Source organism: Gossypium hirsutum, chromosome D08 (genome assembly GCF_007990345.1).
Source record: "Gossypium hirsutum isolate 1008001.06 chromosome D08, Gossypium_hirsutum_v2.1, whole genome shotgun sequence".
NCBI classification, from domain to species: domain Eukaryota; kingdom Viridiplantae; phylum Streptophyta; class Magnoliopsida; order Malvales; family Malvaceae; genus Gossypium; species Gossypium hirsutum.
This window is the reverse complement of record NC_053444.1, coordinates 52,247,407-52,319,495: the sequence shown is the minus strand read 5'-3', so window position 1 is coordinate 52,319,495 and position 72,089 is coordinate 52,247,407. Positions and strand designations below refer to the sequence as shown.

At 31.4% G+C, this 72,089-nt stretch overlaps 2 protein-coding genes across 3 annotated transcripts; one reads left to right on the top strand and one right to left on the bottom strand.

Annotated features, from left to right (window-relative positions):
- Positions 1 to 43,792: 43,792 nt before the first annotated feature.
- On the top strand, positions 43,793 to 46,894 carry LOC107900819 (autophagy-related protein 3). 2 transcript variants are annotated; one of them, XM_016826534.2, is made up of 10 exons: positions 43,793 to 44,203; positions 44,407 to 44,477; positions 44,565 to 44,681; positions 44,764 to 44,927; positions 45,228 to 45,313; positions 45,410 to 45,461; positions 45,560 to 45,625; positions 45,752 to 45,879; positions 46,159 to 46,261; positions 46,562 to 46,894. In XM_016826534.2, the coding sequence occupies exons 1-9, from the start codon at positions 44,043 to 44,045 to the stop codon at positions 46,253 to 46,255; spliced, it is 942 nt and encodes a 313-aa protein (XP_016682023.1). In that variant the 5' UTR covers positions 43,793 to 44,042; the 3' UTR covers positions 46,256 to 46,261; positions 46,562 to 46,894. The 2 variants fall into 2 exon arrangements, with proteins under 2 accessions (XP_016682023.1, XP_016682025.1); XM_016826536.2 differs by having other exon boundaries at positions 43,846 to 44,203; positions 46,385 to 46,894.
- A 1,505-nt stretch (positions 46,895 to 48,399) lies between these two features.
- On the bottom strand, positions 48,400 to 58,410 carry LOC121219845 (E3 ubiquitin-protein ligase BRE1-like 1). The gene is made up of 19 exons (XM_041098351.1): positions 57,496 to 58,410; positions 56,387 to 56,548; positions 56,182 to 56,260; positions 55,683 to 55,910; positions 55,401 to 55,562; positions 53,311 to 53,504; positions 53,146 to 53,229; positions 52,922 to 53,041; positions 52,639 to 52,825; positions 52,375 to 52,535; positions 52,188 to 52,259; positions 51,913 to 51,989; positions 51,027 to 51,221; positions 50,638 to 50,710; positions 50,478 to 50,564; positions 49,605 to 49,742; positions 49,322 to 49,524; positions 49,064 to 49,229; positions 48,400 to 48,854 (listed from the first exon to the last, which is right to left on the bottom strand). The coding sequence occupies exons 1-19, from the start codon at positions 57,604 to 57,606 to the stop codon at positions 48,720 to 48,722; spliced, it is 2,634 nt and encodes an 877-aa protein (XP_040954285.1). The 5' UTR covers positions 57,607 to 58,410; the 3' UTR covers positions 48,400 to 48,719.
- Between the last annotated feature and the right edge of the window lie 13,679 nt (positions 58,411 to 72,089).

Here is a 72,089-nt window from a genome sequence, read left to right as displayed (position 1 = left end):
CAGACCAAATCCCCTCTCTTGAATAAATATTTTCCTTTGAAGTTCATTAAAATATTTTTCAACACTTGGGTTTGCAAAACCAGAGGGATTTTTAACTGCCGATGGCTCAAGTTCATTAGTTCGTCTAACTTTTCTAAGAGGCATTATCGCTAAACTAAGAACTAAACCGAAATATCAAGTAAAGAAATTTGATAGAACAGTAAAAATCTAAGTTAAGAACCCTTAACCTCGTAAAGTTTGTTGAACTCATTTTATGTGGCGTCTATTGTTCCCTTGAGTATTACCATTTTCTATTATGCCAAATATGATTGAGAGTTGGAGTTTATAAACAAGAAGAATTGAAAATTAGGTTTTTTGGGTTTAAGAGATTTGAGAAGGTTAGAAAGATTAAGGGGTGAAAAAGTGTTTAAGTAGGTGAGTGATGAGTTTTTAGGTAAAAAAATATGTGATTAGATGGTTAAAAATTGGTCGAAATAGGTTTTAAAGTCGTCAGGTTGCTCTGTCGGGTTGGGTCACCTATAGAAAATTACAATGACGTCGCAACATAGGGGTAACATGTCGTGACATCCCTGTTAGTGTACTGACGTCGCGACACACCCTGCAGATTGGAAAACTTAGTGAAACTATCTTCTATGTCACGACGCGAAAGGGCCATGTCGCGTCGTGACATCGAGGTGCTTTTTCCAATTCTAACATTCTGTGCGGGGTGTTGCAACACCAACTCTGTTTCAGCCTAAATTTCCATCTTAAGGATGTCTCGATCTAAAAATAAACATATATCAAATAAAATTTAGAATATAAACTATATGGTTAGTTAATTAGACAATAATATACAGGAAAAATAAATTTTAAATTTTATCATGTTTTACTGCCAGATTTGTCCAGCTGTTCCACTATCATGTTCCTACTTACATCTCTTTCCGCATTTGTCCACCAGCCGTCATATCCTTTCATTCTATTCCACCTGTATCTTTCTTTATACCTGCTCTTTAACCATGCATTAATCATATTAGGCGTATCCTTAGATTCAGAGCAGTTAGATTAAAAGGTAAATATGGAATGACACTTCTCCATCGATTTCCTTTAGTTTTTCTCACTTTGATGAGACCCACATCTGAAAGTTTCAATTTAACCATTAATTTACATATTTAACTCATTTTTCTCTAAATCAATAGTGGCTCTGGTAGTGTCTCTAGAGATGGTTAGAAAGGGTTTTCCTAACAAAATGGGCATCTATATCCTTTTTAAATCTAAGATAAAAAAATCTGTTGGGACACTCCCTTCGATTGGACAGTAGATCTGTCAGATAATTATAATGTGATTTGAGTGTTTTTGAGGTCCCCTACCCCGTGTTTTTCATAAATGGATAAGATTATTAAGTTTATACTAGCTCCTAAATATCATAGAACCTTCTTAAAAAAAATTCTCCCTATCTCTATTGGAATCGTAAAGCTTCCTGAATCTTTCAGTTTCTGAGGTACCTGTTTGGAAATAATAGCACTACAGGACGCATTGATATTGACTTGCCCTCCTACCCTAAATTTCCTATGCCTAGACATGATTTCTTTCAAAAATTTGACGTACTTTGAAACTTTCTCGATTAATTCAATTATAGGCAAGTTGGCATTCAATGTTTTGAACAAGTTTAGAAAACTTACAAACCCATCCTCATTCCATTCTATTTCTCTTCTAATCTGGATGGAAAGGCTACATATATGTTATTGGTTGTGTCTTTTACTCTTTTCTCTGGTTCAGTTACTGGTTCGATGACCTCCTCTGGTTCTGGTTCTTGATTAGCTTATTGGGGTTTTTCTAAAGAGCCTTCTGCATCCCCTCTTCCATCCTTTGGTATCAAGTTTGTTGGGGTACTCAAGATTTTACCTAAACGAAGACCGACCACTTTTACTTGTTCTTTTTCTACTTTCCACAGATTTTTCTTTGTGTTGCTGGGTATGACTATGTCAATTTTTTGTTTAATATCTCCCATCATGCTTATTAATTAGCTCATTTGGTCCTCCAGTTTAGTCAATGTTCTCAATGAATTAGTGCACTCAAATTGCACATGTTTTACTTCTCTTCTTATTGACTGCATCTCCCATTCGATTCGATCCAAGCATTGACCACATACAGTATGGTCATTTGGGTTGAATCTGTCTTGAGGTTTCTACAAATAAATAGGTTGATAATTGGTGGTTTTACCATGATTTTCATTATTATTACCTCCTCCTTGATTTCCTTCCCATCTCAAGTTTGGGTGATCTATCCAACCGGGGTTGTAAGCATTTGAGTATGGATTTCCACCCCTATTCTTGATGTAATTTATGTTCTCAGTAGGGTTGCTGATGTCATGGAAGAGCAGTTTGTCTCCTCTATACATAGACGATGCATTATTTGTGAATTCAATACTGTTAAGTCTGTCCAATAACTGCTGGTATTTATTATCTTCCTGGATAGCTTTTACGTAACTGGTTTCTGGCCATATGTGAATCGTTCAATAGGACACTGACAGGAGTTCAAAGCCAAGTTTTCTATCAATTCGTATGCATCCTCGTACGTTCTATTCATATGAGCTTCTTTTGTTGCTCCATCTAATCTGGATTTTCCATTTGCATCCAACTTATTGTAAAACACCTGCAATCGCATCCACTCAGGAAATCTGTAGTGTGGGAATTTTGGATCAATGTTTTAAAGCATTCACTAGTCTCGTGAAAACTTTCCCCTTCCATTTGTCTAAAAAAAATTTCTCTTCTTAGTTGAACCGTTTTGCTAATAAGGAAAAAATTCTGTAAAAATTTTCCAGCGAGCTCATCCCATGTCGTGATAAAACCTAGTGTCTGCGGTCTAACCAGCAAAAGGCATTATCAATCAAAGAAAAAGGGAACAACTGAAGACGAATAGCGTCATTAGTGACCTCATTGACTTGAAAGTATCACTAAATTGGAGAAATCATTTTAAATGTTAATTCGGACCATCTGTCATTGTGCCCCTAAATTGCAGATTATTTTGGATCTTCTGAATCATTGTCGGTTTGATCTCAAAATTACAGTTGTAATTGTAATACCTCTAACCCGAATCTGTCGCCGGAATAGGGTTACGGAGCATTACCAGAGTTTACAAATTAAATACGATCATTTCTCAACTTTTCAATATTTTTTCTTAGAAATAGGGGACACATGCCCGTGTTTCTGCTCGTGTGAATGGAAATAGGTCATTATTAAACAAAATACCTATACATGCCACTATATCCAAAATCCAATCATTCGAACATACCGATATAACCAATGGATAGTGTGATATATCTCCGACAAGTTTCCAACCCAATTGAGCTTCCGATAACCTGTAGGATAAATAAAAACAAATACATAAGCAATAAAATGCTTAGTAGGATTTTAAATAACTCTAATACTTCATAATTTCTTTTGTCAAATATAATATAATTAATAAACACACTTCCTTCAGATTGATATCAATAATAATCTATAATTCTTTCAATTCAAACACATAAGTCTCATACCATTTCTTACTAAATCAAAGAACGATTTAGGGATATGAGTATATCGTTCTTTTTATGCCATAGTCCAACTATGGTCTTATCCGAAAATTCATCCTTTGCCACAGAAGGGTTGTACTCAATCCCACGTTCAATCTAAACTGAGTATTAAATTCGATAGTATATTTCCAATAACAATTCAATTTGGCTTTCATTAGTTAATATCATATACTATCACATTGAGCCATTATTTATCTCATGAATATTTAGTTCATGTTTTCATTTCACATTTTCATATTCAATTCACATTTTCAAATTATATTCCACAATCACGTTTCTTTCAATAGCTCAACTGTTTCATTTCGTTCGATTTAACTTTTCATTTAAGTACCCCTATTAACAGACTCGGGCTTTGGCGGATACGTGGATTCCAACCAAATACACCAGTATGGCACATTGTACCTTCACGGTACACAGTACGTAAACAGTAATCAATAACGATAGCAGTAAAAGTAACAGTAACAGTATTCAACACACAAAGTGCCGAATCTGTAACAGTACGGTAACAGTGTTCGACACACAAAGTGCCGAATCGGTAACAGTAACAGTAACAGTATTCGACACACAAAGTGCCGAATTGGTAACAGTAACAGTAACAGTGTCGGCACACAAGTGCCTGATCAGTAAGCCGACAAAAACCCGTACTCTCCCATATCCTATGGTATGCCAACTATATCCGACTAGCCCGACTAGTTAATAGGGTATTTAATTCACTTTTCAGTACAATTTCCATCTTAGTTCATTACCAATTATAATTCCTTATTTCAATCAGTTTCACAGTATTGCAGTAATTCATTACTTCAGTAATTTCACAGTTCAATGCAGTATACATAACAATATTCAGTAACTTCACAATTTAACTCAGTACTCAAAACAATATTCAGTATTCCATAATTCAGTTCAGTATCAGTCTCAATTTCAATACCCAATCATAAATTTATCATTTTAATAAAAACTTACCTTAAAATACTTACCACACATAATTAGTAAATTAAACACATAATAATGATAAAGTTTGAATTATAGTGATACAAACACATATTTCTTATTCAATTCAATTCTCTAAATTCAGTTCAATACTAACACATATACATATATATATATTATTCATCACCAAATAACATTCACTTTAATCAAAATTGTATAGAATATAGTTCATACGAACTTACCAGGTTAATTTGCAGTAATACCAAGATACAAGAGCATTTTGGAATTTTTTTATTTCCCTTGATTTTCTGCCCGATCTTGATCTAAATTAATATTTTATTCAATTTATTAACTTAAATAATAAAACAATTCATTTCATGCAATTTGATCATTTTTGACATTTTTAAAAAATTACCCTAAAAATTTACTTTTATTCAATTTAGTCCCTGAACCTATAACATGTAAATTAGCTATTTTAAAATAAACTCATATTAGCTGAATATTCACATATAATTTTCCTCCTCCTCCTCTCCATTCCACATCATTAATGTGTATAACACATTTAAACAACATTATCCATACTATCACTATTTTCCTATATGTAAATTCAAGATGTCTGTCTGAGTCAAAGTCACTAATTTATTTATATCTCAAGATACAGAGCTCCAAATTAAGATACGTTAATCTTCCCTAAAACTAGACTCACATATCTTCTTACTATAAAATTTTCAAAATTTTTGGTTCAACCAATAAGTACAGTTTATTCTTTAAAGTTTCCCCTATTTCACTGTTTGATAGTTCCAACCTCTCTTCACTAAAAATTAATTATCTCATTGTACAGAATTCGAATAATGTCTTCGTTTATTTCTCTTGAAAATAAATTCATTAATGATTTTAAAAATATAAATTATAATCTATAATTATTTTTTTACAATTTTTAATGATTTTTCCAAGTCAAAACAGGGAATTCTAAAATCATTCTGACTCTATCTTACCCAAATTCAAATATCTCATAATATAAAATTATTTTGTATACACCGTTTCTTTTATATGAAAATAGACTCATTCAGATTTAATTTCATCCATTATTCAGCCTTTAATTAAATTTCCACCATTTTTGGTGATTTTTGAAAGTCACACAACTGTGGTTGTCTAAACTGTTTTGTTGCTGAATGTACTTTTTCATAATTTTTCACTTTTTCTCACTTTTCTTTTAATCGATCAAGGTTAATTTTTTCGTCTTTCTTAATTTATAACAATACATTTAACTTATCTAACACTCACATTATTCAATACACCAGACCCAAAAAGAAAAGATTAGTAATAACTGTAACGACCCAAAACCTGGCCTAGAAGTTTAGACCGAATCCCCGAGGTTACATTGATCACTGAAGTTATCTGAAATAATTTTACAAATGCGTTGTTAAAATCTTATACGAACACAGTTATTAAAATCAAACTAAATCGTTTAGCCCATTTAGGATTCAAAATAGAAAATTCAAGTCACGTCGAAGGCGTTCAGAAGTAAAGTTTCGAGTTTCTAGAATTCAAAAAAAAAACTATTTATGAAAATCCAAAATTTTATTGTACCACAGTCTTTATAGATGTTTACAATCTTAAACAATTCACAAATTTAAAAAGTTTGAAAAGTCATTTTATTAGTGCGTGTAAAATATATCACTCTAAGACCTTCGGTATGCCAAGTCCAGCTACAGAAAATGAAGGTACCTACGAAGGGATAAACTAAGGGGGTGAGCTACACGAACTCAGTGTCAGTTCGAAAACGACAGAAAAACGAACACCAAAGTGTCACAATAAAAAAAATCTCAATGGCAATCTGATATACGAATAGTCTTCACAAAAAAATCAAATGTATCAGTACTGAAACACCTCGATCTATAAACAATTAGTCTCGCAATCAGACAGACAGACAAAATGCGGAATGAATGCAACATGTAATAAAAAATCCCACCCGTCTAGCCAAAACACTTCTCCGTCCCCCGATCACACCTCAAAAGAGCTGTTTAAGCTCCTCCAACCAAACACACCACATAGGACCTCGAAAGGTGCATCCAACCCTACACACCATGTATGTGGACTAAACCACTCAGATAATAATACGCAACAAGGCTGGTGTATATGCAGTACAGTGCATTGCGGTAAATCGCTATACCGAGAAGTTACAGTTAAACTGTCAGATTAGAATCAGTCTTCCTTCTCTTCACAACCCAACCCAAAAATATTAATGCAATACACATTGGTACCAGCTGATACACCATATTTTTGTACCAGCTGATACACCATATTTTGTCTGGTACCATAATTTGGCTGGCATGGGTGAAATCAACCAATACACATTGGTACGGTTAGTACCAATCGAAACCTAAAGTTTATTGTTCCAATTTTCTAGCTACCAGAGCGAAATGTTCTAGTTGATACGGACGAAACTTGAACGAAATTGACCATCTTGATACCTACTTTACCAAACATTGTAAATAACTCTAGTGTTGATATGCTTGTGTTCTTTACTTGTTAACAAATTGCTCTAATAATTCTAGGAATAATATTTGATGCACTATTAGTGCATAATCTCATGCACCATCAGTGAATATGAACTTGTCAATAAATAGTAATAATTTTATTTAAACATAAGTAAATATTAATCGTAACTATTATAAATAAATATTAATAACTCTCATATTTAAGATCTTGAATTTATAGTAAAAAATTTTAACATTTATTTATAATTAATTATTATTTAATCATATTTGAATAAAATTATTAGCATTTATTTATAACTCCTCCACTATTTCTTACTTTATTTATTAATAAAGTGGATATCATATTATTTATTCATCAATGATGTATAACAGCACACCTAACAGCTATCCGTATTCATTACCCTAATCGTTGAAATAAGTTGTTCATTTCATCATTCAATTGGTACGTTATCACTGTCATTTTCTCTCAAGTTTCCATGTTTCATTAATTTTGTGATTCACAGCAACCTAATTAATTTAATGGCAGATAACGCCTTATAAATTATATAATAATCTTATATACATGATTCAATAGCTTGATGTATCAACCTTAAAGATCTCATAGATGACGATGGTTTCTTTTTTCCCTCATGCATGGCAATGGCAGCTAGGAGATTTTAAAGATTTGATTTTGTAGAGATCAGTACGTTTTCTAGGCCAACTGGCATATAATAGGATATTGCAAAATGTAGAGGTGGCCTTGATTTGATCCTCAAACTTGTGAGATGAGAAAGGTTGTCATTCACTTCATTTCTCATTTTGCTACATATTAAATACAGTAGCAGCTGGGCAGTATATTTGATAACCCAGTTCAAGGTGATATCGAAGCATTTAAAGTTGAAATCTTAAAAAACGCAACCGTTTTAATGTTTCTTCATCCAGTATATTTGTATTATTAGGCTGTACAATACTAATTTTTGAGCCGGCATTAGGGGCGGCAGGCCTCAATTTTTTGTAAATTTGCTTTTTAACCCTTGAATAGTTGCGTTAAAATACAATAATTAATTAAGTTTGATTCTTTCAAACCTTTTAAATGTTTTTTTTAATTTTTAATTTAGTACAATATTTAATTTAAATTTATTAATTTGTAAGTTTAACACCTCTATTACATTTTCAATCAATTAAATGGCTACATTTAAATTAATTATAGAATTAACAATTTCATTATACGTTGATATTATGGAAAAGAAATTTAAATAATTATAATATCTAACACTATAATTTACTTTTCTAATGACTAATGAATGTAATCTTATGTTTTTCCTTTATATAATATAAATTAATTTAAGTCTATTTTAATTATTTTACTTAATACTTGATTTTTTAACATTAGAATTGTAATTCTTATTTAATTTTATGCATACAGTTTTATTCATGATATTTAAATATTAAAATCAATATAAATTGTTTCCAATATAATTATCATATAAAATATTTAAGTTTAGTATTTCTGTACTCAAGTTGATTACGCTTGTATCAAGCCACGCTTGGATAACAAAAAAGGTAATTCATTATTTCGCATTTAAAATATACTCATTTTTTCATTGGGTAAACTACAAAAATAGTCACTTTTGTTTGCCTCATATTACATTTTAGTCACTTATGTTATTATTTTGTTACGAAGTGGTCACTCTACCGTTAAGCTCCGTTAGCTCCCTAACGGCGGTCCTATGTGGCAATGGTTTTAAATAAATACAATTTAGACTACCACATAGGACATCCAAGTTGGCATTTAAAACCCATTTGAACTGCCACATAGAACTGTCATTAGGGAAGTAACAGAGCTTAACGGTAGAGTGACCACTTCGTAACAAAACAATAATGTGAGTGACTAAAACGTAACATTTCAAACATAAATGACTAAAATGTAATATGAGGCAAACAAAAGTGACTATTTTTATAATTTACCCTTTTTTCATTTTGATATCTGATTTTTTTTTGCCTAAATTGGCACCTGAAGTATATTCACTTTCCAATTTGATACCTAAAATATGTATTCGTTATATTTTTTAGTCCATTTTCTAACAAGCATTAAAATTTTTTATAGCCAGCCATGTAGCATCTTTATGCTAAAAAATGAAATATTTCCTTTTATTAAATGTATGCACATTAAAAAAGGGAAAATATTTGGTGCCAATGAAGTTTTTAAACCCCATAAACAAAGTTAGGGTTTAACAAGTATCCTATAGAGTTATAGTAAAATATTTAAAAATAGATATTTTGAAAAAAGAAACATATATCAATTTTTTAAGGTTGATTGTGAAATAAAAAAGTACATTGCTAGTGTATAAAATATTAACCTTTAAAAAATGAAAAAATGGAGATAAATATATAAAAAAATTCATAAAAAAATATAAATTCTGGAAAAAAACATAAATCATAAAAAATTTACAAAAAATACGATAATTGAAAAGAAATTAGTTAAAAATAATAATCTTATTACAAAAATTGTAAAAATTATAAAAATTGTAAAAAAAATATTTTTGAAAAAATTAAATTTTATTAAAAATAATATTAAAATGTTATATTATTTTTACATTTTATATAATTTTATTTAAATATTTATTTTTTTGTAATTTATACAAATTATTCAATATTTTTATAATTTTAATGAATTTAAAATTTTAAATATTTTTTTCAATATTTCTATATTTTGTATAATAATATTATTAATTTCAACTAACTTCTTTTCAATTATCATATTTTTTGTAATTTTTATTTTTATAATTCATTTGTTTTTTTCTTCTAGATTATATATTTTATTAATTTTTTATATTTTTAATGTGTATATACATTTAATAAAAGAAAACAGTTTTTTACACAAAGACTCCATGTGGCGTTGTGTGATTGGCTATAAGCTTTTTTTAACATCTGTTAAAAATGTGCTAAAATATATAACAGAAGCATGCTTTAGGTACCAAATCGAGTAGTGAGTGTACTTTAAGTATCAATTTGGGCTAAAAAAAAGTTTAGGTACCAAAGTGAGAAAATGAGTATACTTCAAAGGCCAAATTGTGAATTAAGCCAACAAAAAGTTAATTAAATTACTCACCCAAAACTCAATTTAGCTTGTTTTAAAATATTTTTTATAATTAAACAAAATAAAATATATTATATGAACTTTTAGAATAATTAGTTTTATTTTAATGAATAATAGTTGGTACATTGCCAGTGAAGTTTTTAGACTTTACAAGTAAGATCAAGGGTTGATAAGTGTCCTACAAGAGTATAATAAATAAAAAATAAAGATTAAAAAAAAGACATGATAATTTTTTAAAGTTGCTTGTGGAATAAAAAAAAGTACATTGTCAGTGCACAAAATATTAACCTTTATCTTAAATAAACTTATATATTGTATTTTTGACTCCTTAAAACAATTTCTCGGTTCAGGTAATTTGATCTTTCTTTAGCTTGTAGTATTCTACATATCTGGTTTGTTTCATTGTGAAACAAGACATGTTAAAATTTAAATATTGTTTTGAAATAAAGAGAATGAAGAATAAAGAAATTGGAGAGCAAAAGAGAATACATATTTTATTTATTAATGAGATTTTTTTACAAAACTTCTTTAAAGTTTATATTTATAAACATAAGAAGTATACATGATATAAAACTATACTTCTAATGGACATTAGAATCCTAAATACATCAAACTTATCTTAATCTTGATAGACATCCACTTAATAATAAAAATATTTATAACACTCTCCCTTAGATGTCCATTGGTAGATAATATGTCTCGTTAAAATCTTACTAAGATAAAAAAACTAGTGGGAAAAAAATCTTAGTGAAAGAAAAGGAGTACACATGTCTATAATACACATAACATTCTGCCTCATTAAAAACCTTACTAGGAAAATCTAAGGAGACAACATCGATTAAGGGAAAATTAGTATAAACACGTATTTACTCCTCCTCATGATAGCATCGCATGATATCTCAAATTCTATGTATTCAATCTTGAATGCTAGCTTTTCAAATGATCACTTGAACGTATTTTCTAAGCATTTATATCACCATTCTTTTGAAAGTCATGAGTGAGGAAAAAAATTAGGGAATATTTTGATTTCTTCAAGAATTTCAATAATAATCATAGAAAATATTGATCATGATTATTCTATAAAAATACAAATAGATATTTTGAATCATTTTATAATCTTCCTTTAACTACTATTTACTAAGTCAAATTTACCACATATGTTCAAATCATTTCAATTCATATAAATATTTATGCAAACATATTGAACAAGTTCTCGAGAATTTCTATATGCTTCTAGCATTCTAAATCCTTTAAGAATTTTAATATAAACTTTCACTATATAGTTATTCATATAAATGTTGTAACAACAACCATTAGACGCATGTCAAATCTTTCATAAACTGTCAATCCGATAAGGTATCTAAAAGTTATTAATCCACCACAAAAGAATATTATAATCAATGTCAGGACTTAGCAAAAAACTTCATGTAACACCCCTAACCCGTGTCCGTCGTCGAACTAGGGTTACGAGGCATTACCAAATAAAACACAGTTCAGATCATACATTCTTTACAATTCGTACGCACAGTAATGTATTCTCCTTTATAAAATTTTCTGAAATAAAATTAATAAACCAACTTCTTATTCATACAAGTCAAAATCATCTATTTGAATCACATTTCTAACCACACAAATCATGCTTTATTGAACATTCTCTTATACGAACTATATTTCAATATCTAACCATTTCAATTACATTTGCTAATTCAAACTTTCAAGCCAAGCCATCAAATATCAAAACCAATTTGTACATGTTTCATAATTACAAAAAAAAAAATTCAAATCATATGGCCATCATTTCCATGATATTTGAATACTCAATTTATAATCAAACATATTTCATTTTATATACTGAGCATATATCGAAACACCCATTTGTTTACATCTATTTCATAACAAATCAACGATCATACCATTTTATAAATCTGAGTACGTTCACATATTACGTCTTTTCAACCCAAATCATCAACTAAATAACAAACGTAATATTTAATAAACATTATACATACACCTGCTAAACTAATTTAGCCATATCTCACAGTTCAATAATCATTTGCGCATAAAAGGTTAAGTAACTCTATACATGACCAACTATATTTTTCTCTTCTTTTTTTTTAACATCTTCCAACCATGCGCATAACACCCTAAAACCAAAAGCCATTTCTAAATTCAATTACTAAATCATAGCATTTTAAACATTATAACCTTATGTACATTTTATCAAATTAAATTTAACCATTTTCGAATACAAATGCCAAATCATAAATATCTAATTTGCAAGCTAAATAACATATCTAATATGTTATATTCAACCACAAACATGAATCCCCTACCTAATTCGCATGTGAATTATCATACCTATAATTCATATACACAACCAATTAATATTTTCAAAAATCAATCATCCAAATTAACTACCATATCAATTAGATTATATACATTCTTTGTCATTCAAAACCGAGCCTAAATAATCAAATACCCTAGCCGAATACTAACTAAGTATATTTACTACTCACATCCAACCTTTAATCAAAACACACCATTAACCAATCACAACCATACAAAATCATCAAGCAAAGGCATAAATTTCGATATTTATAAAATAAACAAGCCATTTTCACATGGCTTATTATATAAATATCCAAAATCAGACCAAAATACATATTAGCCTATACATGCTATAAGTTCGAAATAAAACTTTTAAAAATACCGAAAATAGACAACAGTGAATGACTTCACTAACGATCCCCGAGCACGTAACGACCTCCAAAATCTATAAAACAATGACAAATAAAAACAATACAATTAAGCTAACTTAGCTTAGTAAGCCTTAGCAAATATATATATATAACATATAATCTCTTAAGAAATTTATCAAAGTCGAAAATACACATATATAAACATTACTAATACATTAACTAATCTCAAGTCATTTTTGTCATGGTTATTTGTTTATACACAAACTTCCAATCATATACCTATATTTAACATAAGGCCGAACATACCATTCATATACACACATATACTTATAATAGCATTATGTATCATTTTTGTTATATAACCAACCAACTTACTTACCTAATTATCAAATAGAAAATTAAACATTACATACCTGATCATTTAAATTCATTAATCCCATTCAATACCACATCGACATAAAGCCTACTAGACACAAATCCAAATATGATACATCGACACAAAGTCTGCTAGGCATAAAGCTTGATATAATTCACCGGCATAAAGCCTGCTAGGATAAAGCCTGAATATCACTGATATAAATTCGGTCTTACACATAATTCATAGATAGGAAATCCTACTTATTCTTTAAAATTCATACTAAGCTTTTCAAACATCGTATCTCATTAAAATCGAACATGTACCCAAATTTCAAAAGCATTTATACATTCGGCTATTAGTATGAAAAATTCATACAATTAAAATTCAGCATATAAAATTTATATACATTCTAATTTAATGACATTTATTTGCTAATAGACTTACCTCGAATATCGACAAATGAAATCAACTAATCAACCACTTTCGACTTCTCCCGATCTAATTCCATTTTCTTTGGTTTTCAATCTAAACATATTCAAATTTAACCCTTTTATTCATTAAATCATTCAATTTAATTCAAAAACACATAAATGGTCAAATTACCATTTTGCCCCTAATATTTTACACTTTTTACAATTTAGTCCCTATTGCATAAAACACAAAATACACAAAATCTCACAACAACATAGTTAGGCCGAATCTTCCTTGTATTCATACAAGTCCATGCATTTCATTATTTTGCATTTTAGTCCCTCAAAATGTATTTTTTTCAATTTATCCCTAATTACTCAAATTCACCAAAAATTCAAAGACAAAACATGTTAATCTAACACATATATTTCATAATCCATCATCAAACATCATAAAAAACATTTATTCATTAATGGCATAACTCAAAACATTCATAAAAATAAAAATTCTAGCATGGGTCGGATAATACTTGAAGCAACGATCTCAAAAACATAAAAATTATCAAAAACTGATCTAGAACTCACCTTGAATCAAGCTCAACAATGGCCGAATACCCTAGCTTTGTTTTTTTGTTTTCTTTTGTTTTATTTCGTGATGAAGATGAAGTGAAAATAATGACAATGGTTTTTTTAATGTTTATTATAACATAATAATATATTATACCTTATTATAACATTTATATATTATATTAATAATATAAGAAAACTATATATTATCACCTAATGCCGTCCACTAACTTGGAAAATGGCTTAATTGGCACATAAAACCTCCAATTTATAAAGACAACAACAATTAAGCACTTTCATATTTAACCCTCAAATTTTCACTTTACGCGATTTAGCCATTTTTTCAAATTAAGCACACAAACAGTAAAATTATTTCACGAAACTTTAACATATATAATTTCACACATATTTAACACAGAAAATAATTTTAAAATATTTTTTGAACTCAAATTCGTGGTCCCGAAACCACTATTTCGATTAGGGTCAAAATCAGGTTGTTACACTTCATTTAATCCATTTTCACAAAACTAATTATTTTTATCTCAGTAGATTTATATCTTTAGACATTTGGACTACTGGTCCAACAGCTGCACAAATTTAATACTACTTGAATTGTGTCTTTCCATTTTGGCTAATCTATTACATGTATATATTTCTAAACAAATTTATTTAAGATCCTCATTTTCTTTCATTATTTCAATAATAATATCGTATGCAAAATCATTGTACACAATTTTCTATTTTCCATGATTCCATATTTTCTCATATTGACATAAATTATCAAGATCTCTTTATTTTCATTATTTTCATCTTCAAGTATTTGAATCTCTTCTATAGTTTTAATAATTAGTTATGTCTCTTCAGGAGCACCTGCCTCCACTATATGACCATCCATATTTATTTTTCTTTTCTTTTACAATAATTTTTATCTTTGGAACCAATCGAATCGTCATGTTTTTGGTAGGCATTACTTTTCTAACACCCTTATCCTGTTTCCGTTACTGGAATAGGATACAATATGTTACTAGTCAAGTAAGAACAATTAATAATAGTTTATATTCAATAATTGATTCAATTCCATAACCACAAGTATTATTCAATATGAAAGAGACCATTCAGTTCGGGCCTTAAATCGAGCTTTCGAAGCTCTAAGAATAGATTACGGACATTTAGGGACCAATTCGGAACAAATCAGAACATTTAGGAAAAGAATGAAAATTTTCAAGTCAGGGGTCACACGGTCATGTGTCTAGGCCGTGTGACAGAGCTTAGTCCATGTGGCTCTAACATGGTAGTGTGACTATCCCACACGCCCGTGTGCATAGACCGTGTAACTCTCTGATTTGAATCATACGGGTGTGTCGCAGGCCGTGTACTAGCCCGTGTAACAATCGAAATACATTCATATGGCTGTGTCGTGGGTCGTGTGTTTGCCCATGTGAAAACTGCACCTATACTACTTTTACACACGCTTTGGGCACAGGCCCGTGTGGGTTTCCCATGTGCTTCACATGGTCGTGTGACAGCCCATGTCTCAAGCCGTGTGTGCCCTAAAATTTCCAATTCCAAGCTTAATTTTCACCCATATGCTTAAGTACCTAAAACATATTCAATCACACAATTACAAAGACCAATACCAACTTCAATTAAACTCAAACATGTAAATAAACTCAACCAATATGTCAATTAAAGTGTTATCATTAACATTTCAATGCATTTCATTTCATTTCACTTCCAATTAGCAACTCAAGTGCATTATATATATACATACCATAACAACCATAGCATTGCAACTTTGAGTTATCACATGATGTAGCATTTCACTCCTTTAACTATTAATCCCATTTAGTAACATGTAGATTCTCCCAAATCATAGCATAACATCTTACTCATACTAAGTAATTGACATAAGTTATACATAGGGTCCTAATACATGCTATATACCAAAATCGAGGATTAAATCTACTAAGGTTCCCGGATAGTGTGATCTTTGACGTTGACCCGATCTTCTTAGTCTTCAAAACGTAATATACAAAATGAACCAAATACAAGTAAGCTTGAATAAAGCTTAGTAAGTTCGTTTTACAATTCAATAAAACTTTCTAATAGAACATAGCATCAACCAATATTAACATAGAGATTCCCATTATACGCTACTTATAACAGTCATTATAACCAATTTAGTAGTTCAGTATGCTCAATAGACTTTGTTTGATTGAGCTTTATTTCAGTATATCTATAGATTTTACTCGTTTGAGCTCCATTCAGTATAACAGTAGAATTTGCTCATTTGAGCTTCACTCAGTATAACAGTGAAATTTGCTTGTTTGAGCTACTTTCAGTAGAACCAGTAGGTATGGCTCGATAGAGCATACTTTCAGTATATAAAGTAACATTAAATAAGAGTATATTAACAGAGAGTATAAATATTATTAGAAGCATAAATAAACGTACGAATTTACTGGACTGATTTGCAAGTAATTCCAAAGTACAGGGACTACTCCGCAGTTTTCCCTTTTCCTTAATTATTAACATGTTCTTGATCTAAAAATAATAATTTCATTCCATCAATTACAATAACAACACAATTTGATCCTTTCATGCAATTAGGCCTTTATTGTAAAATTACCTATTTTCCCCTTAACTTTTCATTTTTATTCAATTCAGCCCCTAGGCCCTAATCATGCAATTTACCCATTTTTCCTAAACACCGATGATAGCCAAATGTTCTATAACTTCATATCAGTCCCTATTTGCAATAATTTTACCTCAAGTACAAGTAATTTGTCATTTAATCAATTTAGTCCCTAAACATTAAAATCATAAAAAAATCACTTTATAAAATAATCAAATCTATCAAAAAAGCTTCATATTTCATCATAAGCTTTAAGAAATAACTTCATCCATCAATGAAAACTTTTATAATATTTAACATTTTCACAAATTGGTCCTCGATTTAGCTAGACCAAGTTGATACGAACTTAAGAATATAAAAATTACTAAAAACGTGCATCGATACACTTACCAAATCAAAGCTTCAAATCAAAAGCATGAAAACCCTAATATTTCCTTTCTATTTCTGTGGAGAAGATGAGAAGAAATTTAGGTTTAATTTATTATATATGCTATGACATTTTTGTAAATATTTCAACTGTCTTAATTAAGCTTTAATAAATCATTAATTAAGCCTATTTAAACCACTTAATTATGCATAACCTCATCAAGTTCCACTAACTAATTTCCTATGAGTTAAATTATCCATTTAGTCCCTTTAATTTAACTACTCAGCCTTTGCAGTTTTAACAATTTAGTCCTTTTAACTTATTAAACTATCTAATTGATAAAATTTCCTAACCGGAATTTAATAGAACATTATAGTCCTCGTAAATATTAATTGAATAATATTTACGAATTATTTCATCGAAATTATGGTCTCGAAACCACTGAAAATCGGGATGTTACAACTTTCATTTATACAAACAAGTTGTCTTACTGGAACTTCAGTTCAAATCAAAACTTTAACTGGTATATAACATTTGGTTATTTTTATCAGGTCAGTAAATACATCTGGTAGATAAATTGTAATAAAGTGAATTATCTTTTTGAACTTCTAGTTCAAATTACATTCTATGAGGATTTAGATAATAATAATTTATTTTAACTAATTTATTTCATCCAAATATTAATTTTCTCCCCCTCCATATTGGGAAAACTATCAAATCAAAGTCGTAATTACCAAATCATGTCATAATCGAATCTCCAATTCATTCAAAACATTTAATAGTACAATGAGATTCATAACTAATATATATTCAAAACTTTCTTTAAATACCCATTTTGTGCATTTTGGTGGATCAACTTAAAGATATACTACACATTCAAAAAAAAATCTAAAATGGATTCTATTTAACTCCAGACCAAAAAGCAATTGTAATGGGGATAATTTATCATAACTTGTTGGCATGATGTGCACAAGTGTCGATTCATGTAAAATTCCATATCCTTATACATATATACAAAAATTTTTGTTCTTAAAAGATATGGTTTAGCTACTAATAGGAGGCATTTACTTCGTAAATTCTTCTAAACTTGCAACAAGTTTTGCGATAGTTATTCGCACTAACAATCTAGTATAAAACAATATTTTAAAGCCTAAGAAATAAAGTCACCAAAATTAGCAAGAATTGTCTCGATTGCATAATCTGAAAGTTTTGTTCTTACACTAATCATTAAACAAGTAATCTCGCAAACTATAAGTTGCGATTTGATAACTCACATGTGATTACCTTGTAAATGCATCTACCAAAATAATATCAAAACATACACTTGTTGGATAAATGAGCCTATATATCTTTCAGAAATGTAAGAGATTCAATCTCAACTTTTGCTAGCGAGGTTTAATCTTTTTTGAGAACAAACAACACTTGATAAATGATGAATCTTCAGGTTCTTTAATAAATATTCATGCAAATTCTTATCTTATCGCATCATTATTGATCGGGATGGTCTAACTGTTCATGTCAACTAATTAGTATATTTGGACTAGTCAACTTCTAGTTTACTATGCACATGATTCAACGATACTACTATAAATTTATGGTTTACCATCTCATATGATTTAATCATACTAATATATACATAATATGAACTAGAGGAAAATGGGATAGTTTTTAAATACAAGATTCTTACCCAATATAATATATTTAATTAATCATCTCCCCATCCACAATCTCAATATAATAATCATTACAATGTATATCATTTTAAAACAAAATAATTTATTTGAGATTGAATAGAATATAGTGCATTAATTATCATCGCATTGTTTCTTTGGATAACAATGTATTAACTATTGTCAAGTCTTGAATTAATTTTGTACTATAAAATATAAACATGTTTCATTACCACATTGAAGATAGGTTAACAATATGTTAGCTCTTTTGAACCCTTAAATTAATATTGTACCACCAAAGATTGGTTCATTCATTACCAAACAAGAAAAATGCTTCTTATCCCTAAGGATAAAATACATTGTTCTATTTTCTATGAGGTGTACGATAGGTGCATAACTAATGAATTTTCATAAATTGTCTCTCTTCTTTAAAGGGTTATATTGAGAACTCTTGTTGTTCTATTATTTATCTCTACATCTCCACTTTTAGTGGTGAAAAGAATTATTACTAGTAAGAAATCCAATAATTAAGTAGTTAGTGTCATAATCCAATAATTAAGTAGTTAATGTTTTGGCATACGATAGGTATGTAACCAATGGCCTTTCATACCATATCAGTAACATAAATAATATTCACTCCTTAAAGGGTTCTCTTAGAAATTCTTGTTATTCTCTTATTTATCTTCATTTTTCTAGTTCTGGTGGTGAGAATAATCAATATGGCTATCTCTTTTATGATTATTATGTAGCCACTTACTACATCCACGTCAAAGATTTTTTATATACTGCCACATTCGCTTCAGGGAATAGAGAAAATTTAATACGACGAGCTTTATGGTTTTTCATTTAATAGCTCGTTATTTAAAAACACATTTGAAGCATTGATCTGTCGTAATTCAGCGTAGTAGATTAATCTAATTTTTGCACTTTAGGAGCTTGAAAACAAGCATTATCATTAATTTTTAATTATGTTTTAGTAAGTTTTCTTAAAATTAATAAAATGTGCAAATTTAGTGTTTTATTGATCTTAGGGGCCGAATGAGGCTAAAGGGTGAGCTAATGAACTTTGTAAGTGTGCAGGAGACCATTAGAAGGTGTACTAAACCAATACTGGTCATTATGTCACAACACGAAATGATCAATGTCGCAACATAGGGAGCATAATGGAGAAATCACGATATTGCCTTTGATGTCGCGACACAGCCTAAAGGTGTCACAGCATACCCCTGAAGACATTCCAAGAGGAGTATACTGACTCCTATGTCGCAACACAGGTCCCGATGTGTAGCGACATCGAGTCTGGACGGGAATTAACATGAGCTAGGGGACGTTTTGGTTCGCATAATAAAACTTAAAGCTTGGGAACGTTAGCTAACCTAGGGTTAAGGACGACGACCACCTGAAATCTATAAATAGGCTCATTTGTCACACATTATGAACACCAATTACTTAGTTTAGAATTCTACTTTTAATTTCAGTTTAGTTTTTCTCTTTTCTTAGGTTTTAGATTTACTTTCAGTTTGTTCTTTGTTTTTATTTTGAGGGATCTGATTTGTGGAGACAATCAAACTTTGTGGATTCATGTTCATTCTTAATATAAATTAGGCTTTTCCTTAAACTCTATAGTTTTGATTCATTTATCATGTTTACTCTTTATATCGATTATATATTGTTTATGAAAACCATGAGGAACTAATCCCTATATAGGGGATTAGAGAGTGGAGGTATGATTTATTAACTGTTTTGTACGGTTACTCAACGGATCAGCTGTTTCGGAGAAGAAGAACCTAAACTTTAAGCCTGACAACCCTAGGAAGTCATCAAGGTGGAAATTAACCCAAAATTGGCATGGCTTATCCGTGAACACCTTCACCCCAAGCTGGTCTGGACTATGAGGTCAGAAGACAAGTAGTTATTGCTGAATTGTTATTTTAATAGAAGATCAGAATATCCTACTAGAACAGCGACTAGTTGATTGATAAGGAACTCGAAACAACAGTTGATGAAGATTACCAAAATGAGCTAATTACCCATAACCAGATTTGATCAATTTTACTTTCCAGTCCCTTGATAGTTATTTCTTTCTTCTTTATATTTTATTAGTATAAAAATATTAAAAACTCCTTTTATTTATATTAGCGTAATATAACCTATTTCAAGTACTAATTAGATCTTTTGGTGTTTAGGTTAAAATTGATCTAGCACTAGCCTCCCTTGGGTACGATCCTCTGAGTATTCACTTACTCTATTGTAACTATATTAAAACTAGACTCGTATACTTACGGATACCGCCTCATTTATTTGTCTTTTACTGTAGTATTCACAATCTGGACAGTAGTACGTTTGGAGGTGGTCAAGTTATTGGTGCCATTGCGGGGGAGGCAACGTCACTAGTTAATTTTAATTTTTACACTTCAATAAGAATAATTAGGAAATTTCTAAGTTATAAATACGGTTTTAATTGTCATTGTTACACCTTAAAATTTAAGGTTAGAAGTTTTCTGATTTGTGTTTAGGGTCATTTAGTAGGTTGAGCAATTGGGTTGATTTTCGCGTTTTAATGTCAGAATGAGCATGTTGGTTTGGTGGTTGGACGTGTGTTAGTTTATCTTTGGGTTTTAGGTTCAAGTCCTCATGTATGTTTGAGGAATTAATTCTATTTGATTATTGCTTTTTAAGTTTTATATATATTTATTTTATTGTATTTTTATTTTTTGAAAAAAGAGAAGTTGTTTCTAAAATTCTTTTGCACGTTCTCTTTCCCTCTTTTTTTTGTTTCCTTTCTTTTTCCATGTTCTTGATATTCTTTTTGGTTCTTTTACCTTTCTCTCATTCTTTGTTAGCGAATTAATTACCGTCATATTTTTGTTCTCTAAATGAATTTTAGGTTTTAGTATCGACGTTGTTGGCTGATTGTCCTTGTGTATTATGTTTGATTGGGTGCGAAATTGGGAAAGTTTTGTCTTTGGAATTAAAGGAAGAATTACGGCCTCGGCACTTTCACACGACCGGGACACACGGCCATGTGGCCCTATTTCGCCAATTTTTGTACTGTATCTGTTTTTGTTCTGATTATGATTTTGTGTGTTCCGACCCTTGGCTAGGTCTTAGTAAGGGTGGTTGGGACTTTGTTTTGACCTGGACTTGTGCGTTATTCGCAATCATAGCTCTAATTAAGCGATTCTATTGAGTGTTAATTGATGTTATGTTATATCTGATTTTGATTCTGGGCATTTGAATGTGTGCATTTCTGATGTCGTATTCTATTTCTGTAAGTCTGTCTACGAATATTGTTCATTTTGCATTTTGAAGTTATTGGATTATAGATTGTTATATGCATGGTATGAGATGCTCTTATTGTTTATTTGTGCAATATTTTTTTCTTATTTATTTTTAGTTTGTTTAATGATGAATTGTATGTGTGAAGCTTATTAAAGAATATTTTAAATAATTGATTAATATTTAATTAATCTTATTATTTGATATGTGTACATACTTTTTATATACATATATAATTTTTTTTAGAATAACAATAAATCCGAAAAGGTACATCTATAACACCCTATACCTGGCCCGGTTGTCGAACCCGGATATCAGGATGTCACACCACCGTCTCACATCGTACACAATATATCTTGTCACTTTAAGAAGGGAGCGTCTTTTATTTTGACATTTGCATAGTTTTTGTGTAACACCCTATACACGGCCTAGTCGCCAAGCCCAAATATGGAATGCCACACCACCGTCTCATCTCATGTACATCAAATAGGAACTAGATCCAAGCAAATTGTATAAGTTTTAAGTCATTCAGTTAGTTAATTACCATTATTACATGCAAAACATTCATTAATCGATCTTACATACAATTAAAATCATGCATAAGGGCTAATTAGCAAACTTTCATAAAAATGCTCGTAGGAATCGATACTGACATTAAGGTATCGATATTTTCTTTAAATGGTATCGATACCATTTAGAAAAATGATACCAAATGAGCATACTGTTTCTCAACCAAATTCTCGTTTGTCGAAAATTATCGGTACTTGCTAAAAATTAACAATACTTTAATCTCGAGTATCGATACTCGAGATAAGGTATCAATACCAAATCCCTATTCTGTTTTCCTATTCGTTTTAATTCACAGAGGTATCGATTTTTAAAGACAACTATTGATACCTCTGCTACTAAAGCTAAAAATGCAATATAGAAGAGCAAATAACTCAATTGTTATAGTCCCTAAGCAACATGCTTCAAGTACTTTATTTGTTTTATCATTCAACGGCTAAATTTATCAGTCCAAAACGTCAAATCATCCAAACAAGAATCATCATGCCAACATCAATGTTTATTATTCTAGCATAATAATAACATGAAGACCTTATAAACCAAACCAAAATGTTTAGAGCTCAACATAGCCATAATAATTCTACCACATTACTTGTCTTTCCAATACGAATAAAATAATAAAGCACCTACGATGAATAACTAGTCTTCTTTGGATCACTCACTCGGAAACCACACCGCCCACACCATGACATCACTAATCTACATATGTTGAAATGAGTGGGTGAGCTTTAACAAGTTCAGTGAATGCAAAGAATTTCACAACGCTAACATAACATCACGCAACACAACCAATCACTTACACACAATAACCTTATTCTTAAGTCCAACATAATATAATATTAAATCATGCATCATGTAATAATTCATCCTCACAACGCATACATACTCATTCAAGCATAGAACATATTCCACACGATTACATAAATTATGATAATATGGCACTTGGGATATGAAACATATAGTGAGCTCTATTATCACACATCGGATACACGGATCTCCATTACACCACATAGACTCATAGAGTCAAACATGTCCCAAAAGTGAAGCATTTAGCTAACACTCTCCTTATTTCCCCTCACATGTCTCGTTGAATGGAGCTTAGCTCTCATTCCCTTATCCCTCCAAACATGTCCCAAGGCCTCAACGCCTAAAACCACTATACATATTAGTGAGTACTCACAATCCTATGGCATGCCAACTATATCCAATGGTTCTAAGATCACAAGGCCAAAATATCTGAAAAATAGCACATATTACTTACCGATTATCCGTGCACTAACACTGCATATTAGCATCTTTTGCAAAATACCAGCATAGTCATATAACATATATATATCACACATTTATTTCATGTATATATAGTTGCACTTTACATAATAATCAACATACTCACTTATCACATTTTATGTACAATACATAACCACAATATAATTATAGATTCAAGAAAACTTACACTCGGAACTTAGAGTAGGGGTTTAGGCTACATCTAAATTCCCAAATAACACATGACTCATGTTTACAAGTAGCAATTCCATACGCTCACCACTTTATACTTTTGCAGAAAAGTCGAAAGCTTAACTAACTCTTCCCTAACTCGTAGCAACCTCTAACAAATCTGAGGCTTTACACACAAAAATCATACAATAACCACAGTCAAGTAACAACCAAAAATTCACTCAAACCAACTAAAACACAAGCTTTAAGCTAAGCTCTCATGTAGCTTAAACTATTAACATAACAACCTTTAAATTCTAATATCTTGGTCCATACTCAATCTTTTTGCCTAAAATTAGTTCTATTCATCTAATTACTCATCTACGCCTAATTCAAAACCTTTAAACTAGGCAAATCTACTCAATTCATGGTATTGATATTTTTCAACATCTTTTACACAAATTTCTCAAAATTCATTAAAACATGAGAAATCATTAACGAAACTTCAAAGTAAGTTTAAAAACCTTCTAATCATGCTAAAATAAGTTAAAAACACTTTGAAACCAAGTTTTGACTCACAATTTTGAAATCCACCATTAATAACTCGATTTTTGTCTTTTATTTAGAATATGCGATTTGAAGTCTAATAATTCAGTTTTGAGGTCTAAATAACATTAAAAACCAATGGTAACATGAATGATTACCTTTTTTGAGAAAATGAATGAGTTTTGACATAAATCCAAAAAATTCACATTTGGAGAAGATGATGAAATCTATGAAGTTTTGTTTTCTTGAAGATTTATGATGGAATAACTTAGGAACGATAGGAAATCAAGGTATTGTGATTTAGGAATAAAGAATAGAAAGAAATAGCAAGGGAAAAGTAAAGGGCAACAAGCATGATGAAGGGGAAAAGAAACTGACATGAAAACATGTTGATGGGGAAGAAATAGGTTCAATTTTATAAATTGGTTAAATTGCCACATAAATGCTCACTAATTTGACTATGTTAAAAATCAGTTCTTTCTCTAAAATTAGGGGTTTCTAAAACACTTTTTCAAAAATTGATTTGACAGCTAAGATGCCATAGTCGAAAACATTACTGAGTACCAACCTTACGAAATTCTAAGCTCATATAGGCCAAAATTCCTAAAATACCCCTAAAACTCTTAGGCTCTATTTTGGGGTGTTACATTTTGACTGAACATATTCTTCATAGTCATTAATACATGCTGAGCATACATCAAATGGTCTTGAAATAATAGTTAAACATGCATAGGTCCATTAAGCAAAATTTCCAAAACTAGTACGTAGGTATCAATACTGGAACATGGGTATGATATTTTCCTTGCACGGTATTGATACTGTATGGAAAATCGGTACCAAGTCAGCATATTGCTTTCCACCTAAAATAAAAAACACCAAAAAATATCGGTACATTTCAAAAAGTATCGGTACTTCTGCCTCGAGTATCGGTACTCGTGGTATGGTATCAATACCAAATTATAATTTTGACTCCCTACACATTTAAAAATCAAAGAGGTGTCATTTTTACAACCCAAATATCGATACATCTGCTTTAGACCTAAAAAATACAACACATATAAGCCTTCCAACCATCCCAACACAAGTCCATTCAACATACATGCTTTACTATATCAACTAAACATCAAATCATCCATAATAACACCTTTAAGCATAGTAATTAAGTCCAAGAAGTAATCAACATAATACAAATCAAAACTCAAAATCCTAAGAGCAATTAAATCATGGAAATATCCCAATTATCATATCAAATTCTAGTATAAAGTCTACCACATAGCCTTATTCCTGAAACATAAGTGAATAAATAATAAACACCTACGAAAAAATGAAAAGGGACTTGCTTGGATCACCCCTCGAAATCACATCGTTCACACCGGCACACAACTAATCTGCAATGGTATTAAAAAGAGTGGGTGAGCTTAACAAGCTCAGGAAATGTCTCGAACAACTACCACACAAACATGTCATCAAGCATTAGTGGAACACACACATAGCATGTTGGAAAAACGGGTTTGGAAAATGCAACGAAAAATAAATTTAGGGAAAAACTAAAGTATTAATTTTTTTTCAAAACATGATCTTGGTTGTAATATCTAAAATAATAAACACTTAATCAAAATTATACATTTTCGATTTGTCTAGGAGAGCACTTCGACCGAATAGTCTTCTCCGTTATACTCAAGTTCACGTCTGCCGAGTGTGGGCTCACTTCAAATTAGAAATTTTTTCACAAAAATTACCAGTGGGGTAATTTTGCAATTTCTCTAAACTTTGGATCAAGTTGTAAATAAAAAAATATCTCTAGAAACTTTCTGGAATAATCTCTTCAAAGAATTTTCTCTCTATAACTTTCTCTTGAATTCAAGTGTCTGTAAATAATGACCTAAGGCTCTTTTTATATAGGAAGAGTTTAGAGATATAATATTTATCTAAATATTATATTAATTTAATATTAAATCTTATTAAAATAATAAAATGTTTATCTACAAGATAAACATTAAACTAAATTTAATATTAAGATAATCACTTTAATATTAAATTAAATAAAATACTATTAAGATAAGTATTAAATTAATTATTAAACTATTAAAATATTATTATTTTTTAAAATAATTAATCTGAAATCAAATTCTCTGGTAGAGTCCCAGTAGGAATGTAACTTTTCTATTGCTCAACCACCGATGACCAACCGCCGCCGGCCACTGGGATGCCGCCATCGCAGCCATCGGCACCGCCGTGTCCTGTAATGCAGGTGTGACACCCTTACGGCACCCCCAGCCAGTTCAGTCCGGGTCAATGATGGTCAATCTGATCTAGCCACCGGTTGGACTATCGACCCAGTTTCACATGTCAGGCTCGGTTCGACTAATTTTTGGGTCTTGATTTTAATTTTGGGCTCCCAGGCCCAATTTACGATCTCATATCCAATTTTCAAGTTCAATTACCCATTGGGCCAATTGTCTGACTTAAAAATTAATTTCCAAAAATATCATAGTAATTTCCAAAAATATCATATAATTTTAATTAATTTAATTTTACTTGATCAAAATTAATTTTTTCAAAAATCACTTAGATTTTCCAAATTAATTTTTTAAGAAAATTCTTTAATCAAATTTTCTAGTTGAACAATTCTTACGACCACCTAATTTAATTCCACATCGAATAAATCGACTCAATTAAAGTATTCATAAAGTCGTAGAATTTTCTTCTGATTCAAATGCAGTTTGATCGAGCGTTTGTTGAGCTAGCGGAGGGACCAATCGGACATATACAATTAGACTCTAGTGATTACAATTATGTCCAGAAGCATCATTTCGATAACTCGCAATTACTTAATCATGGAGTCAGTTCACAAGAAGTACCATGATTGAAAACTTCTTATTGTATACTCTTTACGAAAGCAATTCATCCAACTGCTTTGTTCAATGACCTTATCATATGTGTGTTACCCTCATATAATATCCTTGATTCCTTTGAGTTAAATCCGTTGACTCAATACAATCCTATTTTATCTCATTGTCACCATTATGTCTTCTTAATGATTAATATGATCAATGTCAACAAATGACTGTGATAAATTACTCGTTCGAGAACAAGCAACTCGTGGCCATGTTCCATATTTATCAATCCACATTACGCCAATGAGAGGAAATCATTAACTCTTTAATTGAACTATGAATTCCACTGTTGCTAGTAAAGTTATGCCATACACAAGTCATTTAACCAACATACCAGCTGTGGGCTCGATCATCTTTAGAAGCCTCCACTTATATCAAAGTACATGAGTTGCATATGCATGGTTAATGGCTAACTCAAGATTTAGGTAAATCACACCATGAACGTCACAAGTGAATTAATTCATAAACGAATTCAGAATTAATTCATCTTGGTCCAGTCCAATGTATCATTCTACCAATGAATACATCTATGTCTCTACTCGTGGAGTCAATTGTTCCAATAACCAAGACTATTCATCTCCCCAATTTGAATTGTAGACGACATAATAATCCTTCTCGGTATTTGAATCAAATGCTCAATTTGATTCTTTTACGGGATTACAGGCTTAATTAGATTATCTATTGAAGTAAGTTGTATTTCTCGCAATGTAAATGTTCTTATAATGCCACTTATCTTCAATTTCAACTTAGACAATCAATGAGCTAATATTTATTTGTCACAATTTTGCTATGCATACAAAAATATAAAAGACATAAATACAAAAGACATAATAGTGAAATGTGAAATTAACTTTATTTATTTATTTTTCGTTCAAATAAATAGAAAATAGTTACATGTTTACTACAATATGGGCACATTTCCCAACATATCACAATCAGGATAGTCTCAACTTTATTGTCATATTTCACTTACTCATGCATGTTTAACAATTTATTTACTAAGTCATCATATACACTTTCATGCATACATTTCAATACGTACAACATATTTATAGATAATTTGGCACTTGAGCTTTGAAATGTAAAAGTGGGCACTATCACCACTCATTGGATAGACGGATCTCCAACACACCACATAGAATCATAGAGTCAAACATGTCCCAAAAGTGAAGCATAAAGCTAATACTCTCCAACACACTAAACATGTCCCATTGAATAGAGATTAACTCACATTCACTTATCTCTCCAAACATGTCCTAAGGCCCCAACACCCAAATCAGATATACATATAGGTGAGTACTCACAATCCCATGGCATACCAACTATATCCAATAGTCTCAAGAATCACAAGGTCAAAATTTCCCTATTTAAACACATATTACTTACCAATTTCCATTTGCTATCACAGCACATTTGCATCATTTGCAAAATATTATCACTGCCACTTAGCATGTATGACATGCTTACATATACTCTTTCACAACAGTAATCATAAACTAATAACACATATATAGCATTTCATTTCAGTTCATACTTTCACATTAACACAAGCACAAATTTCACAAGATAAACATGAGTACAAGGAAGCTTACACTCAGAATTTAAAATAGGTGTTTAGGCTATTACTAAATTCCCAATTAACGCATTGAATCGTGTCCACAAGTATTTATTCCAAACACTCACCAACACGCTTTCGCCAAAATGTAGAAAGCTCAAACTATATTTTCCTAGCTCGTAGATGGTCGTAGTGAATCCGGGACTTCAACACAATAATTTACACAACAATACATTCAAAAATCAGCTAAGTACTCACTACAAGCAATCAAAAACACAAACCTAAGCTATGTTCTCATTAAATTGAAACCTTTAACGTATCCAACTTGAAATCTAAATATCTCGATCTACACTTTACCCTTTTTCCTAAAATGAGTTCTATTCATCTAGTTATTCATCTATGACCAATTCTCAGCCTTCAATCTACGCTAAACTACTCAATTCATGGTATTGACTTTTTCAACATGTTTATGGCATTTTTTTTGAAAATTTATTAAATCCTTAGAAATTCTTAATGAAACTTTAAAGTAAGTTTAGAAACCTTTTAATCTCATCAAAACTAATTGAAAAACACTTTAAAACCACATTTTTATCCAAAATCCCAAAATCCACCATTAACGACCCGATTTTCGGCTTTTAATCAAAACATGGGATTTAACGGTTACAAATTCAATTTCAAATACTAATTAACATTAAAAACTAATGGGTAGATGAATGGTTACCTTTGATGGAAGAAAAATAGACTTTTGACACGAATTCGAGAACACCCACACATGAGGAAGATGATGAAATCTATGAAATTTTAGGATGTTTTCTTAAAGATTTGTGAAGATTTAATACTTTGGGAAGGATGAGAATCAAAGTAATCTACTTTGGAAATCAAAAATCAATTGGGAGAGTAAGGGAGAACAAGGAATGTCAAATAGAGCAATGGGAAGAAAACTAATATGGAAAAAAAAACTGTAGGTAGGGTGATATTAGGTTGCATTTTAAAATTTGCTCAAACTGTAACATAAACACTCTAAATTTTGACCCTATTACAAATCAGTCATTTTTCTAAAATTATACGTTTCTAAACATTTTTTTATAAATTGATTTGATTTTTAAAAAACCATAATCGAAAATATTATCGATATACCATGTCACAAAATTTTGAACACTCCCTTAAAACTCTTAGGCCCCATTTTGGGGTGTTACAACATCAAAGTAGACCGGTACCAATATGTTCCAGTACTAGTAAAAAATGATATGTTCACTAGTACAATACTACCTACCTTAATACGTACATATGTGAAGTGTTATTTAGAAAATGAATCTATTGTCAAGTCACAATGCAGTTTTATAATTACAACCCAATAATTTGAGAAATTATTTTATGGACCCTTCCCACCACATCATCGATGGTCCCTTTCCAATTATTTAATGACATTTCAATAATTTTTTCCATGTCATTGACACATAATTTTGGTATTTTTTACACATAAGTTTTTTGTAATTTGTAATCTGAGAATTTGGGATTTCACTCCAATCTCTTGGTCGAAGAATTTTTAAAATTTGGGCTGTTGAATGGGTAATAAAATTTGGATCTTTTGGATTTGTGTAATGTTTGAACAATACAGATCCAGTTTGGACCAGTATATTTTCATAATACTGTTGGGGTTTTTGAGAATGCAATGGTTTGAAATGCTATCCATTGAAAAGTTCTTTTGCCAGTATATGTGGAGGTTTTTCTGAAAATTCTTCCTCCATAACAAGAATTTTTTTCAAAATATTTGTTTGGAAAATATTGTGAAGATTTTTGTGTAGCAGTTTGTGAAGATACCGCTATCTCTTTTGGAAAAACATCTTGGAGAGAAGTCTCTTTTAAAACATTTTTAAGAGATTTTGGTTTGTGTAAAATAATCTCTTTATTTTTTGAAACCTTTGCTGCTTCAGTAGCAATTTGTTTGAGAGGAGTTTCCTCTTTCGTTTGCGAAAAGGCGAATGCTACTTCTAGAGATTGAGATAGGGACTCAATCCATTTTTTAATTTGAGAACCAATCTCTTTTGGATCTTGTGCATCTTGAATTATTGTATTTTTGGAGGATTTTGACGATGATGATGATTTCTCATCTTCTTCATGGGAAATTTCATACCATGTCTTAATTGGTTTTGAGGTGATTTGGGTTTTGGATGATTCTTCTATTTTCCCTTTTCCTTTGTCTCGGAGTTTGGGGGCATTTTTGAAGAAACTCTCTGGTGAAAAAAGCAGGCAAAGAATTAGTTTCTCCTTTGATGTATTCAATATCAAAATCAAATATGCTCAAAATTGCCTGCCATCTTGCAAAAATCTGTTTTGAGGCAATGTTTTGAACATCTTTTTGTAAAACTTCTTTTGCTAATTTGCAATCGATTCGTAAAAGGAATTTTTGATTTAATAAATCACTTTGGAATTTTGTAATGCATAAAAAATTGATAAAATTTCTTTTTTAATAGTACTATAATTTTGCTGAGTAGGATTCCAGTGTCTGGAAGTAAACTAGACTACTTGCTCTTTTCCTCCTTTAACTTGTTTTAGGATCCCACCATACCCTATTTCAGAAGCATCTGTTTCAACTATCTTGGGCGCATTTGGATCAGCTAAATATAAAAAAGGAAGCTTAGTGATTTGTTTTTTTTATTTGGGTGATAATATTGGTATGGTTTTTTTGTCCAAGGTTGTGGATTCTTTTTGAGTCTATCATATAACGGTTTACATAATTTGCTAAGACCTGGATAAAAGTCTATAACATAATTGAGGCTTCCTAAGAACCTTTGTAATTGGACTTTATCAAGAATTTGGTCTGGGAATTTGCTAGCAAATTCTATAGACCGTTCTATTGGGGTAATAGTTCCTTGGGTAATATAATGACCTAAAAACCTTACTTTGGTTTGGAATAAACTTATTTTTGATTTAGAAACTACTAAACCATTATTTCTTATGACTTTTATAAAGATCGATATATGTTTAAAGTGTTTTTCTAAATTTTCTGAAAATACTAATACATCATCGATGTATACTATTGTGAATTGAGAATATTAGTAAAAAATATCATTCATTATTCTTTGGAACTCAGATGGAGCATTTTTTAACCCAAAAGGCATTACATTCTATTCGTATTGTCCAAATGGTACAGTAAATGTTGTTTTATATCTTTCTTCTTCTTTTATTTGGATTTGCCAGAATCCAGATTTCATATCAAATTTTGAGAAAATATTTGCATTACAAAGTTTTTGTAGCAAATCTTTCTTATTTGGTATTAGGTATCTAATCCATTTTAAGGTTTGATTGAGAGGTTTGTAATTAATTACTAATCTTGGCGATCCTCTTTCAAGTTCTGCATTTTTTATTACATAGAATACTGAACAACTCCAAGGGGAACTGCTCTTTCTAATTAATTTTTTATTAAGAAGGTCTTGTATTTCTTTTCTACAAAATTCTTCCATTTCTTTGTTTATTTGTATAGGTCTTGCTTTTGTGGGTATTTGTCTTTCATCAAAATCGTTTTCGTATGGTAATGTTACTTCATGTTTCTTTCTATTCCAAAAGGCATTAGGAATGTCAGAACAAATTGTTGATTCTATTTCTTTCTTGATTTGATCTATTCTTTTTTGTATTTCTCTTTTTCTTTATTGTCCAGTTAACTTATTAAACCATATTTCTTCTTTTAGGAAAGAGATTTGCTTCTGTTTGTAATTAATTAAATTATTAATTTGTCCATTATGAATGGATAAAGATTTTAACAGGTTGAGATTTCTTATTTTCAGTTTTTCTACAAAAAGGAAATTCTACCTTAGTGTTTAAAACTTTAGTGGAGATAGAATTATTTGTTACTTTATAAGGTTTGAGTAAGGATATGAATGGGGTTCCTAATATGACATCTTGGGTAATATCTTTTACCATTAAAAAACATGTTTGATATTTTATACCTTTGTTGGATATTTCTGCATTGGGAATTTTGTAAGTAATTTTTAGTTTTTTACCATTTGCAGCCTTAAGAGATTTTGATGTTTTATTATAATATTTTGTTGGAATTATTCCTTCTCTAATGCAGTTTTGGTCCGCTCTTGTATCAAAAAGGGCTATTGTTTCTAATTGAAATTAATTATTTATGACAATATTTATTTTTATTAAATATCTTTAAATAGATACTTCAGTTAGAACCATCATATATTCTTGTGTATTTTCTTCAGGTTCAGGTTCAGTTTCTGATGAACTTTTTTTTGAGGTTTCGTGTTTTAAGGGCCTCATTTGTTCTTTCATTTCTTGTTGTTCTATTTTAAGCTGAGAAAGTTCTGATTTAATATGTTTTATTTCCAACTCTAATTCAGATTTTGTAATTTGTCTTGGTTTTATTTTTTCATATTTATTAAATATTATGTCTTGTATATTATACATTTGTGATTGACTAGAAATGATTTCTTTTTCTTTTTTCTGGTTTATCTTTTAATGAGGATTTTAATTTCAAAAGGTATTCTCTTTTAAGCTCTAGGTCTTGAATTTTATCAATAACTTCTATCATAAATTCTTGATCTTTAGTTAGCATATTAATTGAAGGTTCATTTTCATCTCCAGAAGACTGGGATGTTGTATGTAATTCGTCTATTTCTAATTCATCTGTTTCAGTAGATGTATCATTTTCAGAAGAAGTTGTTTCTAATAGGATTTCATTTAATTTTTGTCCTATCTCTTCTTCTAAATTTAAGTTATTGATTTTTCTTTTGATTTTACAATATTTTGAGATATGTCCTGGTTTTCCACATCTATAACATTTTATTGTTTTATCAATTTTGTTTTCTGTTTTTTGTTGTTTCTTTCCTTTTCTGTATTTTTTATATTTAGGTTTTTTATAATATTCTGAAACATTATTTTTCCTATTTTTTGGCTTTTCAAGGCAACATGTTTTTGAAGAAGAAGGTTCATTCCTGATGTCAAATTGGTGGCAGAATGATCCTAATTCCTTTCTACATTGATATGTTTCTTTCTTGAGTTGTTTTTGTAATTTTAAATATTGACAAATTTTTAATCATTCTTTTTGGGTGAAACTAATTAGTTCACCATATGTAAGCTTTTCATACGGAATAATACCTTTGTAATTTTCTCTTATTTGATTCCTAACTTTTTCTCCTAATAAAGTGGGAAGTCCTGCTAGAAATTTTTCTTTCCAAAATGGTTGTTGGTTATCAAATCTTTGCATGACTCTAGTCATAAAGACATCTTTATACCATTTAAAATCGGTTAATTTTTTACATTTTAAATTTGATAATAATTCTGAATTTCTATCTTTAAGATGAGAAGGATCTCCAATAAAGTGTTTAGAGATTGAGAAAATTAAAGTTGCTACTACATCTTCGATTTCTCTTCCTTGTTCGTCTAAAATAATTCTATCTTGGTCATCTTTTTTTATTGCTTTTAAAATTTCTTCTTGTTGGGTTTTAGTGAGTGTATGATCCCACCATCCTTTTAATTGACCAGTAAATCCAGCAACTAAAAGATTAGCTATAGCATGATCATTGATTAATCCATTTTGATTTTGGGTTTTATAAACATTTGAAACCATTGTCATTTGTTGTAATAAAATAAGAATATTGTATTCAGACATTCCATCTATATTCCATTCATAGATTGTATTAGTATGGTATTTATTTTGGAAAACAGATTTTTCTTCTATGTTAAGATCAGGTGCAGTGATTTTTGGATAATATAATCTTTTTGGTTCTATCCAAGACATCTTGTTAATTTGTTGTTCATCTGACTGATCCGAGTCAGATTGAGAGGATTGATGTAATGTATTTACTGAATATTGGGTTTGTATTGGGGTATCAGGGGCAATTAATTCAGACTTGTAATTTTCTAAAGCATTAAGTCTATTTTGGATTTCTGTTAGGAAATCATTTTGGGATTTTTGGAAAGCTTTTGGAATCTCATAAGGTGTGAATATTGGTTCTTTGGAACTTTTTTCGATTATCTCTTTTACTAGTTCTTTCTTGATTGGTTGACTTTCTACCTGATTCTCAATATAATCTAATTGTTTTTCTATTGTATGAAAATTAATATTTGTATAATTGTTTTGTTCTACTATCATTTTGATATCTTTTGATGAGATTTGTTCTCTTGCATCAGGAGCTCTCATTCTTAAAGGGTTTGCTTTTATTCCAATATTCTTATGAAGATATTGAACCTCCATTAAAGAGGGATGTCGAGATTCAACTTCTCTTTTATTAGTCTGCCATCTAGTATTATGTCTTATTGCATTAACAGATCCTAAATAATATTCTTCAAATCATTCAAAGAATTTTTATGGACTTTATGAGTATTCATAAATCCATAATATTCTTGAAGAATGCTTTCTTTTTTATCATTATAATTTTTAAAGTAATATTCTCTTTTCTGCTTATTTTTGTTGGAATAGAAGTGCTTTCTACACCATTCTTTATTTATTTCAAACAATTTTTCTAAAACAAATATTTCTGAATTTTCTCTTTGTCTTGCATTATTAGTCATTGATGAATAAGTTGGTGACATGTTAGGTGAATTTTGGGGACTTTCTTCCTGTCTGGCATAGATAGGTTGAGCTATATTTGAGGAATTATTTATTCCTTGTAAATTGGTCCTAAATGTTGTTGGGATAGAAGAGACAGAGGCTCTAGCTGTCCTAAAATCTACTGTTTGTGTTTCTGGATTTGACTATTCTTCTATATTTAACCTCCTAAAAGCTGTGCTGGTACTTCCTATTTCGAAGGAGTGTCTTGGAGGCATTCTTTGTGGCCTATTGAATTTTAATTCAACTGTGCCATCTTGCTGCTGAGAAATTTCACTTAATGAAGTGTTTCTTATAGGGGTTGGTGCCACAGGGTCTGTAGCACCTTCAAGTTTCCACTTATCAGGAAGGTTTATCCCATGCTATTGTATTGTTCTGGGGATTGTGGTATAAGATCTTGTGGTGTCTGTCTCTATTAAGAGGGTTTCTCCTTTTGGGCTTTGGAGTAAAGCCTTGGTATTAACTACAGAATACATAGCTTTGAAATAGAGTCTATAAACCAAAGTTAATACTTCTGTACCAGGAAGTATTTTGTAGTTATGGGTATGTATTTGGAGTTTCAAAGATTGTAAAATATTTTTATCTGTTAAAGAAACCATAAAATTTGGATAACAATTAAAATGTATTGGGCCTGTACATAGGCTTGTTTCTATAGTTCCTAATAACGAGTCAATAAACATGATATGTCTTTGGTCTCTTAAGACTACTAATATTGAGGTATTTTTAGTGGCTTCAACACTAAGAGGTTTGACTCCAGCTTGGACTAATCCAAAATGGATGTATTTGTATCTTTGTTCTTTGAGTTTATTAATGACGACTTTATCTAATAATTGGATTGCTTCATATTCTTTTTGAATAGGTAAACTCATTTCTTTTGTTTTTATAACATAACTGCAAAAAGCATTTAAATTTTCAAAAGTTGTTTTTTTGTAAACTTGGTTTGTTGGAACTCTTGGAAGAGTCCAATTATCAAATCTTTGGGGAATATTTTCATAATGTTCTTCTTGTTCATTAACAGTGTTGTTTGAGGTTTGGTCAGATTATTGGGATTGATTAGAAACAAAGCTAGCAGAATAATTGGTTCTTCTAAGGGAAGGAAATATTCTTTGTTTTCTTATTTCCTACAGGGGGTTCTACTATCTGGATCTCTGAATTAATTAAATTGCTTACAGGGATACTTAGTCCTTGACACGCCTAACCCATGGCTAACTGGACACTGTATCAATTCTCAGCAAAATAATAATACGTTAATGAAGACAGTTAAACCAGAACTCAGAAATATTAAAAACAAATTGAATATTTTCTTAAACTTCGAAATACCTGCTCCTCCTTGGCTCTGATACCAGTAAGTCCCAATTTTCAATTTTTCTACAAAAGGAAATTCTACCTTAGTGTTTAAAACTTTAGTGGAGATAGAATTATTTGTTACTTTATAAGGTTTGAATAAGGATATGAATGGGGTTCCTAATATGACATCTTGGGTAATATCTTTTACCATTAAAAAATATGCTTGATATTTTATACCTTTGTTGGATATTTCTGCACTGGGAATTTTGTAAGTAATTTTTAATTTTTTACCATTTGCAGCCTTAAGAGATTCTGATGTTTTATTATAATATTTTAGGGGCTCTGATACCAGTAAGTCCCGAAGATTTGAGGACCGGATTGGTAATGATATATTTGTAATTTGAAAGCTTAAGTTTTGAAAACTTAATTTGAAAATTTGAAAACTTAAAATTAAATTTTTGTAAATGCGAAAGTTTTGAGAAACTTTAAGAAACTTTTTGGAGAAACAACTCAAATGGGAAAAATTGAGTTCTGCCTTTCATTCACAAATTGATAGCCTTTTATAGAGGGCTATTTTCTCTTTACATCATCTGAATCGAGAAATCATTGCATTTGAAACTTTTGAATAAAAATTTTCAGAGAATATATTCTCTGATTACAAAAATACAAATTACAGAACTATTCACTTGTCTTTTCTTGCAGGGAATATTTCCTGTTCAAGCATTATTTTGTTGCAGGGAATCTCTCATGTTCACACATCATTTCTTGCAGGGAATCTCTCATGTTCACGCATTATTTTATTGCAGGGAATCTCTCCTGTTCACACACCATTTCCTGCAGGGAATCTCTCCTGTTCACGCATTATGTTGTTGTAGGGAATCTCTCCTGTTCATGTATCATTTCTTTTTTGACCTGGTGATGGTTACCGAAGTGGTATCATCTGCAAGATCCACCGTTTTGATTGAGGATGCTGGAGATTCATCTTCAGATTCAGAGTCCAATGAGCTGAGCATTTTAGCCATGAGTTTTTTGTATTCCTTTTTGGTCTTGGCTTGAGCTAACATTGCACTAGCTGTTGACTTTGTTTGAAGAAATTTTGCTGTGGTTTGATCCGGGGCTGCGGACTTACATAATCTTGGATTCTTGTTGAAAAAATTATCCAAATATTTTGAATCATATTTTTCATTATTAAATTTGTCCCACCATTTAGTCTTGTAATTGCAAACTAATAATGGAATTCCAGTATGTTGGTCTTGGTCATAAGAATAATTCCATGAGACAATCCAGGAAACGCATAGTTTTGAGAAAAATGGATTGTCTTGTAAATGTGTTTTTGATCTGGTTCGGGATGAAATTTGTCAAAGAATTTGGTCCATAAGTTTTGAATTTTTTCTGATAGTATCTCAAAGGATGATGGTCCATACCAATTCCACCACTCTTGGAACCAGTTTGGGAATTTGAATTGGGTGTCATATTTGAAATATATGAGCCACGAATGTCTCATGTGTTGGTTGTTCATTAAAAAGGCATTGTACCATGCCATTTGATAATCCCAATATGTAAAATATGGGTAATGGTCTATTTTGGTGGTAAATTTGGCTGGAAATTTCTTTGGAGAATTTGGGTTTTCACTCCAATCTCTTGGTCGAAAAATTTTTAATATTTGGGTTGTTGAATGGGTAATAAAATTTGGATCTTTTGGATCTGTGTAATGTTTGAACAATACAGATCCAGTTTGGACCAGCATATTTTCATAATACTGTTGGGGTTTTTGAGAATCCAATGGTTTGAAATGCCATCCATTGAAAAGTTCTTTTGCCAGTATATGTGGAGGTTTTTCTGAAAATTTTTCCTCCATAACAAGAATTTTTTCAAAATATTTGTTTGGAAAATATTGTGAAGATTTTTGTGTAGCAGTTTGTGAAGACACCGCTATCTCTTTTAGAAAAACATCTTGGAGAGAAGTCTCTTTTAAAACATTTTTAAGAGATTTTAGTTTGTGTAAAACAATCTCTTTATTTTTTGAAACCTTTGCTGCTTCAGCAGCAATTTGTTTGAGAGGAGTTTCCTCTTTCATTTGCGAAAAGGCGAATGCTACTTCTAGAGATTGAGATAGGGACTCAATCCATTTTTTGATTTGAGAACCAATCTCTTTTGGATCTTGTGCATCTTGAATTATTGTATTTTTGGAGGATTTTGACGATGATGATGATTTCTCATCTTCTTCATGGGAAATTTCATACCATGTCTTAATTGGTTTTGAGGTGATTTGGGTTTTGGATGATTCTTCTATTTTCCCTTTTCATTTGTCTCGGAGTTTGGGGGCATTTTTGAAGAAACTCTCTGGTGAAAAAAGCAGGCAAAGAATTAGTTTCTCCTTTGATGTATTCAATATCAAAATCAAATATGCTCAAAATTGCCTGCCATCTTGCAAAAATCTGTTTTGAGGCAATGTTTTGAACATCTTTTTGTAAAACTTCTTTTGCTAATTTGCAATCGATTCGTAAAAGGAATTTTTGATTTAATAAATCACTTTGGAATTTTGTAATGCATAAAAAATTGATAAAATTTCTTTTTTAATAGTACTATAATTTTGCTGAGTAGGATTCCAGTGTCTGGAAGTAAACTAGACTACTTGCTCTTTTCCTCCTTTAACTTGTTTTAGGATCCCACCATACCCTATTTCAGAAGCATCTGTTTCAACTATCTTGGGCGCATTTGGATCAGCTAAATATAAAAAAGGAAGCTTAGTGATTTGTTTTTTTTATTTGGGTGATAATATTGGTATGGTTTTTTTGTCCAAGGTTGTGGATTCTTTTTGAGTCTATCATATAACGGTTTACATAATTTGCTAAGACCTGGATAAAAGTCTATAACATAATTGAGGCTTCCTAAGAACCTTTGTAATTGGACTTTATCAAGAATTTGGTCTGGGAATTTGCTAGCAAATTCTATAGACCGTTCTATTGGGGTAATAGTTCCTTGGGTAATATAATGACCTAAAAACCTTACTTTGGTTTGGAATAAACTTATTTTTGATTTAGAAACTACTAAACCATTATTTCTTATGACTTTTATAAAGATCGATATATGTTTAAAGTGTTTTTCTAAATTTTCTGAAAATACTAATACATCATCGATGTATACTATTGTGAATTGAGAATATTAGTAAAAAATATCATTCATTATTCTTTGGAACTCAGATGGAGCATTTTTTAACCCAAAAGGCATTACATTCTATTCGTATTGTCCAAATGGTACAGTAAATGTTGTTTTATATCTTTCTTCTTCTTTTATTTGGATTTGCCAGAATCCAGATTTCATATCAAATTTTGAGAAAATATTTGCATTACAAAGTTTTTGTAGCAAATCTTTCTTATTTGGTATTAGGTATCTAATCCATTTTAAGGTTTGATTGAGAGGTTTGTAATTAATTACTAATCTTGGCGATCCTCTTTCAAGTTCTGCATTTTTTATTACATAGAATACTGAACAACTCCAAGGGGAACTGCTCTTTCTAATTAATTTTTTATTAAGAAGGTCTTGTATTTCTTTTCTACAAAATTCTTCCATTTCTTTGTTTATTTGTATAGGTCTTGCTTTTGTGGGTATTTGTCTTTCATCAAAATCGTTTTCGTATGGTAATGTTACTTCATGTTTCTTTCTATTCCAAAAGGCATTAGGAATGTCAGAACAAATTGTTGATTCTATTTCTTTCTTGATTTGATCTATTCTTTTTTGTATTTCTCTTTTTCTTTATTGTCCAGTTAACTTATTAAACCATATTTCTTCTTTTAGGAAAGAGATTTGCTTCTGTTTGTAATTAATTAAATTATTAATTTGTCCATTATGAATGGATAAAGATTTTAACAGGTTGAGATTTCTTATTTTCAGTTTTTCTACAAAAAGGAAATTCTACCTTAGTGTTTAAAACTTTAGTGGAGATAGAATTATTTGTTACTTTATAAGGTTTGAGTAAGGATATGAATGGGGTTCCTAATATGACATCTTGGGTAATATCTTTTACCATTAAAAAACATGTTTGATATTTTATACCTTTGTTGGATATTTTTGCATTGGGAATTTTGTAAGTAATTTTTAGTTTTTTACCATTTGTAGCCTTAAGAGATTCTGATGTTTTATTATAATATTTTGTTGGAATTATTCTTTCTCTAATGTAGTTTTGGTCCACTCCTGTATCAAAAAAGGCTATTGTTTCTAATTGAAATTCATTATTTATGACAAATATTTATTTTTATTAAATATTCTTTAAATAGATACTTCAGTTAGAACCATCATATATTCTTATGTATTTTCTTCAGGTTTAGGTTCAGTTTCTGATGAACTTTTTTCTGAGGTTTCGTGTTTTAAGGACCTCATTTGTTCTTTCATTTCTTGTTGTTCTATTTTAAGCTGAGAAAGTTCTGATTTAATCTGTTTTTATTTCCAACTGTAATTCAGAGTTTGTAATTTGTCTTGGTTTTATTTTTTCATATTTATTAAATATTATGTCTTGTATATTATACATTTGTGATTGACTAGAAATGATTTCTTTTTCTTTTTCTGGTTTATCTTTTAATGAGGATTTTAATTTCAAAAGGTATTCTCTTTTAAGCTCTAGGTCTTGAATTTTATCAATAACTTCTATCATAAATTCTTGATCTTTAGTTAGCATATTAATTGAAGGTTCATTTTCATCTCCAGAAGACTGGGATGTTGTATGTAATTCGTCTATTTCTAATTCATTTGTTTCAGTAGATGTATCATTTTCAGAAGAAGTTGTTTCTAATAGGATTTCATTTAATTTTTGTTCTATCTCTTCTTCTAAATTTAAGTTATTGATTTTTCTTTTGATTTTACAATATTTTGAGATATGTCATGGTTTTCCACATCTATAACATTTTATTGTTTTATCAATTTTGTTTTCTGTTTTTTGTTGTTTCTTTCCTTTTCTGTATTTTTTATATTTAGGTTTTTTATAATATTCTGAAATATTCTTTTTCCTATTTTTTGGCGTTTCAGGGCAACATGTTTTTGAAGAAGAAGGTTCATTCCTGATGTCAAATTGGTGGCAGAATGATCCTAATTCCTTTCTACATTGATATCTTTCTTTCTTGAGTTATTTTTGTAATTTTAAATCTTGACAAATTTTTTATCATTCTTTTTGGGTGAAACTAATTAGTTCACCATATGTAATTTTGATATCTCTTTTACTGGTCCTAATAAAGGGTTCAGGGTTCAAGGTTCAGGGTTTAAGGCTTTTTTACCTATATATTATAAAAGAAAATAATTTTTTTGAAAATGGTATCCCAAACCGATTAAATACGTGAATAGGTTGTTTTAGGTGGTGGAGGGTGGTGCAGATGTACACCACCCATTTTTTCTGACTCCGGCAGATTTCTGTTATAAAAAAATTAAACACAATTTTATATCGGGTGTTGCCTTGTTAATTGGCGGCACCAAAAAGTATGTTTTATACGGATCATATACGATGTTAGTTTAGTGGTGTCATATTGACAGGCGGCACTAGTAGTGCCCATGTCAGAGGCAGCACCAAATGGTGCCTATACATTGCTTGTCCATTAAAGTTTAATGATTTTCCTATTTGCTGTAATAAACTTACAATATCCCAGAGACCGACCAAACATAAAACTTTTGATGCATATTAGACCATACACAAGTTTTCTTTTTTGGTGTGCTTGTGCGTGCATCCGTTCAATGTTTGGGTTTTTTTTATTAAGTTTCTTGTTAATGCTCGAGATGTGTTCTTTGTTGCCTAATGTCTAGCAAAATTCAAAATGGGTGCCGCCTTTGACATGGGCACCACTGGTGCCGCCTACCAATATGGCACCACCAAACCGACACCCTATATGACCCGTATAAAATATGCTTTTTGGTGTCGCCAATCAACAAGGTACCACCTAATATAAAATTGTTTTAAGAGAAATTTTTTAACAAAAATTCGTCCGTGTCAAAAAAAATGGGTAAGGCCTCCTCTGTACCACCTTCCACCACCTAAAACAACCCATTCTCGTAATTAATGGGTTTGGGATACCATTTTCGAAATTTTTATTTTTTTTATAATATATGGGTAAAAAAGCCGGCGTTTGAGGTTCAAGGTTCGGGGTTTGAGGTTCATGGTAAAAAAATTACCAAAATTATATGTTAATGACATGAAAAAAGTGTTGAAATGTCATTAAATAATTGGAAATGGACCATGGATAATGTGGTGGGAAGGATCCATAAAATAATTTCTTGAATTATTGAGTTTGAATTATTGAGTTTTCATAGGAGAAAACTTGGATTTTTACAAAAAAAAAAGAAAAAAAGAAAAATTGACTTTTTATAGGTAAAAACCATTTTATCTTTTAATTTCTTTTATTTTTTATTTTTTGAATTAATTTTAATTTTTCTGTAGTAATAAGAAAATTTGGATTTTTATTGAGAAAAGTTTAGGGTTTTATAGGAAAAACTAATTTTTTTCATTTTAATTTCTTTTATTTTTTCCATTTTTAAATTTAAGTTTAGTTTAGTCTAGTAAAAAAAAAGAAAAACTTACATTTTTACGAGAAATTACCTTCATTTTTATGAGAGAAAACTTGGATTTTTGCAAAGAATATTACTCACCAAAATGATATATTTTAATTCTAAATTGAAATATTATTGACTAAAATAAAAATTTATTAAAATTGAGAAACTAAAGTATAGAAACACCCCCGTTAGCGAAATTAAGGGTGAGTGGCTAAAACCAACCATCTAAGGCAGTGCTAGATTTGAATTTTTCTTATTTTCAGTGACCAAATAAAAATTTACAAAAGTTAGCTGATTAAATGCGAAATTTACCCAAGTATTAATTGAGAGGCGTAACCTACACATGCGACTAATCAATCACAGCCGTCCGTGCCAGACCATCGGGTTTGCGATGTCCAACGGGCTCACGGATGGTAGAACTCATACGCCACACGCTATTATTTTTTCCTACGCAACACAACACCACAACGCAAGCGCATTCGACGATCCCTTTCTCTCTCTACCTCGTCCGTACGGGATCTCTAGGGTTTCAACCTTCGACTTCGATTGAATCGCTAGGGTTTTGATTATATCCTCTCTCCTTTGATCGTACATTAAATTGAATCAAGAAATTCGGAAAAAAATATGGTACTTTCTCAGAGGATTCATGAGGCATTCAAAGGAACTGTGGAAAGAATAACAGGGCCTCGAACAGTCTCTGCTTTTAAAGAGAAAGGAGTTTTAAGCGTCTCCGAGTTCATCCTGGCTGGTGATAATCTTGTATCCAAATGCCCTACCTGGTCTTGGTATCTTCACCATACTATCAACATATGTATCTTTATTTCTTTGTTTGTAACTTGCTTTAGTAGTTTTGGAATTATATGAATCCTTTTATATTTTCATATTGTACATCGATATTAATGGATTAATATTTTTGGGGAAAATTTGTAGTATAGCTTCATAATTCATGGTATAACAATTTAACTCAGTGAATTGTTATGAATACTAGGGAATCTGGAGAGCCAAGCAAGAGGAAGTCCTATTTACCGCCCGAAAAGCAATACTTGATTACTAGAAATGGTAAATTGACCACCATCTCACTTAATTTTCCTTTGAATTGCATATCTGATTAGTACTAGTAATTTTATTTGGTGATTTTGTGGTTAGTGCCCTGCCTAAGGAGGGCTGCGTCAGTGGAAGAAGAATATGAAGCTGCAGGAGGAGAGGTTCTTCTTGATAATGAAGACAATGATGGTTGGTTGGCAACTCATGGTAAACCCAAAGGTATTATCTTCTTCCTTGAGGTTCTGCTTGTGTTGATTCTAGGATGAAATTATGGACTTCACACAGCTAATCTTCCTGACAGATAAAAGTGATGTGGAGGAAAACCTGCCTTCAATGGAGACTCTAGAAATAAGGCAGAATGCTGTAAGATCAATACCTTCTTATTTTGGGGTTGGTGAAGACGAAGAAGATATACCCGACATGGCTGATTATGAAGAAGCTGACAATCTTGTTGAGACTGATGCAGTAAGTGCTGACTGCTGAGAAACTTATATGATTTCTGAGATTCAAAAACTAGCCGAGTAACTTTTTCTTTTTGTAACTAGTTGATTTAGATTAGCCTTTTATCAGAGTTCTAATATTATCTTAATATTACATATCTTGGTTAATACCTTTGAGGGGGGGGGGATTATGTTGTGATAAGGTGCAAGGATATAGGTTTATGCTTAGCAAACCTGTCCTCAAGGATATAGATTCTAATTTCTCTTTCCCTTTTAGAGGTTCAAATGTCTGTGTACTTATCTGATATGTCTCTGATCAATGCAGGCTACTTTACAACCAACATATCTTGTTGCTCAAGAGCCTGATGATGACAATATTTTACGGACCCGAACCTATGATGTCAGCATCACGTAAGACAATTCTGGTGCCAACATGCTTAGGATTCATTTTCAGGTTATGATTTTGTTATGAAATCTCAAACTTGACAAACATTATCAAATTTGTAGGTATGATAAATACTATCAGACTCCTCGTGTGTGGCTTACTGGGTATGATGAGGTAGGTATTTGAGAATCCTTGTTTTTACAGCTGTGAATTCAAATATTGAACTAATTGATATGGCTGCAAATGTTGTCCTCATCTGAATTTGTTTATAGTCAAGGATGCTCTTACAACCAGAGCTTGTTCTGGAGGATGTTAGTCAGGATCACGCACACAAAACGGTAGGCTGTATTTAATAATTCAAATTATCTCTCTCATTCTTCCTTAAGTGGTAGGAGTATAGATTTTAGTTTGCTCATTAGGAATTTGGAAGATGTTTTTTACTCTATGCTAATTTACTGGTATAGGTTACTATTGAGGACCATCCTCACTTACCTGGGAAGCATGCATCCGTACATCCATGCAGACATGGGGCTGTCATGAAAAAGATCATTGATGTGCTTATGTCACGTGGAGTAGAACCTGAAGTTGATAAGTAAAACTTTTGACCTCTCATTTCTAAATTGCTTGGAATTGACCCTTTCACTTTTGAGAAAACATGTGTGCGGTGTGATAACTTTTTGGCACAATTTTCCTTTACAATTACAATCATAATATTCTTCTCTTACCCTCTTAAAGATGCAGTATACATTTACTTTTGGGTACTCTACTGCAATTACTTAGATTGTTACTGTGAAGCAATTCTCCAATAGATTAGATTTTACATGGTGTGACTTTTTCCTCATGAATTGTTATTTCATTTGAACTATTGCAGGTATCTTTTCTTGTTCTTGAAATTTGTAGCCTCTGTAATTCCGACAATTGAGTATGACTACACCATGGACTTTGATCTTGGCAGCACCAGCACTTAATTAGAGGTAAACTATCAATAAATGAAGGCTTTCTTGGCTTAAGATCCAATTATTCATCCAATAAGCAGTATCATAAGCAGTTTGCCTTAGTCTGATGGTTACCAATAACTTCATTTCTTTCTTTTTCAGTTTTATGATCCCACAGGCATAATTCTGCAATGGTCTTGAAAGTCCAGCAGTACATGTGGGGTCATAAGACTCATAACCCCCAAAAATATCTTTATAAAGTATATTCATGCCTTTACTATATATGTTCTCCATTTAATGCTACTTGACAAACTCGGACCCTATTTTTGTAATCTACAGCTATGGCTTGACAATTTATTGATGGATCATATTGGGTATACCTGCAACTGCTTGTAAATGCATATCCCGTGCATGATAATCACCCTTGTATGCATTGCTTGACTGAATTACTGAGTTCCCACGGTGTTTGCTTCGTTCGTTAGTTCATACCCTACTCAGGGCCACCACACTTGTAAATATGCTGTTTCTGTTATCAGACTGGAACTTTGTTCTTGACTTTTTTATTTGGAAATTTTTCATTCCACAAATATTGTTTCGTATCAAAGAGCTGATTGTACGTGGCAAACTTAATTTGCGATTGTGAATTAGCAAGGCTACTCTATGGTTATACTAGATTAACAAGTACATCGTTTTTTGAGGGATTTCCAACTCTTTGGGAAGAAGTCTGCGAAGTGCCGAAGGACCCCAAGACATATGGTGTTGTATTCTTGGGGTGTTCGTCCTTTGTCAGAGCCCGACTAAGTTCATAGAGTAACTCTGTCAGAGTGGCGGCAGGTTCATGAAGTGGGAGTGCTTCATCCACCAAAGAAATCCCAACCTAGTAGGACTGCACCCATGACAATTATGGGTAAATATGGTACGAGATTTCTTTGGTGATTGAGATGTTTCCACTTCATGAATTTTTTTTTTGTTTTTGTTTTTTTTTTTTTGTGAATTACAAGAGGAGGCAAAGCCTTAATTGCAATGCAATTAGTGTGACTTGAATTTAAACCACAGCTGAGGTGGACTGACTCCTAATGGACAATACTTTGTAGCGTTAAAAAAGTGGGAAATCTCTCTACAAATATCAATCATCAGAAATGTGCGTATGGTCAAAGTTGTCTAAAGAGCAGGACTATTATTTACCGCACGTATGGATGCGAAAATTGACAATCTTGCCCATTAATGAGACAACTCACTAATGCTTTTAATTGTATATACTCATCTCATGTTCCTATGGAAACAGAGAGATTAGTTCCAAAGGTAGACATTCATAATTTCTTAATTTAATCATCAGCATACTGCATTTCAGTTGGTTTGTATTGCAAAATGTAATAGGCTTGGATAAAGGACTCTGACTAAATAGTATGGGCGCCTCTGCTACCAATAATTTGCCATTGCTCATTAATTTGGTATTTATAATTGTTCTTAAAAAGTATTTTGAGAAAATAAAATATATATTTTAGATATGAAATTATAAAGTAATAAATATATATTTAAATAATATTCAAATTATATAAATTTAAATTATAAATATTTTATTAAATAAATATAATTTACTTAAATAAAGCATCTTTATTTTATGTATTATTAAACATTCGACTTAAGTTATGGTAAAATAATTTACGTAATTCATCTTTAATATTATTTTACATATGAAAATAAATTTTAGATATTTTTAAGTAATTAATATAAATTGTTTGTAAAACTTAATTTGAATATATAAATAATAATCAAAACTCATAATTAATATAAACAAAAAGTAAAATTATAGCTTCACTTTTGACAAATTTTAAACTTTTTAATTCTGACCTAAATAGTCTTCAAAATTATATATTTATCATTGTTTTTTACTTGAAAAGTAATAAAACGCAATGATAACTCGGACTCTAATTCACCCTAAGAAAATCCGAGAAAAAAATCCAAAAAATACCCCCGAGAATTCTCTAGAGAATTCGCCACGAGATTTCAATAATTTATCACTAACTCCCCAAAATAGAAGCTCATTACTCTTTAAAGAAAATGCTGTCATGCAATTACAAAGGTTCTTTTGTTGCAGTATGCATAAAACAATAAGAGAACATCTAAATGTTTTCTTTCAACAAGCAGCCAAAATTTTAAATAACAACTCCATATTATTTCCAGCGGGGAAAAGAATTCCTTGGATTATTGAATTTGATCGATTCTGAGTGACTAGTCTGCAAATACTGGCTCCAAGCACTTAAATGAACAGGCAAACAACGCAAATACAATAAAATTACTACAATAAAATTACTAAGTAAAATCAACAACTTGGAGCCAAACAAGAAAACCTGTTGGGATTTGCACTAACCAAAATGAGCAGGAACCCTCTAGTTCAAGTCAAGATTCTTTTCTAACAAATCTCTAATAGAAGAAGAATACATGGGAACCTGTGAGTCCTTGTGTTTGCCAAATTGCATTTATGAGAGCTCCAATCTCAGATATAAATAGGTTTAACATCATTAGCACCAAAGCAAGCAGCACACACTGGACACTTGCGCTGACGACTTTCAGTAATATTTTTTTGAACACAAGGGTTGCAAAAGAGGTGGTAGCATTTTGTAATAACAACCTGAATAAGGGAATAAATAATCTCTTAAGTAACTCCAGAGAGAGATGATAAAAAGAAAAAAGTCAAAATATGAGAGCATTGTTTGAAACAAAAGCACCCTATCCTATTGTCAGTGCTGAATAAAGAATAAAAACTCGAGCTAAAACAATGAAGGGCCTTGTTGAACAATTGCCACTTGGAAATAATGATTAAAAAATTTGCACATTTACCTCTTTCGGTCTGTCAAGACAGATACTGCACTTCAGTATTTCCTTGTACTCCCTAAGTTCTTGTTGAAGCCTTTCCACAGTTGATGATCCTTCCATCTCAGTTTGAAGCCGTGACACCTTCCTTCTCGCCACTTCCAATTCCTCCTCAATTCTTTTCTTGCTAAACCTAATGGATGAATAAAGTGAGGAAAGGCGTGAATTCACTCCATGCACTTACAACAGAGGGAATTTAAAGAAAATATTAACAAATTCCTTTACCTTTCCTTCTCTAATTCTATCCGCAAGTCCGCCAATGCCACTTGACTTTTCTCAATTTTAGATTGAGACTCCTCCAGTGACTCCCTTGCTTGATGAGATGATTTTCTCACATCTGACAATAGTTTTTGTGTATTTTCTAACCAAACTGACTTTTGGGATTTTTCTTCTTCAAGTTTCTGAACCTGGTCTGACCAGAACCTCAGCTGCAAAACCAGTTGCTCAAGGATCAAAAACGTCATATTACTTTCAGAAGATTATTTTATACAAAATAAGTCAAGTATACCTGATCCTCGATTTTTGCAGCTTTCATCTCATAGAAGTTGAGGGATGCACTGGATTGTTGAATCTCCTTTTCCATGGTATGTTTCTCCAAGAGGAGAGCATCTTGCAGCTGCTTTGCCTTTGCACGTTCCAAAACAAGCTGAAAAGGTACCATTGAAGCGACTAGATCAAGTTTTAGGAGCAAAAATTCAAGTAAACCAACAGAAACATACAAGTACTCTACATGAATGTAAATGTCACAGAATAGCATGATGAACCTAGAGTCCAAAGCCTGTTGGGCCAAAAACAAAATAAGCAAATCCATCTATTAGGCCAAAAATTTCCACAGCCCTGATATATTTCGAAGGTTAATTCAGAATTCTCATTTTGATAAAATCCTAACATGGAGTAATCATAAGTCCAATCAGAACAGATAACTCAGCACGAAGAACATCTATGAATCTTAATTCCATGAATTAACAACCAAAGAGACACCAAGCACCGGATTCAATTTCCCATGTTCCATCTCCCCAAACTTATGGAAAATGATGCAATTCCTTCTAATTTTTATTTATTCATGTTTGGCTTGCAAGTGAAAGCTTCTATTCCATGTCAAACGTCTTTTCCTATATGCAAGCATCCATGAACTTATGAAATTGTTTCGGTTCAAAATACAACGTCAATAGCTAGTTATAATTGGGCACTTTGATGTTGGAATTGAAAAAAAGAGTCAAACAAATAACCATACCTAGCCAGCATAAAGACATGAATATCAAAAAGAAAAAAATGTGAACAGGACTCATCACTTTATGGTAGTAAGCAGCAAAATGAATGCAGTAAATGATACACAAACTTTTAAATGAGCAGAATATCCTAAATCAAACAAATCGATTACCTTGATGTTATAGTCATCTCTCTCCGTAATTTGCAGCAGTAGCTGTTGGTTTTGCGTCTGCATGTCATCATATGCTTGTCCAATTGACTACAGAAAAACCAAAGTAAAGCCTCAATCATGATAGTAAAACAGAGGCAAGACTAAATGACCAAACACTGACCTCTAATTCAGATAAGTAAGCTTCATTTTCCTCATTTTTGGATTTCAAAGTATCAGACAGCCTAGCCTTATTCCTGCAATATCAATAAACTTAATGCTCTTCATGCTCTTCTCATACTCCTTGGTTTGATAAACAAATTATAGATGAGAAGATAAATATGGGAAGCAACTACACTAATACCTAGTAGATTATTTCACTACATTTACATCTTGGCTAATGAGAATTTCAACAGAATAGAGTGCGATGAAATTGCCTAATTAAATAAACATTTGCCTAATGCAGAAATGACAATTTTATGTTTTCCTGAAAGGTCTAGACAACATCCCCTTTCCAAACATAAAGGAAAAACTCAAAAGAAAAAAAAAAACAGCAGCAGCAGCAAGTTTAACCTCTTGGAAGCCTCCAATTTCTGTCGCAAGTCAGCAATTTCAGCTTCTGCAGCAGCCAACCTTTGCTGGGATATCGCTTCAGTTTCATTAGCTTTCTTAACACGCAACTCCAAATTTTGCTCATCGAGACAGGATTTCAAACTTTGAACACGGGCCCATGCCTTGTATTCTGAATCTCTCACTTCCAGAACATCTCTGCAATCATAGAAAATTAAAATATAAAAATCCAGAACTACATATAAAATATGGAACCATGTCAAAGTAAGCACCTCAAGTAATACAGACCAATAATCCAGAACGACAATGTTCAATCAATTGTCTGAAATCTCAATCATATAAACTCCAAATTCTCAACATCAGAGATGTCGATAATCAAAATCAAACCTCCCAACATATAAAACACACACACACCCCTCCACAGATATTAGAAAACATATAGATAAGCTTCATACTGATTTTAAGGCAGTGGGACAATAAAGCTCAGCTAACCCAACAAAGAAAACAAGTCCACTAATAAATTCAATCCTATTTCCTAAATTTAGGTCTAGAATAGACATTCTTCCAAAATATGGAGAATATTCTCCATCATCAACTTATAATAGCATAGCATAACTAGTATGACATAAGATATACAAATACTAACATTCTCTTGAACCTTAGGCAACAATAATTTCCAGAAAAAAGTTACAGTACAGAACAAACAGATGCTCATTTTAATTCCAAGCAACACTAAAACAGAAGAAATTTTGTGAAATAGATTTGTCAAAACATTGCTTAGATATCCGGCATATTCTAAGGAGAATAAAGTAAACTCAATGTATCAAAGTTACATGTGTATTCACTGCAGAAGAAAATAAAGAAAAGCATCTAGCATAGATAATCCAACCTCAAATCAGTCAATTCACGTCTATGCATCTCCAATATCAATTTCAACTCCGCGTCACTTTTTTTCAAATCTTGCACCTGTAATAATAATAATACATATAGACAAATTGAGTTTCCTCTTTCTGCGCGAAAAAAAAGAGCATAAAGACTGAGAAGAGCATATTTTATTGGTAAAATTAGGCATCTTTTCCTTGAACTTGAACAAGAATCTTCGTATCACAGGTTTCATGATCAAATATTTAATCAAAATAATTGAGTAATATTAACCAATCATACCATGGCTTGCAACTTATGTATCTCAGCAACTTGGTCGGCAGATCTGGTGGATAAATTTTCATACTCTTTCATCTGATCACAGATAATTATTTACCAATTCTTTGTAAGCCCATATAGAAAAAGAAAAAAGATGCCTATGCCCTTAAAGAAAACCAGGAACAACCACACAACTTATAAAAGTACCAACCTTCCTATCAGAAATACTGGAAAGAGATTGCACATCAGCCTGAAGAGAATGAATATCCACAGCAGCCTCTTTGTAATTACCTAATTGACTCTGCATCGAACTCATAGCCTCAGGAAACGAAGAAAGCAAGCTTTTAAAATCTGCAACTATTTCCTTTCTTCCTGAAATGTAAAGTATTTTAAGTAGACTTCCAGGAAAAGAAAAGCTATAAGACAAAAACTGCAGATGATTCAGCATCAGAGCAAACAGCATAGAGCTTCCTACCTGGTTCTCTAGATACCTCTTCAAGCTTAACTTTAATTCCCTTTATTTCATCAAATTTCTGTTGTATCTCTGCCTCCAGATGAGAAGCTTTAGAATCAGCAATTGCCAATGATCTCCGCAAAACATCAGCTATATCATTTTTTATACTCAACTCCTTTTCTCTCCAAGCCAAGTTATCTTTCTCAGCCTAGAAGTTTTAGGAAGTTATAGTCAGCATTAGAATCGGATGCACTCAAAAAATGGCAAACAAAAGGCATAAATGAAACTACCGACCAGTAACAACCTGTAGTTTCTCAAATAAATCTTGATAATGGAGAACTTCTGACTTTGACTTTTCTAGTTGATCTATCAACGAAAGGTAAACTGGGGAAGAAGAAATACCCTTCATGCTCTTTAATGAGTTCTGTCAATCAGAAATCCCCATTCAATTTATATGACTGAATAAATAGAACTCCATTTCAGAAATAAATGAAAAAATAATAATAATTAAAAAGGGAAAAAGAAAACCTGCAAATTTGACAACTTCTGCAACAGCTCTATCCTTTCTACATGAAGCTCTTTTAATTTGATTAGTCGGGAAGAAGCTTGTTCCTGTAAGAATCAAATTGATCATCGTGACTAACATTCAATTCAGAAACTCCACGAGATAAGTCAAAGGAAAGTAGGGATTACCATCAGCTCTTTGAGGGCAGATTCCATTTCTTGCAGATCTCTATGCTTATCTTTGGCTTTATCACCAACAACCTGCTTACTACCGAGGTTTAAGACAGGAAAAAAGGCCCCTTTTGTTGCATCTCTTTCTGCTTTAAGAGCTGCCAATTCGCAATTAGTTTCCTTCAGTTCCACTGCTGCATTCTCCAATTCACCTTCAAAAAACAAAATCAAATAAGACAGTCCACACTTAGATATTTGAATGACATCTCATACCTTTGATATATATACACAAAAATAACTGGCATTTGAACAGCGGAAGGGTTATCACCCGTTGATTAGTCCGTCCACAGCATTAGAGGAATATAGCAGTTTGGTAAGGCGCAATAAATGTCTGAATTGCATAAATATGATATAAATCTATAAACGCCAAAAAAGGCAATTGCCAAATGTGGATAGCCTATACCATTGACGAGCAAAAGGGTCTTAAAAATCATCATGTGTCGTCCATTAAATTATTTTGAGGTGATTTAATTTGAAGTATTTCGTCAATAAATTATGTTTATTTTCTTTTACATGGATTTTAACAAATATGAGATTAATTTTCTTTTCGTTAATTCTTAATTTGATTTGATTTGATTATGACAAATTAATTGTATTTTTTTAATAGCAGAAGTCTCCCTAAATTGAATTTATAAGATTAATTTGGAACCATTAGTCAAGTTCAAACAAGAAACAATAACCAAATAATTTCAATAGTTACGGACATAAAATATTTCAATTAATTGATAAAATTGGTGCAAAAACTATATTATAAGTATCTTTCCTTTTACGATCAAATACACTAAATATCCTTAAACATCTTTAATTTTTCCTTTTATTCACTATCGTAAATAGAATACTGTTGAAACCTTAATGATGTTCAATGCATTTTTTAGTTTTTCTAGCATTTAGAATATTATCTTTTGTCCCCTTGTCTAGATTAGTGTTTTTAACCTTCTCAATACTTTTCTTTATCAATTATTTAAGACTATACATATATTTCAAAAATTCTAAACTTTATAACAGATTGAATGACAAAGTACTACATAAGTAAGCATGGAATCATTTCTATTATGGCTATCCCTAGGATTATACTATTTAGTATATTCATTTAACAATTGTTATATTATTTCTTTCTATGTTTTCTTAATATTGTTCGAGTTCTAGTAAAAAAATTTATTGTAGTACTCAGAATTTGTTTAAAATTCAATGCACTAAGTAGTTAATTTGCTTCAATAAAGATAAATGATTTTAAGAAAAGAAAAAAATATAATCTCAGTTCATACTATAATTTTAAAATCATAATTATAGGGCATTTTTATACGAGGAATATGGTAGGGGTGTCCAAGGATCGAACCTAGAACCTGATGCAAACCAAAATTTCAGTTCAATGACCATTACATTACACCACAGGCTCAGTTGACACTATGTTTTGATGTACTTTTTTCACTTCAATCATAATTATGATTAAAGTAATAACTCTAATAAAAAAATTGCTTTCACATTTATTTGGTGAAGTCTTTTTTCGTATATCATGTCCAAATTACACATGATATTTTTTGTTCATGAATTTTATTTTACCTTTATATTGCATTTGAAATATTGTTATGCTCTGATAGTAAAATTTATTGTTTTTTTATTTTCTATTAATCTAATTATTTTCTAGCATTAGCAATGATATTAATAAATTTTAATTAGAACCATTATTTTTTAATTATCAAGATTTTTCAAACAAGGATGTGTATGTCTTTTACTTAAATTTTCTTGAACTTTCTTTTACATTGTTGATTTAGTTGCAAAAAATTATTATAAATCATCATCCATGCATCACACAGTAATAAATCTATTTTACATAATTACATTGCAGTCACGTACACTGATTTTTGTCCAGGCCACCATATACATGCAAGTTCTATGTCACAAATGTGTTAAGAAAATATCTAGCATGCTACATCTGCTTAGGTGGCAACAAATAATGTAAACATCCAGAAAACCAATGATGATGATGATGATGATGATGTCTCAATTGCGTATAAACATACCAATTTTGACTACATAAAAAAGGTTACCTTTTAGTCGTTTAAGCTCAGCTTTATTCTTTGCATCGATATCGCTATGGTTCTGCAATGCTCTCACCATAGATCTATGTTTCAAATGAATATCACCTATTGCTAACCTCAGATTCTTAACATCTGATTCTAGTTCTATAGATGTTTTCTGCCTGCAAGAACCTAGCATAACAAGACATTAAAACGGTTAACTGGGTAATAACCACTAAAAATAATTTACTAAAAATTTGGGGGGGGGGGAGGAAGACTTAGTACACAATATACACTTTCCTGAACGCGTACCATTGTCTGGATGCTCTTTCCGAACTGCAGCATATAGTCCTTCCTTCATGCACCATAAATCATTAATGGAAACTACTATATTGTGTAAAATGTTCCTAGTCTTTTCAGAAGCAGCCTGTTCTCGATCTTCTTTAATCTGCTCGAGATTATCTGAAGAGGAACTTTCAGTTGCACCTGTTTCCATAAGTCGGCTAAGAAAAGCATCCTCAGTAGGAGAAGGAGCCTCGTCTACATGGTGCCACAAAAGCCTTCTCAGCAAGTATAATTGCAAAACAATTCTCTCTCTCTCTCTCTCTCTCTCTCTATATATATATATACATACATACATACACACACATATATATGACACCAGAAGAATTAAACAAAAAATCCAACTCAACCATATAAATTATAAGTTATAACAAGAAAGAAAGCATGGTCTTTGGAATTCCGTTAACAGTCCATTACAAGTGCCCATAACAACAATAAAAGAAAGCAAAACTTGGCAGAAGATCCTCACCCGTGTTGGCTGCACGTCCAACAACTTGTCTGATAGACTCTCTTGTGTTGGTGGAATGTGATTCCAAGTCAGTAATTAGCTATTGTAAAAGGTTAATGTCAATTTCCATATAAAACAAAGACCTAAAAGATACAAGTACAGCTTCCATCTTTTCTAATAAGTAGAAAATGCATAAAATTGTCTAACAGTTAGGATAGGGGCTTACTGCTTCCCAACATTTATTCACCACTTTCAATGTGGAATCATATGACTTTTGTTTCTCCTTCAGTTCAATGAACTTGTACTCAAGAGCAGAATACTCAACCTTTTGAGCCTCTAACTTTTGTAGAAGCTTTTGATTCTGAAATTGCAGAATTGCAGTATCAAGCTGCACCATACCAACAAAAAAGGAGGTGGCATAAAGAGAAGGTTCAAAAATATGAGTTATAGGAAGAAAATATTTTCAACTTGGAAACCTACTTGTCAAGACAGATTAATTATTTCCCAAAAACACTATAATCCGAAATTCAACAACCCAAAAAGGCAAAACAAAAAGTTCAAAATATTGAAAGCAGGAAAATATAGAAGCATTGATAAAAGAATTTATAAAACATATAAGTTTTGCAGAGAAGCAATAATGCGCCTTAGCAAACATAAAGCTAATGCCAAATTCGAGCTTCCAATTTCCGATTCTAAAGGAAGATATTTTAAAGAAAAGTTAACGAAGTCCAACTTCCAAACTTCCACAGACCAATCAACCTACCCAAGCAAAACCCTGTCCCATAATAAACAACAGTCACCCATATTCACTCAGCACACAAGAGACTGACGAATCAGCAACGCTCAACCAAAAACATACAGCTAAAATGCGAAGATTGGTACAAATAATATAATTACTACAGTGAGGTAAATGAGATCTGCAAAAGACTAAGTGGCAATCAAAGCAAATAAACCTGCATCAAATCCATGTCACTTGGGAACAAAGCAGCAACTAAACATTGAACCTAGCATAAAAAATCCTCACAAAGAAAAAAGAGGAGAACTTTTCATATTCCTGATATCAATATTTCAAATTCAAGCATTCAATTGAAACCATATGTGATATATCCATGCATCAATTTAATACCATAAAAGAGATTAAAATGCATACTCCATGCTAATATACCAATGCCAAATTTGATTCATAAGAAATAAATAAAAAATTGCAAGTCAGAGATTACGCAATTTTGATTATTTTTCAAATTGAAATTTAAGAAAACATAAGTAACAGGACAAGCATAAATATCATCAGTTCAAATAAAAAAGGTTTAACAGAATGATCAACAAATAATATACCTTCTTCTCCTCAGAAATTGGCAAGAAGGATTGCTTCTTTGCGGCAACAGCAGTGGGCGATATGGAGCTAAAGTGACGCCGTTTTCGGTCAGCCTCACCAGTGCTCCCCATTGAACCCACCCCCACACTTAAAAACCCTAGAATTCCACCCAACAACCTTTAATCACATAAAGGCCAAGTAGAAATATCCACCCCAAATAAACCAAAATTTAAACCTGGCTGAATTTCCTGTAACAAAACCCTAGCGAAATTACCCGCTCGAAACCCTAATTCCTCAATTTGAAAGCCCCAACTGGTCAGCTTTTCACACTGAAAACCCCAGTTTTATCGAAATTATAATCTGAAAAAGAAATCACCATTTCTCTATCTGAAAACCCGATAGAACAAAGGTCGAGTTGGAAAAGGAAAAATTAAAAAACGGGAAACTATGCTTGGAAGGTCGATTCTCGCTGCAGATATATAATATATATTTTAATAAACAATCTGTGAGTTGTGGTTAAACCTATAACATATCTGACCCATTTTAACTTGCTTCACCAAAGCAGAAAAAGTATAAACTTTCGTGAATGTCATAGAACTAGTTTCCGGAATTGAGGGTAAACCCCAGTTTTTGTATTTAAATTTCCAAGCATACACAGACCTGAGGGTGGGTGGGTGGAGAGGAATCTCGTAAACAAAAAATCTGAAGAGGTGGGAAGGTGTGAAGCAGGGAAGAGAGTGAGAGACGGAATCAATGTGATTGGGTGGAAGGAGAATGGAGTGGTTGGTTAGGACTGAGTTTGATGAGGGTTGGGGGGTTTCATTGGAGCTTCCAAACCTTATTGCCGATTGTGGAATGTGGCGCGGTGTTGTGTCTGTCACAGTAACATATAGAGTGGCTTTTGCTTTTAGCGGGTTGAATTGAATTACCGCCAAGCCTAAAACTGCGTCAAAATGGGATTTTGTTTTATGTATTGTATTGGTAGTTACCTTGCCACAAATGTGATTTTGAGGATTTCCAAGTTCGACCCGGAGCTGTCTTAAGTATCCATTTTTTTATTATAGTAACTTTTTCTTATTTGAAATTTTGAATCTTTAAATTTGCATAAAATTATATAAAATAAATATCAACCGAAGTGATTTCATCAATTTTGAAACTTTTTAATTTAATTACGAATGCTAGAAAGTCATATATAACCTTATAATAATTTCTTTCTCCAATTAAATTAGTGTTCGCTCAATTTATGATAATGTGAGATATTTGAAAATTTGCTTAAACAGGAGTCTTTTTTTCCTAATAAGCGATATGATATCTATCCATATCAAAGGGAATGAATTGCATGAAACAAGGATATTATTTATTTTCAATAATTTTATGCCACGTCAATATTTTCATCTTGAAAAAATTTAAATTCAAATTAAAATCCTGAAATTTAAGATGAAATTATTAATGTGACATAAAACTATTCAAATAACATAATGCCACCAAAGAATCAAATTCTTTAATATTATGAAATAATGGCACAAATTATACATGTTACCATTAAATTCTTTCATATTTTCTACCGTCAAAATATTGACAAAATTAAGTCAAATATACAATTGATTTCATATATTAATTGGGTCAAAATTTTATTAATTTTAATTTGCAATATTCTTTTTGGGTCAAACATTTTATTACCGTATAATAGTACTCTAAAATTGTGGGTAATCAAGTTAACATATATTAAATTATGTTAACTGCATTATTTACTGTATATACCATAAAATTTTTAAACAAATTTTTAATTTGATTGCCATATATATGGTAATTTCTTTACTGTATATATTTTTAATTTCACATATATGTTACCATATAGATACCTTAATCTTTTTTAAAATTTGACGGTATGTTTTTCTTTTTTAAATTTAAACAGTATTTGAAAATACTATGGTACCGTGTGTATATATATATATATGTGGTAAAAAAAATTTAAAAATACTGTTTAATATTTAAGGCATCATATATGATAACATATGTTTTAGTTAATATATACTGTAAAATATATTGTTTAATGGAAATTTATTTTTACATCAACTAAGTTAATAAAATTGAACCAATTTTAAAGATTAAATTACATACAATATTAATTTTAACCTGATCTCGATTCAGGTTAAGAGATTAATGGATTTGACAGTGAATAGTGAATACAGCGAAGGAGGTCATCATGCCCTCTAATGAAATTTGGCGAGTTACTAAATTTGTGGAACTATGAGCAGTATAAAACGTGGATGTTGGAGTATACTAAAAAATCAATAATGAAATTATTATAATAACATGTTTATTTAGTTTTTTTATTAATAAAGTCTTTCTCATTATCATATTCAATCCTTATTTTCGTGTATTAGTGGTTGGGAAGCGCCACCGAATGATGGGTAATGTAACACCCATTACCCGTATTCGACATCGGAATAGGGTTTACTAGAACACATACACTTATAAACATATTAAACCAAGTTATAAAATTTCATTCAAATTTAAACTCTTCAAATTTTTAACATGCTTTTATAAATCTTTACGTTATAACTTCAAAATACTATATTTGTAACAAATAGGACTTCTGAGACCCAATACATACTCATGCAATCCAATACTTCATTTTCATTTCATTTAATTCACGATTCTCATGTTCACGATTCAATTCAATTTCTCAATCCAATATACATTTCAATACCACAATAATTCATCTAATTCAAATCATATCATTTGCAATTTCTATTTAATTCACGTACAGTTCAATTTCATTAAGTTCAATACTAATACATATTTATCGTTTAACTTAACATCCCCTTTTTGCGTCATTTTACACTTCAAGCATGAACCTAGTATTTCGTTTCCTTTCCACTCTCGTTTCCTATGCATATCACACAAGATATAAAAATCACACTCAACCATAGTCGCAAGCTAGTGTTTTTGAAGACTAACCACATGATAACCCATTTTAATAAAGATTACAAACTTTAAACCTTACCACCCTTTTATGATCACAAGCATATTTCCATCTACACATTTACCATCTCAATGCATAATTTTATAAATTTAATGTGGCATAATCCAGCCACAACTTGGCCAAAGCCTAAGCATACACACCAAACATGCTAACCAAATAAACATATAGTATAAGCATTATAAGCATGGATAAGCACCACATTTATTCATGTATCAAACTTACCAACATGAGTTAATTCATAAACCTTTTTTGACATTGCTACCTACCAAATCATATACCAAGTATACCACATATACATACTATGAAACTTTATTTTCTCACATGAACTTTAACCATAACTAATAATGCACAATTATAAACATTATTTCTTTTCAATCGTTTATCAATTATAATCGAGCATATGGTCAATTATACATAAATCATTCATATGTTCTTCCAATTTTCCTCCTCCTCCTCTCCATTCCACATCCTTAATGTACATAACACCCTTAGAAATAACATTTTCTATAGTTTCACTATTACTTACATGTATACTTAAAACTGTCTCTCCGAGTCAGAGTCACTAAATTAGTTTTACCTAGAGCTATAGAGCTCCAAATTAAGAACCGTTAATTTTCCCCAAAACTAGATTCACATATCTTCTTAACATAAAATTTTCAGAATTTTTTGTTTAGCCAAATAGTACATTTTATTCTTTAAAGTTCCCTTGTTTCACTACTCGACAGTTCTGACCTCTCTTCACTAAAAATAAATTATCTCATTGTATAAAATGCAAATATTATTCTCGTTTGTTTCTCTTGAAAATAGACTCACTGAGGATTCTAAACATATAAATTTTATCCTGTAATTATTTTTTTTACAATTTTTAAAAATTTTCCAAAGTCAGAACAGGGGATTCCGAACTCATTCTAACTCTATCTAACTAAACTTCAAATATCTCAAAATATATAACTCTTTTTCTTACTCTGTTTCTTTTATGTGAAAATAGACTCATTCAGCTTTAATTTCATATATTATTAAGCCCTAATTCAATTTCCACCATTTTTGGTGATTTTTCAAATTCACACAACTGTTGGTGTCTAAACTATTTTGTTGCTAAATGTACTCTTTCATAATTTCACTTTTTCACTTTCAATCACAATTCAATTCAAAATTCACTTTTCCATTTCTAAGTCGATATTCAATTCAATTCCACACCTATATTCATTATTCAATTACACTTAGTCAATTTCCCGATGAACACTTCGGAATAATAACAGATACTCGGTGGATTCAGCACATAGCAACCACCTTATTAATCAATGATGTTCAGTTTACATAGTAGCCTGCACATAGTACTACACATGTGACCATTACCATCTGATACATGTAGTAGCCTAAACATAGTACTACACACGTGATCGAAGCTATCCGGTACGCATAGTAGCCTGCACATAGTACTACACATGCGACCCATCATTCCGGTACACGTAGTAGCCTGCACATAGTACTACACACGTGACCATCACTTTCACTTTTACATAGTGGCCTACACACAGCCCGTGCCACACATGTGATCATTACTGTCACTTCATTCGTATCTTTTCTATTCCGAAGGTTCAACCGAGAAATTTTTCACTTTTTCTCACTTTTCTTTTTCACTAATCAAAGTCAATTTCTCGTATTTCTTGACTTATAATAACACATTTAACTTATTTAAAACTCACATTCATCAAAACAGTCATTGACTCGAACTTTGATAAAATTATGATTTTGCCCCTAAACTTTTGCATATTTACATTTTTTCACTTAACATTTTTCCCTTCTATGGAAACATCAAATTCCCACTCTAACACTTACTTATGAACATTAGGTATTTTTACCGATTATGTTGTTTTACTCGTTTTCACTTAAAATCGCTTAGCAAAAGTTGTTTAACATAATTTCTAGCTTTATAATCTACCATAAAACATCAAAATAAACACATTTCACCTATGGGTATTTTTCCAAATATAAAGCCTAGGTTAAATTATTGCTAGAAATAGCTAAATCAAATTACCGGGACTCCAAAAACATAAAGAACATTAAAAACGGGGATTACAATCACTTACTATGGAGCTTGGAAGCTTGAAAACCCTAACTATGGCTTCTCCCCTTGCTAAATTCGGCCTTATGGAGAAGATGGACAAAAATTGGCTTTTAATTTTGTTTTTAATTCATTTTAATAACTAAATGACCAAAATGCCCTTAATGAAAAACTTTGGAAACATGCCTAACCATGTTCATTTTTGTCCACCAACTTAACCAATGGTCTAATTACCATATAAAGACCTCCAATTTAAAATTTCATAACAATTGGACATGCCTAACATATATAACTCAACTTTTGCACTTTTTACAATTTAGTCCTTTTGACTAAATTGAGTGCCCAAACGTCAAAATTTTCGAACGAAATTTTCACGAAATCATTTTGTGAAATTTTAGACCATAAAAACATAATAAAAATAAAATTTTCCTCGTCAAATTTGTGGTCCCGAAACCACTATTCCGACTAGCCCCAAATTCGGGCTGTTACAGGTAAAGCTGAACATAGATGGCACAATAAATAGACAGAGTGGCAATGCTGTTGCAAGAGGCGTTCTTAAAAATGGATTACAGGTTACTCTAAGAACCTGAGGTTTTGTTCAATCAAACAAGCATAAACTTGGGCTATTTATGATGGGTTATGCTTGGCTTGGAATAAAGGCATTCTGAAAATAATTGTCAAGAGTGATAACAAAGTTGTGGTTGAGGTCCTTAAGAACCCTGCTGCTGGTGTGAATGTTGATCCCATGGTCCATCGATTTGGTCTCTTATTAGTCAGACTTGGGATGTTCAGGTCAAATATGAAAGCAGGGATGTGCATAAAGTTGCAGATACATTAGCAAAAGGAGGGCTACAAACTAACTTTCAATTGAAGATCTTTGAAGAACCGCCTAACTTTGCAAGCCTTGATAGTGTTGATAAAACTAGATGTTCTACTGAAGTGCTTCTTTAACAAATTGTTTGCAACACACTAAACCTAAAACGTTATGGCAAAATCTGAAAGTTACATTAATAACGCTTGAAATTATTTACTTATTAAAAATAACTAGGTTTGAGCTGTTTTGTGAAAACTAAAAGAATTTAAATATTTTTTATTTTGTTTCTTTGAGAAATACTAAAAAATATAATCATTTAAAAGGAAAAGGAAATATTATATTGTAATGTCATTTTAAGTTATTTGAAAATAAAGAATTTACGGCTGACACCTTGGCATGTTAGCATGCCATTACTTTTGCTAGAGATATGGGATTCCGGAAGGTGGTAGTGGAAGGGGATTCTAGAACGATAATCGTAAAGGCTTAAAAGGGGGTTTTGGACAGATCTACGATTGGAGTTTATGTTAAAGAAATTAGATTGATGGCTTTTAATTTAAATTCTATTTTTTTTCAACATGCAGATCGAGGATCTAATTTAGTTGCTTATATAATAGCAAGCATGGGTTTCAAAATAAAGAACTCTCAATACTGGGTTGAAGAAGTACCTCCTGATGCTGTTGCGGTTACTAAAAAGGATCGATAGTTGATGCAACAGCTTGACCAAGATAGATCTATCATTACTTGAGTTTTTTTTTTCTGGAAGACGATCAGAGTCTTGATTATGGATGATTGATACACAAAGGAGAAGATGAAAGGCTTATTTATGTGGTTTGATCTTTTTTTCTACTCTCACCGAGGCAATTTTTATGTTTCTTCTCTTTTCTTTGGTTGTTTTATTTATTATTTTGTCAGTTTTTCTTGCCTTTAATGGATGTATTGTCAAACATGTGTATTTTGGTTTTGGTGTGGTTTGCTTATTTTTAATTCAAGAGATGCCTCGGTTTTTTCTCAAAACAAAAAATAATTTTCACTTTAATTATTTATAAAAATGTTTTTGGGTAAAAACCTTTCGCAGTGGACTTTCATAAAATTACTTAGAAAATTACGAGTTATAATTTTGTTTAAAACCAAGTAAAACCATAAATAGTTTAAATAAATTTCATAATTTAAAATGCTTGAAATCTCATAAATTTTGCATGCATGTATGACAATTCTAAAGTTTATAAAATAAACCACAACCCAAAAATAAAAAGAAATGTCCAATGTCCGAAGTCCTCAAACCAAAATCCAAACAGTTTTTAAAATTCACAAAAATGTCCATAAGGTTAAAACATCCGATAGGCTCCACCGAATGTTGAATCCAAGTCTTATGTTTGAGTGCTACCTGAAAGATTATAACACTAATAGGGTGAGCTTTTTAAGCCCAGTGTGAGATTAACATAAACACAATCACATACATATGAACATATACATTATACAACCATAATAATCATATAAGTTTCATATAACTCAATATTTCACATTTATACTGTGCATGATCATGTCAATGCACATTTTTTTAAAACGATTGAGGTTTTATGAAAACGGTCCTACCTATCTCTACTACACACCACAATCAAGTTCCCCAGAACTCATCCAGCTGATAACACACCAAGTTGTGAACAGTGTCACGGTAATGCAGATAAACTGCCACATAATCAAATTGTGGACAAGCCACCACTTTTGCAGACATACTGCCACATAATCAAATTTATGGGCAAGCCACTAATTTTGCAGATAAACTGCCATATTCTTCCACCTTTCACGTATCCCACCCTATGCATGTGATATGGCCACAATTCACTTTTTCACTTAAAAATCACTTTTCACTTTGGCGTGTGAGACATGCTCATTATACCAATTTTCACTTAAAATCACATAGGCATGTTTAACATACAAATCACATATATACGTTTTATATCAATATTTCACATTTTATAAATCATGCAAAAATCACATAACATGAGAATGAGATTTTCATACATTTCATAACAGTAATAGCCATCAAGATCACGCAACATACTTTTCACAACATATACGGTGTCGAAACCATTTTTTTTGGAATCGAGGTCGAATTTTTATCTAAAAACGAAAATGGAGTCGCCACCAATCCTTTTTATTTAGGCGTGATCGGATCACCTCGTAATTTAATCATTTTAGTAAAAGTTTAAATTTACAAAAACTATAATTTTTGTTCTACAAAATCCAAAAAACAAGTTTGGGAGTCGGTTACGCACGAGGAAGGATTATCACCCTTTATGCACCCAAAATTGGTACCTAGTTGATTACTTAATGTCTTGGTGTCGAAAATTAAAAACTCGAAAAGAATTTAAAATACAATCCCTCTTTATATTGTGTTATTTTTAATTAAAATTACTCGAATAAATCAAAATGTGTAAAATGCCTCATTAGCTCGAAGTAACAAAATGTCACATCCCGTAAGTTAAGACACGACACCTCGTATTTTTGAGAATAAGCTTGCCTTTTATTTTTTATTTAAACCTCATTTATTTTAATTTTAAAAAGAGATTCGGTTATTTAGGTTCAACGCGAGAAAAATCAAAACCCAGTAAGTTAGAGCACGACTTCTCGAATTTCCAAATACAGAATATTGCATTTATTTTTAGAATTTTCTTTTTTACGAATTTGGGTAAAAATTAATGTAATATTAAAATTGATATATGAATAAAATGTTACGCTAATGAATGACAACAATATAAATGTACTAATAAGCAATTCATAATACATATAACTTTAATACCAATATTAACAATCAAAGAAAAAGTAAAATAAATAATAAAATAAATAATAACAATGATAACAATAATAGTTCTAATGACAAAATATGCACATGAAATGACAATACTAATTTTTAAATATAATGAAGACAAAGAAAGAAAGAAATATGTAAATAAATATAGAGGAAAATATTATATATAATATTGAAAATAAAGTGTTTAATTAAAATATAAATGAAATTATGGGTGCAATTTATAATAAGACACATAAATAAATAGTAATAATAATAAATATAATAATAAATATGGTAAAAGAATAATAGAAAATAAAAAATGTATAAATATAAATAAATAAATACAAAGAAAAGTAAAAGATTGAAAGTAAGGGACTAAGTCAGAATCTAAGCCAAATTTAAAGTAAAAATCATAATAAATTAAATAGATTAAGTAATAAAATAAAGTAAAGGGCTAAAATCAAATGCGCAGAAACAAGTGGGGACCAAATAAGAAATTAGCCACATCCCCAGGACACGTGTCCTTTCCTCTGCAGATCAACGAACTGGGGATTAAATTGAAGCACGAAAAAATCAGTGGCCAAATTTAAAAACATCCAAAAATGTAATAAAGGACTAAATTGAAGCGCATCGCAAAAGCGGATGGGCCGATTGCGCAAATAACCCATGCGCTAGAAAACACGCGAATTCTGAGGGTCTTGGGTCGGATCTCGGGTCAAGGGCCAAAACAGCGCCGTTTTGGGGCTATTGAAGTCAGCCCTAAACGGCGCCGTTTAGAGAGTCTATAAATACTAATTTTTAAAAATAATAATAATTTGCACCATTTTCTTTTAAAAAAACTTTGAGAGCTCTCTCATGCTCTCTCTCAACTCTCCCCCTGCCACCCCTCAGCCAGCCTTGCTCTAGTTGTCAGACCACCGTGACGGCCGTCGGTCGCTGGCGATGACGCCGCTGTCCGCGGTGGCCGAAAAATACCAAAAACCTCATTTTTTGCTCTTTTTTTAGTAGAACCCCGATTTGGGGTTGAAATGCCCAAAAAAAGCCCTAAAACTCCAAAAAGAAATGAAAGAACCTTTCAGTTCTGCTCTCCTCCGTCGTGACCCTTCGGCGAACCCCCGAGGGTCCGTCGGTCTTCCAAAACGAAGGGAGAGGCAACGGCAATAAAGGTAAGGTTTTTTTGTTTTCCTTTTATGTATATGCTTTTGAAAATAAAATATAAAAAAAATCACCATTTGAATTCTATTTTTGATTGATATTTGTGTTTTTTTTGTATTTTATTGTCTGTAAAAAACAATTACATTTATATGTTTGGCTTTTATAGCCATTTACAACACTATATATTATTTCTATTGTTCTGCTTTCATTTCTGCCTACTCTGTCTTCTCTTTTAAATCTGTTTTGCAAGGCTTGGCGAGGTCAATAGAGGCGGAGGCTCTGGCTTTTTGCCGTTTTGGTGCAAGGTAGCAGAGGGGGTCAGGCAGGCCTCGGGACGAGGCACGGGTGGTGCGCCCGAGGGAGGGGTGTGACGCATATGGGGCATTAGGGTTTCTGTTAGGTGTTTAGATTTTGGGCCATTAAGGTTTGTGTTATTTGGGCCTGTAAATTTGGGCTTGTATTTGTTGTAAATGGCTTTTTTATTTTGGTCTATTATTATTATGATGGGCCCGGGCTAAATTGGCTTATTACATACGGTTTGGAATCACTTACTTGACATAGTTCATATCGATGAGTTTTATCTCTCTTAATGGATATTAAAGTATCCTCATCAAACATAATTTAAATAATAATTTTAATCAATATAAAGCATAGATTTATTTTTTTTAATGTTAAAACCAACACCTGATCGTAAATCCGATGTGCAACCACTCTCTAAGAACGCCCACACTTTGATCTAACAATTATATTACCTATTCAATCAACAAAGGTGATCCTACATTAAGACTACAATTTTTAAAGTAGATGCGATAAGTTTATTATTGATTACTATTAACACTTACCCTAAAAATAATAACTCGGATTAGTGATTTTAATCCTAACATTAATGGTCTCTCGGGTTGGTGTTGATCGACCTTTCAATAAACACGACATGAGATGTTAATACATGAGAAAATATTTCACTATGACCCTTTAAAGTATTCACCCAAGAGAAAAAGTAAGGAGGAAATAAATATTTCTACTCAACCCTTACACTTACATTATTGCAATTGGAAGAGAATGATCGATAGATCATCTTGGTCATGAAACGAAGGGAAATGAGGATCTAAAGAGGAGGACTATTATGAAAATAAGTCTAAGAAATAAGTTTAGGATTAAGAATTAATTAAAAATAAATAGTGTAATTTTTTTATGGCTAAAAATAATAATGAAGGTTAAAAAAATAAAGAAGAAAGGAGGAAGAATCCCAACCGTCGGCGATGGTGCTACAGCGGCGCTTCAGTAACAAAGGTAGTGGTTCGGAGGAGGAAAAAGAAAAGAAGATATGAGTTTCGGACACTCACTTAAAGGATAAGAGAGGAGAAGAGAAAATAAGAAAAATGGGTGGTGTTGCATGGTGGAGCGCGATGGTTGCCACGGTGGTGGAAGACGGCGCTAGGTGCGGCGTTGGAGAAAAAAGAGAGGAGAGAGGTGGCAATGTGGTGGTTCGGTGGTGTGCTGGTGGTGGTTCAAGGCTAAGAAATGGTGGAGGAGAAAGAAAAGAGAGAAAAGGGAGAGAATAGGGAAGAGTATAAGGTGGTGCAACATTGAGAGGAAAAGAATGAAAATTAGATGAAAAGAATTGTGGTCAAACATGTCTAGATTCATTAAATCCCTTCATATGGAAAATAAGGATATAATGGTGAGTTAGGGGGATAAAGGAGTGAAAAATGGATCATGTTCTTATAAGTATGGTATGTTGACTAAAAAGAAAGGAAAGAATCTTCCCTTAGTATGGTAAGAAAGGTTGGACGAAAATGGGTATTTAGCACATGGAAAGTTCACAAAAAAATAATTAAAAAGGTGGTGATGAAGAGACTTGAACCTAAAACCTATACAATTTAATTAAAGCTCCTAACCATTTTACCACATTATTCTTTGTTTTCATTTTAACAGAAAATATTTAAAACATGAGATGTGACCTTTGCTAAGGTTGGAAACAAAATTTTACCATATAGAAAATAATGAGAGAGAAGGGATTCGAACATTGGTCATTAAGGGCATCTCCAACACTACTCAATCACTAAAAAATTTGGGTGTAACCACTCTCGGTTCATTAACCCAATTTCTACTAACCCGATTTTTGGGATGTGACATTGTTTTAGGTTCCTTTTCATCAAAATAAATAAATAGATTAATAATAAAGTCCCTAATATAACATGGTTATTCTTAAACTGCCCCTATTCAAGTATTATTATGAGTCAAGGCAATAGCAAGTTAAAACTAATTTGTTGTTGATTGATGACAAGATGTTGTCATGGATATGTGATATCAAGTCAATGCACGAGTATATGTTAATGGAACAGTGTATTGGATTGACTCGCCATGAGACCAATTATTGGATTATCATGAAATAGCCATAGCAAATTCTCATAGTGATAATGATGTACGTGATTCTAGGATTTGAGGTCACTATCATCCTCAGCATCAAAAGTTGTGTAATTTGACACAGTATGTCTTCAATAATTGGTTGTAGTATAAAGATTGTTACTAAATATTACACAAACTATGGAATGAGATATGAGTGATCAAGATAGAATTTGTCCCTCTTATATAATGTTAGTGATATCTAATCCCGCTAATAAAATTAGACTAGACAAGAAAAAGAAAAAAGATGATAGCTTTGTTTTATCTTTTATTTACTTAATTTTTCTTTTATTCACTAAAATACTACTTTACCCCTATTATTAATCAAAAAGTTCAATTAAACCTTGTCCATAACTTTCCACTAACTTAATTATGGTATAATTACCATCTAAGTACATTAATTTACCTTTCCATAGCCATTTAACCCTTTTAACTAATAGAAACCTACTTTTGCAAGCTTTACGATTTAGTCCTTTTTACCTAATTAACCATTTAAACTTCAAAATTTCTTTACAAAACTTTAATACGACCCTAATATAATCCTATAAAATTTAAATAAATATTAGAATATTTAATCTCTCATTGAAATATTGGTTCTGAAACTACTATTTTCGACGCCACTGAAAACGGGCTGTTACAGACCAACTATTTGGCGATGTCACGACGTCAACCCTGAATTTTCAAAACTATACAATTTGGTTCTATTTCATGCCCGAGTAAAAAAAAGAGCTTTCATAAGCTTGATTAAGGCTCGAGTTTAATTGTGTATTATAATAAGAATGTGTTTACGACATGTTTGAATGTTTAGTTGATTTATTTATGGTTTATTTGACAGTAGTTGCTCCGGCAACGACTGTAGCATCCTGTAGCCCAGACTTGGCAATTGGGTCGGGCGAGGGGTGTTACATTTAGCGGTATCAAAGCTATGGTTTAGTCTATTCTAGGACTAAACGTAGTGTGTGTTGAGTCTACAAATACATGCCACAATAACCTGTGTTAGTGTGATGCCTTCTAATTCGAATTGGCTCTATTTTTCTTATAGAAAAATCATGTCAGTCGAATCACAGTAATATTTCTACTTTCAATTAAGGAGTTGCTAATAGTGTTCCTGTTCAACAAGGGCCTGGAATTGAGGTACAAAATGCCTTCTTCCAAATGATGAACCAATGGTTCAATCAGTTTATTGGAGCTACCCCTTCAGCTTCGTAGTCTCAAATGCAACCTCCACCCCCGATTTTTCCTCCTGCGGCAGCCTCTTTGCCTCAAAATATTGTAAATGTTCACCAACCCCTAATAGATAAAATTTAAAAGTGTGGGGCCGAAGAGTTCAGAGGTACAAAGGATGACGATCTGGCTAAAGTTGAATATTGGCTGGAAAATACTTTGTGAGTACTTGATGAAATGATGTGCTCACCTAAAGATAGTTCAAGATGTGTCGTATCATTACTGAAAGAAAAGGTGTACCAATGGTAGACGACGCTGATATCCATTGCTCCGAGAGACTAGGTGAATTGGGAATTTTTCCAAATTGAGTTCAGAAAGAAATATGTTAGCCATTTATACCTAGAGAAGAAAAAGAGAGAATTTATAACATTGAAACAAGGTGATGTGACTTTCATTGAATATGAACGTGAATTTATTTGACTCAGCAAGTATGCCTAAGAACTGGTATCTACTAGGGGTGTGCAAAATTCGAGTAAAACCGAAAAAATTCAGTTAACTGACCGAATTCGGTTAATCGGTCGATTAACCGAATTTTTTCGGTCGGGGGTTGGTTAATTATTTTTTGATTTTTCAGTTAACGGTTAATTCGGTTCGAAACCGATTGATTAACCGAAAAAATTAATAAATAAAATTATAATATATAAATAGGCCCATTATTCACCTAAACCCAATCCAAACTCAAGTATTCAATTCAATCCAATTACCCAATCTAATTACCCAACCCAACCCAATCATAAAAATTACAAATAATTTAATAAATAAAAATAAAATTCTAAAACTAAAACTAAAACTAAAGTATAAAAGTCTAAAAATAATTTAATTATGTATGATTCAATTAGGTTAATTCGGGTAATTCGGTTAATTCAGTTAATTCGGGTAATTCGGTTAATTTGGTTAATTCGGTTAATTTTTAACCAAAAATAAAAAACATATAATTTTCGGTTAATTCGGTTAACCGACCGAATTAACCGAAAAAATTTCGGTTCGGTTAATTTTTTTACAAAAATTTCGGTTCGGTTAACGGTTAAATATTTTGAAAGGTCGGTTAATTCGGTTAACTCTATTTCGAGTCGATTAACCGAATGAACACCCCTAGTATCCACTGAGGCCGAGATGTGCACTTGATTCTAGGGGGTTTAAACGAAGACACTCGAATGCTTGTTGGGGCTT

Coding starts and splice junctions, on each gene's coding strand:
- LOC107900819 (XM_016826534.2), top strand. CDS start 44,043: ATGGTACTTTCTCAGAGGATTCATGAGGCATTCAAAGGAACTGTGGAA. Junction 44,682..44,763: donor AACTCATGGTAAACCCAAAG/GTATTATCTTCT, acceptor TCTTCCTGACAG/ATAAAAGTGATGTGGAGGAA. Junction 45,314..45,409: donor ACCTATGATGTCAGCATCAC/GTAAGACAATTC, acceptor TCAAATTTGTAG/GTATGATAAATACTATCAGA.
- LOC121219845 (XM_041098351.1), bottom strand. CDS start 57,606: ATGGGGAGCACTGGTGAGGCTGACCGAAAACGGCGTCACTTTAGCTCC. Junction 50,711..51,026: donor AAATTGGAGGCTTCCAAGAG/GTTAAACTTGCT, acceptor TTGATATTGCAG/GAATAAGGCTAGGCTGTCTG. Junction 49,230..49,321: donor ATAGAATTAGAGAAGGAAAG/GTAAAGGAATTT, acceptor TTCATCCATTAG/GTTTAGCAAGAAAAGAATTG.